This window comes from Engystomops pustulosus, chromosome 4, assembly GCF_040894005.1.
Source record: "Engystomops pustulosus chromosome 4, aEngPut4.maternal, whole genome shotgun sequence".
Lineage (NCBI taxonomy): Eukaryota > Metazoa > Chordata > Amphibia > Anura > Leptodactylidae > Engystomops > Engystomops pustulosus.
Window position 1 is genome coordinate 94,045,157 of NC_092414.1, and position 72,089 is coordinate 94,117,245.

General features: G+C 41.2%; 2 protein-coding genes and 1 long non-coding RNA gene across 4 annotated transcripts; 1 reads left to right on the forward strand and 2 right to left on the reverse strand.

Moving 5' to 3' along the window:
• Positions 1-2,320: 2,320 nt before the first annotated feature.
• On the reverse strand, positions 2,321-25,147 carry CSRP2 (cysteine and glycine rich protein 2). Of its 2 annotated transcripts, none has more exons than XM_072146778.1 (6): positions 24,989-25,147; positions 9,566-9,684; positions 7,750-7,918; positions 6,083-6,212; positions 4,456-4,549; positions 2,321-2,662 (listed from the first exon to the last, which is right to left on the reverse strand). In XM_072146778.1, exons 2-6 carry the CDS (start codon positions 9,675-9,677, stop codon positions 2,589-2,591), a joined length of 579 nt encoding a protein of 192 aa, XP_072002879.1. In that variant the 5' UTR covers positions 9,678-9,684; positions 24,989-25,147; the 3' UTR covers positions 2,321-2,588. The 2 variants fall into 2 exon arrangements, with proteins under 2 accessions (XP_072002879.1, XP_072002880.1); XM_072146779.1 differs by lacking the exon at positions 24,989-25,147 and adding an exon at positions 24,731-24,872.
• On the forward strand, positions 25,008-37,434 carry LOC140126851 (uncharacterized). The gene is made up of 3 exons (XR_011854912.1): positions 25,008-25,236; positions 34,486-34,543; positions 37,306-37,434. It is a non-coding gene; the product is annotated as an uncharacterized lncRNA (long non-coding RNA).
• On the reverse strand, positions 35,147-44,183 carry E2F7 (E2F transcription factor 7). The gene is made up of 13 exons (XM_072146777.1): positions 43,933-44,183; positions 43,397-43,489; positions 42,482-42,760; positions 41,481-41,640; positions 41,123-41,392; positions 40,850-41,008; positions 40,411-40,548; positions 40,137-40,307; positions 39,472-39,553; positions 38,235-38,643; positions 37,789-37,960; positions 37,289-37,674; positions 35,147-36,711 (listed from the first exon to the last, which is right to left on the reverse strand). The coding sequence occupies exons 2-13, from the start codon at positions 43,487-43,489 to the stop codon at positions 36,547-36,549; spliced, it is 2,484 nt and encodes an 827-aa protein (XP_072002878.1). The 5' UTR covers positions 43,933-44,183; the 3' UTR covers positions 35,147-36,546.
• Between the last annotated feature and the right edge of the window lie 27,906 nt (positions 44,184-72,089).

Sequence of the window (72,089 nt, forward strand, 5' to 3'; positions counted from 1 at the left end):
CTGCTCTACAATAAAATAGTATTGTAGAGCAGTGTATTGAACTTAAACCAGTGATCAGAGCATCACTGGTTCAAGTATGTATAAGTAAAAATATGCAAAAACACTTAACACTACACATTATAATAAATAAAAAATAAATACATAAAATATAAGCCCCTAAAATGTCACTTTCCCATAAAAACACTTAATAAAGTATAAAAAACACAAAAAACCCCGCATATTTGGTATTGCCGCGTCCGTAACAATCTGTATAATAAAACAGAATCGTTACTGGACCCGCACGGTACACGCCGTAGAAAAAACGCAAAAACGTTCCGAAAAAAAATGCTCTAAAAAGTAATTTAAAAAATGTTATGCACTCCAAAATAATCCCACTAAAAAGAACAACTCTTCTCGCAAAAAATAAGCCCCTAACCAGATTTGTCAGCCGAAAAATAAAAAAGTTATGCATATGAAAAGATGGTGATGCTAAAATGAACAAGATTTTCTCCAAATTGGTTTTTATTCAGTACAATTGAATAAAATACACAAAACCCCCACATATTTGGTATCCCTGCATCCGTAACAATCTGCATAATAAAACAGAATCGTTATTAGATCCGCAAAGTGAACCCCGTAAAAAACAAAAAAAAAAAGATCATTTTCAATTAATACCCTATAAAAATGCTCTAAAAAGGGATTTAAAAATGTTATGCACTCTAAAATAAGACCACTAAAAAGAACAATCCTTCTCGCAAAAAATAAGCCCTTAAACAGATTTGTGAGGCGAAAAATAAAAAGTTATGCTAAAATTAACAACATTTTTGCCAAATTACTTTTTATGCAGTAAAAATGGGAAAAAAAATATCTATATAAATGAGGTCTTTTTGTAATCGTGGCGACCCATAGAATAAAAATAATATACTATTTTTATGGTACGGTAAACAGCCAAAAAAACCCCCATAAAAATCTTCCTGAAAAGTGATGATTTTCATTTCCTCCACCAACAAAGAGTTAATAAAATCTCACCAATTAGCTATAGATTCCCCCAAATTACGTACCAGAAAAGTGCATCTCATGTGGCAAAAGAAATAAGCCCCTATAGGTCCACATTAAAAAAAGAAAAAAATTATAGCCTGTACAATGTGACATAGCAAATCTGCTCTGGATGGCACCTCCTTCCATTCTATGGCCGGTCGTGCACCCATGCAGCAGGTTACCACCACATGTAGAGTATCCGTGTACTCGGGAGAGATTGGGCAACAAACTTTGTGGAGCCTTTATTCATTTAATCCATTGTAAATGTTTAATTTTCCACCCAAAATGAGTGTATTGTGAAAAAATATTACAATTTGCAGACTGCACCTCCATTTTGTTTTAACCCCTATAAAACACGTAAAGCGTTAACAAACTTCTTAAAAGTGGTTTTTCATACGTTGAGGTGTGTAGTTTCCATAATGGGGTGATTTACAAGTCTAGCTATTATTTAGGCCTCTCAGTGTCAATTAGAAGTTGAGCAGGTCCATCTAAATACGGGTTTTGGTGATTTTACAAAAAATGTGAAAAATGATACCTAAATTCTGAGCCTCATAACATTCTAGTAAAATATGTGGAATCTTAAAAAACCATGCCAACATAAAGCAGACATTTGGGAAATGTAAGTTATGAATTTATTTGGGAGCTATGACTATCTGCATCAAAACTAGAGAATTTAGAACGTTGAAAATAAAGAATTTTTCCAAATTTTTGCCAAATTTAGTTTTTTTTCGTAACTAAACACAAAAGATATCATCCAAATTTTTAAACTAATTTGAAGTACAATGTGTCACGAGAAAACAATCTCAAAATCCCCTGGATATCTCATAGCGTTCCAAAACTATAACCACTTATAGTGACACAGATCAGATTTGAAGAATGGGGCCGCGTCCTTAAGGCCAAAAGAGGCTGAGTCCCGTAGGGGTTAATAACATCAATTGAAGAAATGTTTACATATGGCAAATGAATGTAATTAAATGTGACTGCCAAGATGGGAATACCCCTTTAATTTTCCTATTAGAATCTCTGTGTTACATATTAGCTTATTAGTATGCCAGTCTTGTGATTTAAAATGAATAAATCTGCACAGTTTTGGCAAAGGTAGGACACTGTTAAGAGAAAGCACATATTACTTTTTCTTTAAGCAAACGCAAGTTTGTGAATGTGAACAGTCTACAGATTCTGCCACATAATCACCTAGTAAATTATACTGAAATGTATGTTTGCTTCTAAGGGTGCATTTAAAGTGCGGCTTTTCAGATGTTAATATGTACTTTTTAACCATTAAAGTCATAAAATACAAGTGTTATCAATTGAACACTGAATTTATTTTTACATACAATGTAGAAAGATAGAAATACACGCAACAGATCTATTGTTTCAATAGTGGTGCAACAGATTATGTTCTTGTTAAAAAAAACTCTACAAAAGGTTAAGTTTAGCAAACCCTTGTCAGTGCAGAATTTAAGTACAAAGTAAAATTGATTAGTAAGATCTTGGAATGGCAAGCTTGCTTAGTAATGAAGCAGGAACAGGTGGTTTTTCTATCATCAGAGCCCTTTACATTGTCGTCACTATGCATGGACAAGTGCTCCAGCTCCTTGGCCAAATCCAAATCCTTTTGGTCCAAAGTTTTTGGCATAACAAGCTAGAGAAAGCAGAAGACACACAAAATTAACTGTACTGCTCCCTCCTTTTTACCAGGCAGTCCCATGCATTAAAAAACACAACTTTGACCCAAGTACATACAAAATACTTAAAAGCTATATTCCCTTCCTTTTCCCGAAGGAAGTAATCCCCCCATTCCTTCACATATCAGTAACACCCTATGTGATCTTTTATACAATGGACCAGGACACTACTTTAAAGTGACTGCAGAAAATAGTTTGTGGTTTCCACTTCCAGCTTCCTGGAGTGTTGATGTGGTCCATTGTGTGGTATTAGTTAGTAAACACAGTAGATCAGCAGTCTTATTTAACCCCCATGCAGGACACTGCCATATTCTGTAATTTTTTTCCACTTCCCACAATCCGAAAAGGTGGTTCACATTCATTACATAAAAACAAGTGGAAGGAGGACAGTGTCTATACGGAAGGGAAGATTGAAAACACTAGGTGAAAATATTTCACAGCAGGTTATTGTGTATTTTACACAATTCTAAACTGAGTTTCAGGTTACAATTCAAAGTTTGTAAATGATTAAGGTACGGACTAGCAATTTGGTAAATTTAATATTCCATGAAATCTGATCGGAAGCTGGAAAATTCCAAATGCAATGGATTTGGCATAGAATAAAAATAATCTTACAGAGTGGGTGGTCAATGGTCAGTTAGAGCTGTGTAAACGGTCATTTTTGCGGTTCATGTTGACATTTTCATTTATAGGGAAAACAAAGAAGATCTCTTCCAAAGGCGAAGACTAAGGGCATATTCATACTGCCATTGTCGGTCTGTGAACTGGAGAGTCTTGTGGCACGAGCCTCCTTACATGATGGAGACCTATGATTTAAGGAGTTTCTGCTTTTTTATTTTACTAAACAGCAGCAACGACAGTCTCGCCACTGCCTTTTTGTAAAAAGGCAACAACTCCTTACATCATAGATCCCTATTATATAAGGAGGCCAGTGCCACAGAACTCTGCACGCTCTGCATTGGACCTGCCTTGTTCGGGTTTGTCTAAACATTAATTCTGTGGAGCATATGGAATTTGAATTAACATTTAAAAAAATAGATTTAAAAAATCCACAGTGCCGAAAGAGATCTTGGTTTTCAGTGTAAATGGACATTCCTGCAATCCAAGCAGATTTCATAATTCCACTTAGTGGAGACCACAGAAATCCATGATTAACATGATTCAAATAGCAAGGAAGGGTGTACCAATATGTATTTTCTTCTTTTGCAGCAGTGATTGACTTTTAAAAGTCTAGATCTAAAGGTCATAAATATGTTTATGGCTGGCAAATTGCAAAAAAGCAGTGAGCTTGAGGTTTCAAAGTTTTGGGGTTCACGGTAGGGATCGTTATTTTTATACATCGTTAGATTAGGAGTTTTCAGGACCAGGGATACATAATGTTTTATTTTATTTTTTAAATGTTATTTATAATTGTGTTTCTCTAGGATTCCGATCACTCATAAAATATACTGCAATACTACTCTATATGTAACGCTGCATGTCCTATCTTTCCTCATGTTACGGGCCGTGCACAATGGATCACTGTGGAGCTGACATATGCCTGCCAGGCCGTAGCCATGCAGGCATACGTCAGTGTGCATGTAGCCTTAGTCTTCTCCAAACATCCTTAACTGTAACATAATACCTATACACCTAACTGTAACACATATAATGTCATGTAATTGGGAACTTGTAATCCTAACAATTTGCATAATTGTATTTACAGTAACAGCGGTTTATTTAATTTCCTGTATTGTGTTCTCTCTCTCACCTTTGCAATAGATTTCTCCATCTTTTTCAGTCAAAGTTGTAGACTCTAGACTCTTGCCACATTTAGCACATCGGAAACAATTCTTATGCCATGCCTACAAGGTAGAAATTATTAAGAGATTATGTATGCTCTACATGAAATATAGAACTAAGGTTTAAACTTAAAAAAAAGTTTATTTAAAATTTTTTTATTTGACTAGTGTCACTACATTGGCAAAGAAACCGTCCTTTTAGGATTAAATCTCTAGCAGTCTCCTATATTATACACTCTTTTTATTAGATATTTCCTGTGCCCCCTTATCAAATAATAAAAATCACCTAACTCTATATACTCAAATATATGCAGAAGCTCCTAATTTTTCCACAATAAATCCTGTTTAAACTTAATGAGTATAAGTCTAGTATGGGAAATGCATTGGTCACAGGCTCCCCCAACTAACAAAATGCCCTGCAGTCACCTCTCAGTGATGGGGCGGCCCCCAGTGGATAGATGGGCCCAGCACACAGCAAAGTACAGGAGGCAAGAGGATTCTTGAATATTTTGAACAAACGCAGCTGGACTTTCACATGAAGGCAGCAGCCGACCCAACAAACCCTACACTTTCTGTAATAGGTTTTCAGGATAGCACCTTTCTGGTAATCTCTGCTTGGCTGTAAAAGTGCTAAAAACACACCAATTAGCTGTATCCAGCTTACATTTCATCTTGCCAACTAAGCAGTCTCATTACCACTAACTGTGCCCCACTTACTGAGTCCACAGGAAGTAGGGAGACGTGCTGCCGTACTTGAAATTACATGACATGCAGTCCCACCGGCGCAGGAATGTAAGCTGCAGCTTTCTTTAAACTTTTTCAACGCAAGAAGCAGCCCTCGGAAAACTGCACCTAGATTTGACTACCATTAGCTTCACAAACTCTGACTGAAGTTAAGAAATGAGGCAGGAGAGGAGTAGTCAACTTTTTATGGCCGAGGTTTCCTGTCCCAGGGGCGAACACCTCGCTCTGCTTGGTGCTGTTGTGGTGAAGAGGAAATAGGGCCTATAATAGGGCTCTGTATTAGGCCACCCAGTCACGGAGCGGTGAGAGACAATGGGGCACATTTACTTACCCGTGCCTGTCACGAGGATTCAGGTCTTCCGGCGATTCACCAAGGTCGTGCGCCCAATGTCCACCAGGTGTGGCTGCTGCGCCGAGGTTCACCTGCTTCGTTCCGTAATATGTGATTGATATTCTTGCGACACAATTAAAAATTCTGCGGTTTTTCAGAATCCGTTGGGTTTTCCGGCGGCCACCCCCCCCCCCCCATTTCTGTCGTGTGAAAGCCTGCGCCGATGCGCCACGATCTGATCGCATGCGCCAAAATCCCAGGGCAATTCAGCTAAAATCAGAGAGATTCGGGAATCCCGGTGGAAAAACGTGATTCGGACCCTTAGTAAATGTGCCCCAATGTGCTCACCACACAGTGAATGGGTGTACTAGGCCTCTATGGGAGATGTGAGCTGGTCTTGTGCATGAGGATTTAATCAGTAAGATCATTTATATTCATTATAAATAGTCATTTCCAGGTTTTAAAAAACCTGTACAATGTTGTGCTTTAATAAACAAAAAACCACAAATCCAGTCCTTTACCTTTCCAGCTCCCATAACTTTCTCCGCAGCGTATACAGATTCTCCACATCTGGGACACTTGTCGGTCCCTCCAAACTTTTGGGCAAACTTGGAAGGATTGGCAGAGGCAGCAGATCGCGATTCTTGTGATCTGAAATAGAGCAAAAATGTTTCCTTTTCCAAATAAAACATATTTCACAAGATCTAGTTCACTTTATGTGGCTGCAGCTACTGCAATTTGCATTTCAGCATCAACCTACATGACTTGGCGAAAAATTTTTTAATTATATACTCGAGTGTAAGCCGAGACCTCTAATTTCAACACAAAAAAACTGGGAAAACCTATGGGACTCGAGTATAAGCCGAGGGTGGAAAATGCATTGGTCCCAGCCCCCTGCAGCATACAGCCTGCCCAGCCCCCAGCAGCATACAGCCTGCCCAGCCCCCAGCAGCATACAGCCTGCCCAGCCCCCTGTACTCACCTTTCCAACTTCCCCCCGTAGGTCCTCTTCTGTCTCCGATGCCGCCTCAGGTCCTTCGGTCCTTTTCGGATTTTTCCACTCATCTTCGGCTCTTCTTCGGGTCTCCGTGTTCGGTGGGCACACAGATTGACGTCATCCGCTTGCCGAAGTCATGGTTTGTAAGCCGCTGGCATTGCGAGGGGACCCGAAGAGGAGCCAAAGAACCTGAAGAGGATCCGAAGGACCCGAGGTGGCACCGGAGCATCGAAGACAGAAGAGGACCTACGGGTGACGTCACAAAGGTGAATTTTGACTTTATTTTTTTAGTTGACTCGAGTATAAGCTGATTTAGGGTTTTTGAGGATTATACTCGAGTATATATGGTACTTTGAGAGTGGAGTTTCAGAACAACTTTAGTTTTTTTTTTTACACGTAAAGCAGGATAAGGAATGATATATGCTTTCTGGCATCGCTTTTTTATGTGAAATTGCACTCCATAAAAAAAAAAAAAAAAAAATCTCCAAAGTCATGTGAAAAATTGCAGAAAACTTTTTCATCTTTGACTGGAGGGAGAGGAGGGTATTTCACTTTAGGGCGCTTGTATCTCAGGTTCTATGGCTGCTAGAACCATGTCTATGAGCTACATGATTGGGTATACAACTCTGCTTTTCTGAACACCTGTTCAGGACACAAACTGAATAGTCAAAAAATACAGGAACAGTGGGGAAGGTTTATCAGAAGGGTCCCAGAGCAGAAGTGGCATTCAAAAAGAGCTCAGCTTTCATTTTACCAAAGCAGTTTTTAAAATGAAAGCTGAGTTCTGATTGGCTCTGGAGATTCTGTACAACTTGCAATTACAAGCAGATACTTGTTTGTCGCTGATCCCATCTTATATGCAGCATAAAAAAATCAGCAATGTAAAATAACTGATGCACCAATGCATCAATTTTTTTAGCTGCAATACAAAGGTGAAACTTTAACTGCCACTTTCACCTGCACAACTCATGTCTGAAATTAATGTATGGTTAATTTACTTCCAATGTTTAAACTTTGTAATAAAGTTCATTTAGTAAAAAAGCTTCTCTGTCTCATGTTTTGCTACTTTTTTCTCCTGCAGTGAGCAATGTTTCAACTATTCTTGTTGTGGGCTACAACAACTACAGAATGACATTAATGCATTTACTTGTGGACAATTACTTAAGGTGAGAAAAAAAAAAAAAAACTTACTCTTCAGGTCTAATGCCCAGGCGTTCACCTCTGTCCATATTCAATGTGCCTGCCCCTTGGCCATAACCATAGCCCTTGGGCCCATACTTTTTTCCATAGCATGATCGGCAATAAATTTCATCCTCATGAATAGCAACTGTTGTGCTGTCAAGGTTTTTCCTGCAAACCACTACAAGAAGAACATTTTAAATGGTTATGTTTACTTAGCCTCTATGAACACATTAATTTAAAAAACACATTTATAATATAAACAAAAGCTTTAGAACTTTTATGAGCTCTGCTTGTGACTAGTAAATTGACACGTTCATTGTTCACATCTACAAATTTGCTACAAGTCATTTTAACACTAATCTTAGACCAGACACTGACAGAATCCAACTGAACAATAAGCCAAAGATGTCTTCTGAGAGACAAATCCATCACAGGGTTGTGGCTTCCGTTCAATACGTGAGGTAAAGGTCATTAGTCTGGAAACAACTGTGCTGCTATTTTGGGGATTGTCTAGACAACAATTTAAGAGCTGTATAGGCAGCTAAGTGTCCAGAATAGGTATTTTAGCCTGTGGATCTTCATCAGCCAGAAGGATTGGCACATAGAAAGCAGATCACAATAGGATTAGAATAGTGTAGTAATTATTAATCTGTTTACATCCCATTGTATTCTAGTATAATACCTATACTGTGTGTTTACTTAACCATGCAGACATTTACATTTAATTCATACATCAGACTCCTATTGAGATGTGTAGCACTCACCATATCCACTTGTTATGAGCATTTCATAGATTATACTACAGTTTTTGTTATTAAGCTGAGGACAAAAACCCTCAGCTATTATTGCTGTAGGCGGATATTCAATAAATGGAAAATGTGTGCAGCTTGTGGGTAGTCAGCAAATGGCACTCAGTGTTCAACTTTTAGCTACATTTTTCCAGTGGGAATCTACAAGTTTAAAGTCATTAAACAAAACTATGATTGTGTGCCGAGTGCCAAGTAGATGTCATGGACCTTCGCTGTTCTCACATTCCACCCTTTAAGCGGCCCTAATCCTCACAGGCTGACTTGTGTCAGCAGCAAACAGAGCACATTTCAACTCATAGAAGGAAGAAAATCTTCAAGATTTCTAGCACTTAAAAGATATGACTGAATAAAAACAAAGTGAAAAGAGCTTCTTCATTTAACGTATATACTCGAGTATAAGCCCAATTTTACCACAGAAACTGGGAAAACCTATAAACTCAAGTAAAAACCTAGGTTGGGAAATGCATTTGTGCCAGCCAGTGCCCCCCAGTATATAGCTAGCCAGCCAGTGCCCCCCAGTATATAGCTAGCCAGCCAGTGCCCCCCAGTATATAGCTAGCCAGCCAGTGCCCCCCAGTATATAGCTAGCCAGCCAGTGCCCCCCAGTATATAGATCCCCTGCCCCCAGTAGGACTTAAAAATAAATAAATAAATAAATAAATAAAAAAACAACCACCTTTCCGGCATCCCCCGCAGGGCTTTTCTTCAGTAGGCAGCGGCAGGTCTACTCTCGCCGGCCGGCGCAGTCTATGACTGCTGACGGAAGCTGAGAACACCTGCGGGGGATGCCGGAAAAGGTGAGTTTTTCCTTTTTTTTCTTGGCTCGAGTATAAGCCGAGCTTCAGTTTTCCAGCAAATTTTTTGGTGCTGGAAAACATGGCTTATACTCGAGTATATATGGTAAAAGAGTAAAACCAGGAGCCAAGATGCAAGTTATGCACAATTATTCATTCATGGAAAATGTCTACCTCTTTTCAGGGCTTATTTACAAAAACATATTTAGCCCCTATACTTACTACAAAGGAAGCAGCACTTATGGAAGCTCTTGCCGTCACACTGCACCTCTTCAGCATGGTACACTGTTTTGTTGCAGGCCCCACACTTGTTTCCACCTCCCCAGTTAGGCATCTTGTATCTACAGAAAACAGAATGAACATCCATGTAAACAACAAGCAAACTAATGCACATTATTATATGCCATCATCACAATGTCTGAAGGGTTTGTGAGAAATAACAGAACATAAAATAAGGGCTTTTGTTTCTCTTGAGTAATAATTTTGCCAGGTAGGACTGTAAAAATGATAGAAAGGTCTGCATTGCCTTAATGTGTATATCAGTACAACACCTATCCCACTATATAAAAATTTACAACTTTCTTTGGACTTTAGTGAGCCAGGTATCCAAAATCCAACTATGATTGCAAAACAATGGAAATCTTTAAGCCATACTGACCAGGGCTCAATAATAGGAAATCTGAACGAATGTTATAATTATGAAAGATATATGTGGGAACAAGGGTTAATAAAAAACAACAAGTTTAAGGGGAACTGGGAGATGTGGCTAAATATGGATTACTAAGTGTACCTTCTGTTACAATCATGAGGAGTCCATTTCCCTGTGAAATTAAATTACATAAATACGGAAATCCAGAAGTCGTCCCCTGCTGGCCATAAGACCTGGTCCTTATAGCAGTCCATATAGCAGTCTCTACATAGATTAGACCATGGTCCATATAGCAGTCTCTACATAGACTAGACCATTATAGTTATTGTCCTATCTACCATAACTGTTCGTTCTCTATTTTTCTTCTTTTTTTTTTTCTTTTTCTTCTCTTTCTCTCTCTTTTTTCTTTTCCTTTCTTAGTACCTACATATAGTCCCATAATAGTTCGAGTAACTGGGGGAAGTACCTTAAGGGGAGATTTTTATCTCCCAATACATTTTGTTGACACTTACATGTTTAGGTAATATTGACGATAATATAAAAAAATGTTACATTTATTAATTGTATGACCACTAAATCTATATTTTGTATTCAGATGGCCGATCAATAATAAACATGTTGGATCCCAAAATCCAACCTCTGATGCAATAATCACTTTAAGCACCACAAAAATGCAAAAGGTCACCAAGTTTTTGGCTGTCACACGAGAGAGAGAGAGAGAGAGAGAGACCCAAATGAGGAAAAGAGGAAAAGAAAAGTTATATGCAAATATCTGTACTTGGCCCGAAAATAAATCTTATCCAGGAGGTCAGAAATCTAGGTGAATCTATACTTCTAGCCATGTCCATTAGGAAGTTGCTAATGTTGCATAATTAGAGTAAGTTTCTTCTTTGGATGTGATTTTCATATACAAAATACATAACATTCACTGCAAAACAATGCATTGAAATGTCTTGCCAGTGCATGAAACTCTTACCTGAATGCATATATGCGTTTTGCCCAAAACTCTTGTGTTTGGCAAGTATCAACATACTTTGTTTGGTCAAAACGTAAGACTTCAATTTACCAAGTGTAAGTGCTTAGTTCTACAGGCATGTGTGTTCAGGAAGGAGTTTTGCCCAATGCGCTTGCAATGAGTTAAAAAAAGTACAATGTGGAATGAGGTCCAGGTTTGTTCTGTATGGAAACCACTGAAGCAATATTTTGCAAGGTCAGGTTGTTTGACATGGTCAAAGTGGAATATAATGAAAGAACATAGTTCCAATAAGTTTGAAAGTCAGTAAAATAACGCTCAAGGGAAGCCTTTTCAAGTGGAGAGCTGCAAGGCCGTTGCTATATTCCCAAGAAATTCCTTACAGTCTAGGCTTTCAACCTAAGTAAAAATTCAGTGAGTCATCTTTGCAGTGACTTTTATCTTGACCAAATATGGAAAGCATCAGGAGAACAGAAAGCAGGAAAACCATGAAATGTGGGACCACAAATAGATCAATTGTTATTGTTATCTGTTGCAAAACTGGAAGTATTACTATAAAGGTTACGTCATTTGTTTAACAGAAGCATGTAAATGCATCCAAGCAAAATAAATAAAATACTTCATGCATCCAAGGAGACAAAACAAACAGCCATCTAGTGATGTTCTTTGAAGCACATTTGTTGTATGAGCTCTTTGTTCTTTCTAATGTCAGAGTATGTTCAGATTCTGTGTTGCCTGCACCTTTACGGCAGCAACACAATTGTGTGAACAAAAAACAAAAAAACCCACTCATAACAGTGCGTCGCTTGCATAAATGCCCATAAATTACCAAGCCATACACTTGAGATATAAGTGGTGGGAAGAAGCGTAGAGAGACGCCCTGATAACTGTCAGGCAGAAGCAAATCTCCTGCAGGGGCAGACCTTTTACTAATAAGATTGGTAAAGAGATCACCAGATAAATCCTGGACAGCTCTGAAAACTAGCTTGCCTCTCCCGAGTCATCTATAGCCCAACCCATGCTTTTTAGATCTGCCAGCAATCTTAGATTAATCTAATTCTCCAGGACTTTTCCCGAGCTGCACCAATTCTCTGGAATGCCTTATTTATCAGACTAAACTCTAAACTCCATAACTTTAGAGAAACTCTTAAAACCCATCTCATTGGTCAAACATATCACATACCCTAACTGCATGTAGCTTTCACTCTCTTTTTTGCTAACACATCCCGTGTCTCCCATCTGTTATCCGGCAAATACCAGAAATCAAGCTACAGGTTTCTCTGCAGTCCAATTGGCCTTGGACTTTGTATATAATATGGTGGCTGATGGCTGGTTCAAGGAGCAGCATTTTTTCCTATTCCCTTATAAAGAACGTCTGGACCTTTGTACAAGCTTTTATACCTCTTTTGTCACCCCTTCATCCTCATAGACTAATCTCTTGAGAGGAGGGTCCTCACTTCTATTATTCCATATGACAATGTTTTTACTCTGTAATGTCTTATTTTATTTGTATTTCCTCCTTATAATCTGTAAAACACTATGAAATAAGATGGTGCTATATAAAGATAATGATGATGATTATTATTTCCTTTAAGATCAAAGTTCAAACCTTTATCCCTCAAAGACACCTGTAATCAGAGACCAGTTGTCCATTCGGAAATCAAATCAGTGGCATCTCCTCCTGTGCACTTCACATCGGCTTCTAGGGACAGTATACTGTCAGGACACATCATTGATATGGGGTGAAGGGATTTGTGGCAAATCAGAGAGCATCTTGAATAGAAAGTAAATGCTCTCCATTCATGGGATGTACAAGTTTAACACAAACAAACCTAAACAAATCTTAAAACACAAATTGTTCGAAATTCAACTTCACATTTGATGACTCAATCCATAGCTTGTCTATAATTTTTGGCAGACACACATCTCCCAGATTAACATTCCTTTTCTTTTATATAAGCATCTGGCCGACGTACCAAACAGCAGCTGACAAATATCAGGGAAAATTGATTTGTTTTGAATAAGATCAGCTCCAACTCTCATACTCTTCCCAGCATTAATGCTGGAAGATCATTATAGTTAAAAATATTCTATACACAGAACAAAAAAAGCACATTAACATTTGCAACATCCCCCACTGGGGCCTAGCCTTTTCTTGGGGCCTGGAGACAGCCGGGGCCCGGAATACCGGAGTGGCTGGCGGTTGCGGCCTAGGCACGCTAGTGTCACTGTGCTTGGTATGGGGACCGGAGGGCTGTCCTACAGCCTGGCAGGTCTCCAGCAGGTGGTGTTGGCAAGAAATGATGAGGGAGAGGCTGTTATAGTAGTTCTCCCTGTGGCAACCCTTTGGGGTCTGGAGTATGAGTCCCTGTGTAGTGGATAGGGTGCCCGTGATGGTGACAGCCGTAGTAGCAGGGATCAGATGGAGGCAGGCGTTGTACAAAAGTAACTTACAGTTCTTTATTGGAACCAACAGGAACAATAGATAATGTTCCAAATGAATCTTGACAATGGCAGAATGCTGGGGGTGCACTTGGAGAGGGAACCACAGGGATTGATCACCAGCCTTGATGCAAGGGCAGGCTGGACGATAGCTGTGTCCTAGTAGGATGCTTCAGATATCACCCTTGAAGGTAGGATGATACCACTTTCCTCTCACTAACTCCTCAGAGCTCTACTGTCTTACTGCTTGGTCTGACTACTCTGCCTCACCTCACTAGACTAACTAGAACTTTCCTGACCAGGGGTTTTATTACTCCCACTGGTCAGGTGGTGGTTACTCCTCCAATTGCATCCCAGCTTACAATACAGTATTAGAACAAATGTGATTGTCTGATGGAAAGACATCACATTAAACAATTAACTCCTGCCTTATCAGGCAGGATCTACCGCTGCAGTGTTCCCCGTGTTGTGTAGTGACCTGCTGTGGGGTTGATGAGACTCCACACAGGTTGTGAGCTACATATTGGGACATATTCGCAACAACCACTGTGTTGCACATTATTATATTATTAGTAGAACTTTAATTTAAGGGATTTTTCCTGTGCCATAAAAAACCTCACCACTGAGCAATGATCGGTTGAGCAAGCTTCTTGGAACTACTTAAAGTGGTTGTCTCACAAACCAAGTTAGGCCCCATCCACAGAGAAATTGCAATTGCCACGCTCAGCGATCTCCATAGAAATGAATGCAGCAGAATGGACATGCGGGTCCGTCTGCTCCATTAACCCCTTACTGACATGTGCATAATACTATGTCACATGCCGGGTGCGGGTACATGGAGAGGGCTCACGGGCTGAGCCCTCTCTATAGCCGGTAAGTCTTTGCTGCATATTGCAGCAAAGGCTTACCGGTGACACCCGTGATCGGTGCTAGCACCAATTGCGGGTGTTTTCCCGTTGATCTCACCAGTGAAGCTGCCGGCGGCTTACAAAAAGATGGCGGTGCATGGGCTCCGCCATCTTTCTGAGGATCGTCGCTCCGTCGCCATGGTAGTCTCGGGTCTTCTGAAGTATACGATAGGATCTTACAGACAACCTAGGGTTACAGTACCCTAGGGAGTCTGAAAAATAGTAAAAATTAAAAAAAAATAATTAAAAATAATAAAACCTCAAATCACCCCCCTTACCCTAGAACGGATATAAATAAAAAATCATAAAGACATTGGATATCGCCGCGTCCAAAAAGGCCCGATCTATCAAAATATAATAAAGTTTTTTCACTGCTTAACCCCATAACGGAAAATTGTGCCCAAAGTAAAAAATGGCACTTTTTGCCATTTAAATTTTTTTTTTTTTAAATCTATAAAAAGTGATCAAAAAAGGTCATACAGTCCTAAAAATGATAACATTGTAAATGTCATCAAAAGCCGCAAAAAAAACAACATCTCCCACAGCTATGTACACCAAAGTATAAAAAAAGTTATTAGCGCCAGAAGACGGCAAAATACAAAAACATTTTTTTTTGTACAGGAGGTTTTAATTTTTGTAAAATGTATGAAAACATTATAAAACCTATACAAATTTCGTATCCCCATAATCGTACCAACCCAAAGAATAAAGTAGACATGTCATAAAAGTGAAATTCGTAAAATCCAAGCCCACAAGAATACGGCACAAATGCGTTTTTTTTCACCATTTTGACTGCATTTGGAATTTTTTTCCCCACTTCCCAGTACACAGCATGGAATATTAACCCCTTCACGCTCCGTGACGGATATATCCGCCACGGAGCTGTGAAGGTTGTATGAAGAAGGCTCACGGGCTGAGCCTTCTTCATACAGAGATGGGCTTTGCTGCATATCGCAGCAAAGACCCATCGCTATCACCCGCGGTCGGTGCTTGCACCGATCGCGGGTGTTAACCTTTTCTTTGCCGCCGGCAAAGTCGCCGGCGGCACTTTAAATTTGGCGGCGCGTGGGCGCCGCCATCTTACCTCCGATCGCCGCTCCCCCGAACGTCATCGGGGGGCGGCGATCGGTTGCCATGGTAGCCTCGGGTCTTCGTTTGACCCGAGGATACATGGCTTCTGCATATCCATTACAATGAGCCTGTGGCTCATTGTAATGTATAGTGAGCAGAAATGCCATATACTGCGATACAGCAGTATTTCAGTATATGGCAGGAGCGATCAGACCATCTAGGGTTAATGTACCCTAGAGGGTCTAAGAAATAGTGGGAAAAAAAAGAAAAAAAAAAGTTTAAAAAATGTAAAAAAATAATAAAATATTAAAAGTTCAAATCACCCCCCTTTCCCTAGAACTGATATAAAATATAATAAATAGTAAAAATCACAGACACATTAGGTATCGCCGCGTCCCAAAATGCCCGATCTATCAAAATATAAAAACAGTTATTGACGGCGGTGACCTCCGGAACGGCAAATGGCGCCCAAATGTCCAAAACGCGACTTTTACACCTTTTTAGAGGACATAAAAAATGTAATTAAAAATGATCAAAATGTCGCACAGTCCTCAAAACGGTAGCAATGAGAACGTTGGCTCATTTCGCAAAAAATGACACCTCACACAGCTCCATGCGCCAAAGTATGAAAAAGTTATTCGCGTCAGAAGATGGCAAAATTTTTTTTTTCTTTTTTGTACACATTCGTTTAATTTTTGAAAATGTATTAAAACGCAATAAAACCTGTATAAATTTGGTATCACTGCGATCGCACCGAACCAAAGAATAAAGTAGAGGTGTTATTTGGAGCGCAGAGTGAAAGTCGTAAAAACTGAGCCCACAGGAACATGACGCACATGCAGTTTTTTTCAATTTTTCCACATTTGGAATTTTTTTGCGGCTTCCCACTACATGGCATGGAATAAATAACATCATGGGAAAGTAAAATTTGGTACGCACAAAATAAGCCCTCAGACAGCTCTGTACACGGAAAAATGAAAAAGTTATGGATTTTTGAAGATGGAGAGCGAGAAATTAGCGAAAATACCCTGCGTCCTTAAGGGGTTAAATACCAGTATTTTGAAGTGGAATTTGTTACGCAGAAAATAAGCCATAACATAGCTCTGTACAAGGAAAAATAAATTTTTGAAGGTGGGGAGTGAAAAATGAAAACGAAAAAACAAAAAAGGGCTGCGGCGTTAATCTCTGGGAGCGGAGAGGGGTCCGACTGAGGTACCTGGGACAACCCCTTTAATTTGTATTTTAAAAAAACTTATGTAAAAAATCTGCCCATTAACGCTAGTAGAAGTTACACTGCAAGGACAGATATCACAAATGGCAGAATTCTTGCAGAAATTTCTGCAGTAGCTTTATGCGCCTGAATAGAGCAAGCCATGTGCCCTTTTCACATAAATGGAATAGAATATTAGTTCTAAAAAACGCATGTCACATGTGAATTCACCCCGCTACTAACTGGGACTGCCTTCAATGGGAATGTATGAAAAAACAATGTCTGCCATCCACACAACTAGTTTTAAAGTGTCTTTAATCAGTTTTATAATAAAAGCAGAATTCCTTGTAACCGCTGCTACATGCCGTGCCAGCACTGACAGATGGTATTTTTACCCACGTGATGTGCTCCAGACAACTCCTCAAGTATTGCACACCGCGGAAAACTACAATTAGGATTCCACCACCTTTAGTGATGCACACTGGAGCCAGACACTTAGAATACCAGTTACTTTACCTCGCTGGCTGGTTGTATATATTATACAGAGCACTAATTCACAATGTATACACGCCGCTTTCCTGCTTACACAAAACTATGTGTCACTACTGTTTACAACAGGGTTCTGTATTAGAGAATGAAGTGCAGGCCTGCAGAGGATTTGGAAGCCTTGTATGGGGTCTCACGTCACTTTGTTATGTCAAGCTGCAGGCAGCACATAATGTTTTGGTGTCATTTAGAAACCCTGGTTAATATGTATCCACATAAGAAACTCTGGAGCTGTGGAAATTCTAGTGTTACTGTCAGCCATTTATTCAGTTTTAGATCTTTTCTAGTGTGTGTCATGGCTTGTACAAGGCGGTTTTAATATTGACAAATGTCTGAGAGCCGCGCCCTACACGTTCCTTCTGGAAGGGCAGTAAACAGTCACCTATAACACGTCTGAGGCTGAGACACTGCATCACAAATCCACAGCTGTACATTTGGCTTAGGGTGTCGTCGGACGTTAGCGTTTTCATATTGTTTTAAAGAGGACAATCGCATATGCGATTGTATGCAAACAACCATGATCAGCAACCAGCACCCACTGTCTCCTATTGGTCTAAATGCAGGAGACCAGGTGCCAATTGTATGCGCCTGCATAGAAATGCATATGTGATCAGCGATGGCCCATCCCCATTCGCTTCCATTTCTGCATAATTATGATAATTGGGGAAAATGGACAAAACTGGAAAAAACGGATGCGTTTTTTTTTTAACGGAAAGCTTAAAAATGGCCTACAAAAAGGGTTCAAAATGCCACTGAGGAGAGGCTATTTGCCCAATTACATTATTGTTAATATCATGTTTACAAAACGCATGGGTGAACGTATTGTTAACACATGCATTAACATTGTGTTTACAATGCGTTTTTTAAAACCAAGTGTTAACAATAATGCAATTGGGCAAATCACCTCTCCTCAGCTGTCCTAATGAGTTTTAAAATGCAATCAAAATGCACCTATGCATTCATTTTTACACAGACTAAAAATGCATGCTTAGAAACGGACCAAAAAATGCCATGTGTGGCATCACTCTAAGGTTTCGCATTGGCGTTTTTTTGCACTGAAACCATTTTGATTTATGGACACATACAGATTGTTTTTCTCTTCCTGCCACCAATGATTTTTCACGGATGCCTTATGGACCCATTGTTAAAAGGGAGCCCGTCACCACGTTTTTCACAAATACAGGTAGTGACAGGTTCCTATAGAGCGCTACTAACTATCTGACCCCCTGCTTTTAGCTAAAAGTAGTTTCCATCAGATCCCCATAAAATCTAAGTTAAAATCTTGCCTGGTATCTATGCATCTTTGGAGCAAGTCGAGTGGGCATGGTCTAATGTCATGTGACCAGGGTGACATCAAAGGTCCTTAAGCTACTTTATATTAGCAAACTACACCCCATGTACATATCTGACCACATAAAGCAATCACAGCAGCTTCCATGGACTTCTACTCCTCTCCATGCAGGCTACTGTGATTTCATCTAACATGATATGCTGAGATTTCATGAGATATATGCTTAGTGTACAGTTTCTAATTCTACAAAAGCTATATAGGACCTGCGATGATGTCACCCTGGTCACATGAAAGAGCTGCATACAGGGTTAGGATGGAGAGGAGCTGCTGGATTCAGCACGAGGAGGCCACGCCCACCTCGACTCGCTGTAGCCATGCTTAGATACCAGGTAAAATTATAAAGTTGAAAATATGAGAATCTCAGGAGGAATTATTTTTATCTAAGAGAAAGGTGTCAGTTACAAGGGCTCTATGGGAACCTGTCACTACTTGTATTTGTGAAAAATGTGGTGAAGGGTTCAAATTAAATTGGCTTTTTGACACTTCAGTTTTTTTTAAGTGATCAGTTTATAACCTGCTCTTTTTGTGTTCAATGACAACAGTGTATTAGTGGAAAACAACTGAAGTCTGAAAAAGCCAATTGAAAGGAATGGGTCAGTAAGGCATCAGTTAAAAAAGACAAAATGGGTTCATTGAAAAAAAATTACCAAAGTAAAAAAAAAAAGCCAATGTGAAACCACCCCAAGAGTGTGGTCACACATGGTGCTACTGTTTAAGTTTACAAACGCTAGCGCCAAAGGACAGGCTCAGGCCCGATTGTTACAGTGTTTTGCCTTTTTATGTGTGAATGTAGCCTAAAGTTCTCGTTTTCTCAAACTTTGCAAAAACTGTGTGCCGTTTCAAACTAACTGACACTCCAGCAGCAGACTGTTCCGATAAAGACCTTGAAGTTGGCCATTCCAAGTCTGTGATTTCTAGAATATTGCATCAAACTCATTCAAGTCCCTCCATTATGGCTGGTCGCCCTCGAAAGACGAATGCAAAAGAGGACATTGTAACGTGGAGAATCTTCTTGGGTTATCTTTTCAGCACAGCAGCTGAAATTTTTTTGCCAGTTCAGTACTGAACAAGATAAATATCTGTCTCATACAGTGTCACAACGTTTAAGAGCATTTGGACTGAAAGCCAGCTCTGCAGTGACCAAACCTCTGATTAGCATAAGGAATCCAAAAGCCAGACTCACCTTTGCCAAGAAGTGGTCCACAATTCATTTTTAGTAATGAAAGCAAGTTTAATTTATTTGGATCAGATAGGAAGCATTATTTTTGTCAACAAACTTGGGAAAGACTGAACCCAGTGTGTAAAGAAGTCAGTGAAAGGTGGTGTAGAAAGTGTCATGGTTTGGGTAATGATTTCTGCAGAAGCAGATGGACCTTTTACACAGCTTCATGCCAGAGTGCATGCAAGTGTGTATCAGAACCTTCTTCAACAACACGTGGTTCCTTCCTTCCGTTCTTCAATCAATCAACAAGCAATTTTCATGCAGGACAATGCATTCTGCATTGGCTCTTTTTTTTTTAAAGGAAACCTACCACTTGTAGTGGCAGGTTTCTGATGGAAATACCGGGCACCAGCTCAGGGTGAGCTGGTGCCGGAGCTTATTTTTGTTAGTGTTTTAAACCGCGGTATCGCGGCGCAGGCTTACCATGCGCACGGCTACATAGGAAGTAAAGGATTCCTTTAATATCTGCAGCATTCATCCAAAAGATCTGCAACCCAGAAAGTTAGGGACACTTTGTTGTGAAATGCTCTAAAGTCAAAGAATTTGTACCATATAAACACTTGTAACACTCTGAACTTGCTTCAAATGTGCATGAATGGTGTCCATAAAACAATTTTAAGTCCTAAAACAATTGTAAGGGTATTCATCTGTTCAGTGTTTTTCATTCCACTGAATATTTTCAAGTGTGAAACAATTTTCCAGCTAGGAGTCAATTATCAACCTATAAATGGGCAGATGGTTTGATGTAGGAGCAGAAAGGATTGCACAAGAAACGTTATATAGTAAGAGAAATCACTCAGTTACCTTAAAGGGAAGTTTTCTGCAAGAGGAATGTGTTGTGGAATTGTATTATATTACAGTCTATGCTGGTCCAATTCCAAATATGGAAAATATCATTACAACACACAGAACAATGAAGGTGATCAGTACCTACTAAAGATACTGTAATGAGGTTCAAGCATCAAAACTGACCAGATAACATAATACACAGAACAAAGAAAACAGCAGACAAATCAGATAACATGTCCATAAACACAATGCTAAGCAGCCAGATGGAGGACAAGCATAAAGAGCTGCTCTGTTCTATGACCTTTTTGTACAGCTGGTTTCCAAGCTCAATGGCATCTAGCAGTTTGTGCCCTTGCAATATTTCTGCTATGAATGATAACACATTGTATGTGAAATACGCCTTCCCACATATTGTTAGCAATGTTTTTAGCTCATATACACTGTATTAATACTACAATTTACATTTGTGAAGAATATCCTCACCTCTCCTGCTCCAGTTTATCTTGATATTATCAACTTAGCTAGCCATTCCAGCAGAAATGTTTTAACCCCTGGCAGCCTGACTAAAATACTGTGCACTTACATGTATACAATAGTTCAGACCAACCCCGTCTGCTATAAGCAGCTGCCATCTTGATTTTATCTGATTTCTACATCTTTGTGCGATTTGCTATATATCCCCGTGATGCTTTAGCACAATCAGATTAGCAGCTGGAGACAGAATGATCTCTGGCTGCTGGGAATCAGTGCGGTTATCCTTCTCCATTCATTTTCCTAAACAATCTATGAGAGCATAAGTATACAGTCAAGTAGGCTGCAGTGTCATTTCCTGGACTGAATATAAGCAGTTCTGGTATAAAAAATTGGAGAGAAGTATCCCGGGAATTTTCAGACACATCAAAATAAAAGGTAATACTGTCTCAATTACAAAGATTAAAGCAATAAAAATACAATAAAGAATGGGTGCTACCATCTTGTCTGAGCTCTGATAACAGCATTTAGTGATATATTTCACAGCAGCCTCATGGCCATAGGCAACAATGGTCTAAAGCCAGTTCATTTTGTTTTACCATTTTTAATATCCACTTTCAAAAATACATAAGCTGTAAATACAGCTATACAGAGCTGTATGAAAGTCTGTTTCCCTAAATTCTTATATTTTGCCATATTCTAAGGCCAATAATTTTTTGCTGTGTAAGGCGGAATAAGATTATGTTTTCATTGCTACCAATTTGGTGACTGTACAACCTTTTGATCACTTTTACAACAATTTTTAGGTGTTGCAAAATAGCAAAAAAGTGGCTTTTCGGACATTGGGGCGCTATTTTCTGCTATTGGGTTCAAAATAAACATTTTTATATTTTGAGTGATCGAACATGTTTATGATTTTATTCTATTTTTATCAGTTCTAAGGGAAGGGGGCTAGTTGAGCATTTAGGTTATTAAGGGGGTGGGGGTCTGAGATGAATGACATGACTGGAAGTCTTAGGGTACATACACACATGGTATGCCAGCCGTGCAGGCATACCGCCGTGTGCTGGAGAGGAGGAGGAGGTGACCACTCCTCCGTCCATAGAGAACAGCAGCGCCCGGCCACACATTCGCCGAAAGATAGAGCATGCTCTATCTTTTTGCGGTGTGCGGCCCGGATCGGTGCCACACGTGTGGCACCATATTCCCGCCGTGCCGCTATTGCCGTGTATGAGGACGTACATGTGGCCGCATGTACGGCCCTGCAGACGGCAGTGTGAATAAGCCCTTACATAGACTCCCAGATTTCACAGCAATAGAACATGACCCGCCTATGGGTTATTTAAATGGTCAACATCCACAATTGGTATCAGCACCAAGAGTCTTAACAGTGGTCTTTTTCTTCATTATGCAGGGGCAACAACCCAGGGTTTTTGAAGAGGGCTTTGTGAACCATGACATTGGCAAATGTCATAATGAGGCAAAGGGGTTAACATAAAAACTTTGTTAATATGTAATTTTCTTTAAAGGTTTTTAAGTTTGGAGCCACTTCTGGTACGGATTTCCTATACCCAGAGGGCGCCTTCCCATGTGGCTTTTTCGTTAAAACAAAAGTGGGAGGGGATTTGGCCAAAACACATATACGTTTGCAATGAAACACATGCGTTTAAAAACACAACGAAAACACCACGTGGGAAGGCGCCCAGAATAAGTCCCTGGTATTGTACTAGTGGAGGTCAGACACTTCCAGTAAGATCTAGCACACCTCAGAAAATACTCAGACTACAAAAATTGATACTCGAATAAAACCGAAATCTCTTGGGACCCGTCTGTTTTTCACTAATAAATACATATGTCTTTTCAATCTGTGGTGTGCAACTGGCCTTGCACTCGCACATCAGTCACGTGATCTGGGTGTTCAACACCAAAAATATGATAATATCCTTCTGAATAGCATCAATATAAAAGTTACAGAATAGCATCGATATCAGGGAGAACTTTCAAAGATCTGATGTTTGTGGTGACATGTCTACAGTATGTTCTTTAGTAATGTGAATATTTGGCAATCGAAAAATAAAAAACATTCCCTGAAAATAAGACCTAGTGCAAAAATTAATATAGGACACCGTCTTGTTTTGGGGGAAACAGGGTAGTAGTGTATGTGGCAAAACTATGAGCGTGGATCCTAAAAGAATTAAAAAAAAAAAATCAAAGTTAAAACTATCGTGTCTAACCTTTAGGTGACATTTGCCATCGTCTGCAATCATCCTTAGCTCCTTCATAGGACACTAAAGGCAACATCTAATTTATTGTTTGGCACACAATAGATTTGCAGTGGCATTTTCAGGTCATTGTCACCCATGTATAACCCTCACTGCCATTTCCGTGTATTATAGCAAGATCAGGAGTTCAAGAAAAGAAAGCAATTGTCTAGAATAGTCACAGAAAGAATGAGGACAATACACATGGGATTCTTCCAGGGACCCACCCAAGTATACAGGAACAAGATGTTCTACCCTCCTGCACAAAGTGGGAGAGGTTTCAGTACAAATAGAATAAATAGTTACTTCCCATTATTTGTATTATGAGGAAGATAATTGCTATATATGGAGTATAGAGCAACATTCATCCATACTGTGCCAGGACGGCACTGGTGACCAGATTGGTGCGTTTCATAGTAAACTGAGAAACAAGTGCAGGTGTGAACACAGCCAAACGCTTTTCAAATAAAAAATTAGCTCTCATACATGTCAGCTCTAAAGTAGGATCAAGAAAAAAACATACCTAAATATATACTGGCACAAGACTGAGCAGAAAGCTAAGGTCACACCCTTATCCCCAAATCCTTTCCGAGCGTGGGACAGATGGATACAATACATAGTATACAAACAGCCCAAAACACATGTGACATGTACCGGTATGGATACAATACAGAGTATACAAACAGCCCAAAACACATGTGACATGTACCGGTATGGATACAATACAGAGTATACAAACAGCCCAAAACACATGTGACATGCACCAGTATGGATACAATACAGAGTATACAAACAGCCCAAAACACATGTGACATGTACCGGTGTGGATACAATACAGAGTATACAAACAGCCCAAAACACATGTGACATGTACCGGTGTGGATACAATACAGAGTATACAAACAACCCAAAACACATGTGACATGTACCGGTGTGGATACAATACAGAGTATACAAACAGCCCAAAACACATGTGACATGTACCGGTATGGATACAATACAGAGTATACAAACAGCACAAAACACATGTGACATGTACCGGTGTGGATACAATACAGAGTATACAAACAGCCCAAAACACATGTGACATGTACCGGTATGGATACAATACAGAGTATACAAACAGCCCAAAACACATGTGACATGTACCGGTATGGATACAATACAGAGTATACAAACAGCCCAAAACACATGTGACATGTACCGGTATGGATACAATACAGAGTATACAAACAGCCCAAAACACATGTGACATGTACCGGTATGGATACAATACAGAGTATACAAACAGCCCAAAACACATGTGACATGTACCGGTATGGATACAATACAGAGTATACAAACAGCCCAAAACACATGTGACATGGAGCTTTCTCTCCTCCGGACCCCTCTCCCAGGTAGAGGTACAGTGTGGCCCTATGACACATGGGGCCCATGTCAGCACATAGTATACTTAATACATCTGGTCCCCAGGGGTCCACCATCCACACTCACTAATGGGAGAAGGTTGTGCAGATGTGCCAAGCCCTGGAAAACATTCCACCGCACACAACTTCCTAATATGGAGCCGCCTACAAGCCGCAGGTCCTCTCCTCCTCAGTGCAGCGCAGGCAGCAGTCATCCTAAGCTTTTAGGAACTAGTGAGAAGTGGCATCACCTGAGCTCCATGAGCTGACAGGATAAAAGTATAAGACTCCAGTGCAAGTGTTAGATTAGCTGCAGCCATAACTAGAGCCAGCATGTAGCACTCACCAGTCCGCTGCGTCCTCCTCAGCACACGGGTGCACTCACTGAGGCTCTAGGTGCCGTGCGCGGGTGTAACTACAGGCGGAGGAGGAGCCGGGCGGGGAGGCAGAGAGGAGCTGCCACATAGTTTTACTTCCCTACGTCACAGGTCATCCCCCTGCCCCACCCACCGCCATCACCTTCGGCCTGTGTCATTACATGTCTAGTGTAGTAGTCACCGCCATGACGTGTTATCACAACGAGACAAACAGATGGTAAGAGACAGCGCCCCTGCCCAGCGGCCTCCCAGGTGCCCTGGCGTGTTCTGGGTTACATCATGGCCCCTCACCATAGCACACACTGCACTCACACAGTTTTCTGTGGTCTTATTTTCATGTGTTTATAGGTAATAAAACGCTTTACATTACTAAAACTTGCTACGTTGTGAAACATACAGTAAAAACCCAACAAAAAGTTGTATTCTTACTGCATATATTAAAGGGGTTGCCCCAGGAGTGAAAAAAGTATATCAGTCTTAAATTGGGGGAGGAGGCCTATAAAAAGAATAAAAAATGTACCTTATACTTAAAGGAAATCTACCATTTGTTTTTGCATTTTGGACCAAACGTACCTTAACTATCCATCACTAAATGCTGTCTCAAGTTTTTTTTTTTTTCAAGGGAACCTGTCACCAGGAGACCCAATTTTATCACCCTCCAGTCCCCACAGAGCATAGTATGTGTGCAACACCCCTGCCAACGTAAGGGCAGAGGACGGTTTGCGAATAAGGCCCTCTATCTATGTCTCCCCAGCAGGTGAGCCTGCACAGCTTGCCTTAGGCCGGCGCCACACGTGGCGCTTTTGTCTGCGCTTGCAAACGCAGACAAAGTCGCGCCCACCGGGGCGGGCCTCGGCCCGATCGCATTGGCGTTTCTATGGAAACGCCTGCGATCGGGAACAAGCCGCCGGTGTTTCGCGTTAATTTAACACGAAACACCGGCGTCTCGTTCCCGATCGCAGGCGTTTCCATAGAAACGCCGATGCGATCGGGCCGAGGCCCGCCCCGGTGGGCGCGACTTTGTCTGCGTTTGCAAGCGCAGACAAAGCGCCCTGTGTGGCGCCGGCCTTAGGGTGAAGACACACATGGCGTTTTTGGGCTTTTTTTTGGCCGTTTTTACTAAGTGCGTTTTCAGATCGTTAAAAACGCATGCGTTAAAAAACGCATCCGTTTTTTAAAAACGCATCCGTTTTTTGAAAACGCATGTGTTTTTGTCCGTTTTTCATTGCGCAATTTCGGGAAAACGGCAAAAACGCATGCGTTTTCAAAAAACGGATGCTTTTTTTAACGCATGCGTTTTTAACGATCTGAAAACGCACTTAGTAAAAACGGCCCAAAAACGCCATGTGTGTCTTCACCCTTAGGGGTTACACAGTTATTCTGAGGTAATTAGCAGCAGTCGATCCTGCCTGTACAGGCAATGGTTAATAAGGTGTAGGTTTTCATCCAATTGTATTCCACCATGTACACTGGAGTGTGATTGGGGAGGTAGCCACCACCTGACCAGGTTAACAAAACCCTGGATAGGAAAGGGAATAGGGCTCTTGCGTTCCAGAACACATAGAGTAAAGAGAGAGACAGTGTCTTTGCACAATCGGCACTGACACTTAGCTTATGCCAGGACCAGAGTCTGAAGACTCATAGCTGCAGCATCCACTGATTGGACACAGATCCATCCCAGCCTGCATCTACTACCAGGGTGGTGAACCATTCCTGAGGACACTCTCAATGACCACTCCAGTAATCCGGAATATGTTACCTACCACCACAGGCTTCCCATCCATTACTCAGGGACATATCTTACAGACAGTAAGGGGTTGCCCCAGGGGCAACCAATACATCAGCCTCTCCCTCCATATTTCTTACACACAGCACCTACTGGAGACAACCATGGCTGTAGGACAACCCTCCGGTCCCCATACCAAGAACCGTGACATCAGCGTGCCCAGGCCGTAACCGCCAGCCACTCCGGTACTGGGCCCCGGCTGCTTCCAGGCCCCAAGAAAAGGCTAGGCCCTGGTGGAGGATGTTGTACATGCACTGCCAAAAAGTTTTTGTGTACAAAATAGGTTTTACAGAAAAAAAGATATATTGTATCTTTCAATGCCATGGGCTCTGTAACTAGGCCATTTGTCCCCTGGGAGCGGATATAGAGGAGTAGGAAGCGTCGTTAAGCTAAGTGATGGGCGTTTTCATGTATTTGAAAATGACACACGGAGGAGCGGTTTAAAACTGCTCCTTTATAGCCACTCCCAGGGGCTGTGCCTAGTCACAGAGAACATGACATTGAACAGAGAACATGACATTGAAAGGAACTATATAACTTATAGGTTTTTCTGTAAAACCTATTTTGTATAGAAAAACTCTTTGGCAGGATGCTGAAAATGGATCTCCAGGTGACAGGTTCCCTTTAAATCAGGCTCACTGAACCTTTGTCTCAAGTAATTTTATTATATGTGTATATGTGTATATGCTATATGTATTGTGGCAGGGTGGCTGCCACTAGAGAAGCTTTTGGGCATAAAATGTGCATTTTGCCTTCTGAAAAGCTGAGTAGAAGACAGACCTGGAAAAGTTGGGTCTGTCTAATTAAGTTGATTAGTTTTCAGCTGGAGGGGCTGCACTAATACATGGGGCAGACTTCACACTGGGCTCCACCCTGGGGAAGAGACAGGCTACGGCAAAGGCCTGTGGAGCGGTGGCAGTGAACTGTTACTGTGTTTTTGGGGTGGCTGGCAGTAGGCCAGCACCTGGTGAGGTAGGGAACCTCGATGTGTAGTTAGTGCCGGAGAGGCTTAGGTATTATTTTTATGTTTTGAGTTTGTGCACTGCCAAATAAAGCTGGCTGAGGCCAGTTTTAACCTTACTCACATTGTGTGAATTCCCTGTGTGTGCTGTTCGTCTGCTTAGGAGACGACGATCCCCGGAGCTGATCCCTTACATATGGTGGAGGATGCGGGCATGGAAATCAGCACACACAGCGAGATTTAAAGGGCCAGTAACCCTCATGTGAGAGACTGTTGTTCCTGCTGCTGGAGGCGCTGTGGTCACGGGAAGATTTGTCTTGGTGTGAGAGATATACAGAGACTGCTTGTTTGCTGTGGGAGTAATCACCATGGGTCCGATGGATGAGTTCCAGAGACGCTGCCGGCAGATGATGTGGGAGGACCTTGGAATGCCAGAAGCCATTCGGGTTATGGAGACCCCAACTGCCAAGGCGAGCGGATCCCAGCCGATGGTTCAAGGTGTCTGTGATCGGTCTGCAATTCCTGAGGAGAGGTTGCTATGTGCCGTTGCCGGGGGCAACCGACGGGAGCAGCTTTGCAGATGTCTACGGATGAACCGGTGTGTGGCGGAATGTCCTGCGGCCAAGTGGCCACATGTTGCAGCGTGTATGCAGCAGCGCAAAGATGTGGTTGCTAGGGGCAACCAACGGCGACAGCATGCGGCTGTGCCATGTGAGGTCAGTGCACCTCATTGTCCTCTGGTCAGGAGACCAGAGAAGTTGCCAGTCAAGACCTGTGAGATGATAGTGGGTGGAATCCCGCTGATGGTGGAACTGGACTGTTCTCAGGATGTCTCCAGAGTTAAACCGGACATCTTATTGTTCCTGAAGTACCAGCCAGGGAAGGGTAAGACTGTCTGGATTGACTTTGAAAGTGATATTGCGATTGTGACACATAAGCTGGAGATTTGTGCAGATCTGGAGGTGGAGTTCATCCTGGGGAAAAACCTCCCTTTTTTCTGGGACTTGTGGGAAAGTATTCCAAGTAGTGGGAATAGCTGCTTTTCCTGGGAGACCCCTCTGACATCGGGTACAGTCCCAATCTCCCCAAAGGACGATCTGGAGAAGTCTCAGCGACCTGAGGTGATGGTGGGTGGAGTCTCAACAGGTTGCAGTCTGAACTGTGACCAAGGGGTCTTGATCCCACAGAAGGAGACTCTGCCACTGAGACTGATAAAGTCTGATGGACTATGTGATGATGATAATATTTGTGATGCCTTAATTTCTGAAGTTAAACCAGAAAAGTGTAATGTTGTGCATAATCTGCCTCTAACCTGTCATTATAGTGTTAACTGTGATTATATGACACTACCTGTAACATGTGACAATTCTGCAATGCCGATAACATCTGATAGCGTTACAATGTCTGTTCAGAATTATGCAGAGTGTGAACTAGGTGCAGCCCTAGATACTGAGAGAGTTAGCTCAGAGGTGCCCCTAGAGGTGGTGAGTTGTAATGACACAGTTAGCGAGCCTGAGATGTGTAATGTAGCTAATGGCAGTTCAGATAGGGATACCGCCATAGCAAGGGCAGGTGAAGATAATGAGATCCTGATTGTTAGTGGTTTCCCTTCAGCCCAGAGTTACACAAACAGTGAGTGTGAACAGAGCCCTAGAGAAGCAGCTACTCGCTCAGAACCTGCAGGAGGTGAGGATAGCCTGTGTCAGTCACCTGTGGAGGAGTCTCACATCAGTGTTCAGGAAATGTCAGGGGGAAACCAGACATCTGATACACCTGAGGCTTCTGAGGAGACTGAGTTCGTGTGTGAACAAGGCCAGAAGAAGCATCAATAAACTGAAGCGTCATGTGAATACTGGTTTGCGGAATAACTGGTATAAATGCTACAATTGTCACGTGTCTTATAGAAGAAAAGATGACCTAAAGAGACATATATTACAGAAACATGACTTGAAGATTGATATCTCGTACTGTCCTTTCTGTGATACAGTGTTTGCAAAGAAAAGTGAATGGGAGGTTCACATGTGTACGTGTTCGGGGAACAAAAGAAAGTGCCAAAATGGTGATGCCGACCTCCAGGTGTGTTCTGTCGTGATGTGGCACCAGAAGTGTCCTAGGAAGGAGACCAGGCGTAAACCAGACCCCTGTACACCTGCTGATGAACCGCAGAATACGCATGATGGCGTGCTGACTGAAATTGTGTGTGAACAGGGTGGAAGCGCCACTCTTAATCATACACCTACGGATGAGGGGACCCCAGATCCCCAGAAGGTGGTGGAACATGTGATGCACCAGCCCTTTGGTAGTTCTGCCTGCAGTGTGGTGAGTGCAGTCTACAACTCTGTGAGGGAAGGTCGCCCATGCATCCGCAGTGATCGTGATGTTGCTGAGAAGGAGGAGAAGCCCTTGACTGACGTTACAGTGACTGGATCAAGGCCTCTCATAGGCATTCTGGAACCACCGGTTGCCACAAGTAATGACTTTGCTCGCAAAGGTTTGGGGAAACAGGAGTCCAACCTGGCTTTTCTTCAGCAGCCAACTGGAAAAGCCGTATTGAAGACAAATACAGTGACTGGTGCCCGAGACACTGTTACAGGTGCGACGTCCGATATATTGGGCTGGGAAGCTGGTGCAGTACAAGGCGGTGTGGGTGTGACTAAGTCTGTAGTCTCAACCGTGATGGCCACCCAAGTGGGATCGCTTATAACCAGTAGTCTGAATACAGTCTTGGGAAAATCCAAAGAATGGGTTAATGGTTACCCCCCGAAGACAGGTGAAGAGCTGTCTCAGCCTGCTGAACCTGTGGAGAAGGTTGAAATTGCTGAGGATCGTTGCTCCCCATGACGTCATCGGGGAGCGGCGATCAGTCGCCATGACAGCCATGTGCTTATACAGTGGGATACGTCACCAGGGGCCCCCACCTCCCCGCTGAGTGCAAGAGGAAGAGTGCACAACATTAGCAACCGGTGATTGGCTACTGCCAATTATGGAGTGTGTCCCCAGTTATGTCACAGTCCTAATACAGACAGCGACATCACCGGGTCCCCCTCCTGCTGAGGGAAGATGCTGCATCCGCTCCATATCGGCTTCTATTGCCTCCACTGAGTGTATTCATCACTTGCTACGTTTTTTCATCCAGTTTTTTTTTTAACAGATGCGACATATATTGGTCACAACTAATATATATATATATATGTCTGTATATATAATGTCACAACTATGCCTTTGTCTGCCAGTATATGTCAATATCTACGCTCAGTGTATACATTGGTAGCTTTCCCGACGTATATTCTGAGTGTATACAGAAAACCTAAACTACAGATATTATTTTACTATGATATTAATTTTTCCATATCAAAGACATTCCTTAGAAATAAGCCTTCTCACATTTTTCAAAGCATTTGTCTTATTTTTGGAAAGAGGGTGCCTTTCAGTTTTGTAAACCCAAACCAGCAGTGCAACATAAACAGGGAAGATCTGCAAACCTTTCTTTTATTGTATTTTTTGCGGGAACTTCTCTGTTTTTGGCTCAGAAATCTTGCAGAGAATACAGTCTACTGTGCGTTGCAGTGAAAAGCTAGGTCATAGTCACCATGAATTTTCCCACGTATCGTGCTTACTTCTTCTCGCATCCTTTATTGCAGTGCCACCTAGTGTTGTTGTTTGGTAACATGGTTATAACATTAATAAGCTTTTGTGAATCGAATGATTTAGTTATATCTGAATGTTTCCTGATCATTACTTTACAACACAAAAAAATTAGTTTTGCCTGACTTTTGAACCTTTTTCACTATACATTTGTGTACATAAAAAATAGCATGAAAGATGTGTGTGCTCTACTACAAGTAGTACTACAGCAGGATTTATGTGCCAGTAGTGATGTTGCATAATGTACTTTCTCCCAGAGTATAATTTAAAATGTACAAAACTAGGTACATTTCTGTTGGAAAATGTTACTCTGAAAGTAAGCTTTCAGACCACGGTATCTCAAGAGTTTAAAGGTTGTGGCCAAAGTTTTTACTTTCTAGGACAGTGAACTACCACTTTCTAGGAAAGGAAACCTACCACCACGGATCTACCTATAAAGCCGAAGCTGCGCAGCTGCAGGCCTGCTGTTCTGCGCTTGCGCAGAACCAGTCTTTCTGGTAGGAGGATCAAAGAGGCTACTGGGGCATGGAGTAGCCGCGTCGTGTAGCCTCAGCTCCGGCTACTCCACGCCCCAGTAGCCTCTTTAGAAAACCTGCATATCAAGGAATTAAAAGTTATTAAAAGACTGAAGGGACGTGAGGATTAGCTCCCACCGATTGCAGCCGGCGGCTTCAAAAAGATGGCGGCGCATCGGGGAGCGGCGATCCTTTGCCATGACAGCCTCGGGTCTTCCGGAGACCCATTCATTACATTGTGCTATCAGCCCATTGTAATGAATGAGGAGGAAAATCCCCATATACTGCCATACTGTAGTATGGCAGCGTATGATAGGATCGATCAGACAACCTAGGGTTAAAGTACCCTAGGGAGTCTGAAAAATAGTAAACAAGTAAAAATAAAAAAAAGTTTAAAAAAATTATAATAAAAAAACCTAAAAATTCAAATCACCCCCCTTTGCCTAGAACTGATATAAATAAACAGTAAAAATCATAAACACATTAGGTATCGACATGTACAAAAATGCCCAATCTATCAAAATGTTATAATGGGTTTTCACTGCGTTTAACCTTGTAATGGAAAATAGCGCCCAAAGTAAAAAAAATTCTATAAAAAGCTCTGTATAATAAAGTATTAAAAAGTTATTAGCTCCAGAAGATGTCGAAATGAATTTTTGTAAATGTATGAAATTATAAAACCTATACAAATTTGCTATCCCCCGTAATCATACCGACCCAAAGAATGAAGTAGACATGTCATTTGGGGCGTACAGTGAAATCCGAAAAATCCAAGCCCATAAGAATACAGCACAAATGCGTTTTTTCACTAATTTCACTGCATTTGGAATTTTTTTCCCGCTTCCTAGTACATGGCATGGAATATTAAATACCACCATTTTGAAATGTAATTTGTTACGCAGAAAATAAGCCATAACACAGCTTTGTAGATAGAAAAAAAAGTTATAGATTTTTGAAGTTGGGGGGAGTGAAAAATGAAAACGCAAAAACGAAAATGTGCATCGTCGGGAAGGGGTTAAGTCAAGCATTAGGTTGCAATAGTGACATGCTATTGATGTAATGTAACCATTGACTGCAACCATGAACCAGAAGAATGTGTAGGAGACAGGTATTCTTTATTTTATTTCAATGCCTTCTTCTCTCACTGCCTAAAATAACCGTATACCCTTGCAATGTAGCTAATCTTTCTTGGCATCAGTATCAATTTTCTGTTGGGACCTAGGCAAGCCAGTCTTACACTGGATACAAATGTACTTTCTAGCTTATGAACAATGCACACTGTATATAAAATCTACTGTGCTGATGAAGCTTTGGTAATAAAGATATTTATCTCAGCATTATGCTTTTTCTATTCCATTGTCACATCTTTGTCTTGGAAATGAAGAGATTTCATAGGACTGAAAAGATAGTATGATGTGGATTAGCTGATCTGTCTCCATCTAATATGTGGGGATTTATAGTTGCAGTGGCCATGTGTAGGAAAAGACAGCGCTGAATTTCCTGCAGGGACATTTTTAATTTAATTCCCTTAACGTATTCACAGTATAGGACAATTCTTTTTATATTATACTTTTAGTATCATTTGCGTCAACACCTTTTTTTTTTTATTTTAAGTTTTTTTTTTTTTTTTAATTGAAAGGGTGGTGACTTAAAAATGATAAAACAAAATGAATAATTTAAAACTTTTCTTCAGTTTGTATTAAACCTTGGGGACCTGAACATGCGATTCTTCGAATGACAAAAATACTGTGTGACTCTGGTATGTGGCTGATTTGCTGAACAATTTGATTTGAGAAGTGCGCTTTTAATTAAAAAGTAATTATCAGTTGTGCAGCTCTTGAACACGACACACTCTTTCTCCGTAAAGTGAATTTGGGTGCTATTTGACCTATTCTAGCTCCTTAAAAAAAATGGTTTTCAGACTTTTGTCTTTGAAGAAAAAAGGGTCAGCAAGCCTTTTCATGTGCGACAGAGATATTTAAAGACACTAATGGGATCAGCATCTCCTGTGATAGAAGAGCACTTTGGAATGCACACAAAGAAATTCACAGTCCATACCGAGTCCTTGATAAAAAGAGCATTTCCTGCAATGTGTCTGGGATTATCATAAACATAATTGCTGCAAAGCTACTAGAATACGCTGTGGATTTGCAGCACAGGCAATTCACATTTAATGGGTTTTTTCCCATGAAACAAGTTAAGCCCCATCCTAACTTTCTGATTGGTGAGAATCTCAGTGATGAGACCCCTATAGATGACAAGAACGGGGGTATGATGTACCCCTATCGGACCCCTTGTTGCTCCCTGGGCTTCCCTGTTCATCTATGAAGATGCAGAGTATGTTTCGCTCATCACCGAGACCCCCACCAATTAACAAGTTAGGCCCTATCCTGTGGGAAAGTCTTTAAAGGGGTTTTTCCACCAAACAAGTTAGGTCCTACCCCCATTCATTTCTCTAATGAGCCGATGGAAATTGCTGAGCGCCGTGCTCAGCAATCTGTCAGTTCCATAGACGAACATGCTTTTATTACATAACGGACATGCTTTTTTTTTTTCCAGGCGATTCTAATGTGTCAAGATTAAAGACCCCAGTGACGAGATCAAGATGAGGACTGCAGTTAAGTATATTAAGCTTGCTATATTTTGTGCTTCAGTGGTAGATTTACTTTAATACATAAACTTGTGCAGATGAATTCAAGTCAAAGGACAAGAAGGATGTCCTTATTCTGACCACAATTCCTGGAGACTCTAGCACCCTCATCCCCAAGCCAGACAGCATCCTGGCCTACAAGATCATGGGTGGGGTTGATCTGCCAGATCAGGTGCTGAAGCTGTGTACTGACATACAAAAAAAAAAAATATATAAAAAAATAATAAATGTGTAAAAAGTTGTCTGTGCAAATTATACATATGGCAATGTACAACTCTTAAGTGCTATATGTTCCAGTCACACCACATCTTTCCTTCGTTTTCAGGTGGTGGCAATCAAGGCCCTGTTCAAAAAGCACCAGACCACAGTACCTCCAATGTTCCCTTCGTTGTACCAGGGAAACATTTTTCATGTTGCTGTATAACATATTGTCGCACAGCAATAAGGAAGTGGTTAATTTACAAAAGAAAAAAAAAAAAAAAAGTTGTAAATTTTGCATGCAGCCATTTTGAGTAAGTGTAAGCTTGCTATGGAGTGCAACATCAATAGACTGAACACCCAAAGTCTTACATTCATTATTTATTGGGAATTTTATTATTACATTTAATAAGGGATGCATAAAAACCCTGTACACAAGTTTAGAGCTATGAGGAACATAGCTAAAAGAGCACAGAAGTGAAACAATTGGAACCAGCAGTGCAATAAAAGTATCACACCAAGCAGCGCTGAATGTGAAATGGAGGAGAAACCAAGGAACATGTGAAAATAGCACCATGTGATATATGTAAACTTGGAAACACATTCAAGTATTGACAGTCCTGATAACACTAAACACATAGAAAGATGGTTTGATGACCATCCAGCCTGCAAATAAGTCAGTGCAAATAAGCATCACCTTGTAATTGCTAGTGTGACCACTTAAAGTGATCAAGCATATCCAGCCATTTAAAATAACAAATACATTAAGCTAAATTTAGCAGTTGCTGCAAGTTAAAATATTAAAAGAAATAAAAAAAAAAAAAGAAGAGTAACCACTAGAGATGAACAGACCTAATGGTCGGGTCACCTCATCTCTAGTAACCACCATTTAGAAGAAAATATTAAGAGTATAAATTGCTTGAAATACTATTCAAAGGAAGTTGGTAATGACATCTACCGTTGTAGTGTTAGCACCTATAAAACATAAAAAGTTATAATGTTCATACTATCCTGCGCAAGTTTTTCTGGTCCCTCAAATTGCTCTGTCCAACAGTAAAGATATAACATAGCCCTATGCACACAAATACAAATGATAAAAACAGTATTAAATAAAAACAAATACGCTAATCTCATGACATATTTAACAAAATGTGACCAACATTAGAAGCTTACTTTTCCCCCCAAAAAAATAAAAAAAATAAAAATCCCTCTATGTAAACATTTTCAGTTCATAGAGGTGTTGGTAAGAAAACAAATTCACAGTTAGGTTCTCATATGCTGGATACATTCTTCAGATACTGGAGAATTTTCCTATATAGTATACAAATATTCAAGTAATAAATTCAAAGTTTTAAAACATCAGGCTTGTATGAACAGTACTTGGGATGGGTTAAACCATCATTCAGTTAGTGTGTTTTGCTAATTTAAAGGGGTGAGATTTGCAATTCGTATTCACGTCTGACAACAGAACAAGACTGGAAAGCTGCAGTCTGCAGGCCAGCTGAACAAGGCAACGTTTAAGTGCTAGATGTGTTCGTTCACATTTCATTCTACTAAAATAGTAGTTGTGATCAATAATCTTAGGCTGCTAAGATTAGGAATTAGATTATAGTCAGCACAGTCTACCAATAGCTAGGTACACAAAAACACATATGAAACCCTTTCCTTCCTTCCTTTTGGAAGTAGGAGGGGGGTGCTCAGTTCTATGGAATGTAACTGAAAAAAAATATATATAAAAAAATAGAAATCAGACAGGTGGACAAGTAGTCTGCTCAGTCATCAGCAGTACTGCAGATGTCTAGTCTTCTCTGTGCAGAGCTGGAATTTCTAGAATGAGATCTTTCATTTTTCCGCAAAGCTGGAGAAACTCCCAAGCTGCCAGGGGTCTTGAAGAATGTGTCCGGACGAACGCTCTTTGGCGTTAATGGAGTAGGAGACTAGAAAAATAAAGGAAAAGAAAAAAAAGTTAGTTTTACAAATAAAGAATGAAATAAAGGATAGTTGTTTTGCTGTATAAGAACTAACACATTTTATACATTAGTTAGGGCTGATAATACCATCTCACTGTAATACTGATGACAGGTGGATCATTACATTAGGAATATATATACAGAGACACACATACATACACACACTGCAGATTTTTATCAGATTTTCTTTGTTAACTAGGCTGCTAATGTACACTGAAGGAAGTGACCAAATAGCTAACCATCAGAGATTGCATCTGGGGAAAATCCCAACTGTTCCATAAGACAGGGTATATTGAGCCACACTGGCTTTTCTTCAATAAGACAGTAGGATAGCAATCTCAGTAGTCACGAATGCTGTAACCCCCCCCCCCCCATAGGTTGGAGGTACTGCTGTAGTTTAGGAAAGTTTACTTTCATATCCGATGCAAGACTGTCATGACTTTGGAAGAGAGGCAAGTTTAATAATTAGTCAATCAGGGTGCAGGACAATTCCATAAAAAATATAACCAAAATATCTATCACGCATGACATTTTGGTCCTTTACCTTTTGATATTTTACAGGAAGAGTCTGAATCGGACAAATAGCAGAATCTGCTGTTGCAGGACTGGCAGACTGTGGGCTTGCACCAGCTGGAGAGGACTCCGCTAGTGGTGAAGGTAGCACCGAAGTGGTTCCAAACATGATGTGAGGTGGTGGTGTGGTCACACCAGGCAAGCTGTAATTCATGCTTCCAGGACTCAAGACATGATCACTGGAGGCAGCAGACACAGAGCTGGACACTGCCGAGGAGCAAACAAATGAGAAAGCCGGCAAGGCTGTCGATGGTACCATCACATAAGGTACATTTAGGTGTGGTAACGGATTTTGAGAAATGCTCAAAGCTCTTGCAGCTTGACTTGCAGGCAGAAAGAAATTGATGCCATTCAACCCTTAAAATGCAAGAAAACAAAATATTGCAAATTAATAAGATTTCATCAACTTCAGAACAGGACATGTTTATCACGCAAAGTGTCATGACTGTGGTGATGGATTTTTCTACTCACCAGCTGGGGAAGGAACGTATAGATACTGCGGTAGTGCAGCAGAGGTAACTCGCTCTTGTGGTTCTTGTACTTTGGTCACCATCATCTCAGTGGTTTCTTCTCGACAGGCAGGTGAGGGAGGCGAGATATGTGGTAAACTTACATGGCAGACATTTTTCTCAGACGAACAAACCTAGCAAAGAAATAAAAAGATCTACTTTGTTAAAGATGGTTTTATACTGCAAATTTTCAATTGCAGCTACATTCACAAGTCTGCAAGCTTTAGTAGATACACCTTACACCATTCTTTTGTTGCTTAATATTCAGGCAGAATTTACACTGACAATTACAATGTAAGGAAATTCACAGGAAATTTTATAGCAATGGCAACACAAACCCAACGAAAATACAAAGGAGCACAGTGTATTATATTATAGGAGCAAACTCAAGATAAAAACACAACTTACTTTGGGTACTACCAAAGAAAGTGGAGCATCATCAGTACTTCCAAGCCTCTGTCGCTTAGCTGGTTGGTCACTTTCTTCAATGGTCTTTTGATCTGAAGGAGATAAGTTGCCAGCCACATGTTGCACATCTGGAGACTTTTCAGTTCCTGGGTTTCCACATACCATGAAAACAGAAGTTGAAGGAACATACATGTATGGCTGACTAGGAACAAAACCATGGCCATTGTATTCTACATTAGAGGACGCCGTGTTTTGTAGACCAGATTTTATTTTAGTAGGCGATACTGATGGATTTCGGTGGTCAGAATCTCTAGTGCAATAATCTGGATCCACAGGTACAGGTACAACAACAGAAAATGGTAGATGACCCACATTTCCATGGGCTAGACTTGATGCAAATCCAGAGCACCTACAATGGAAAAATAACCTAGTTAGGAATAATTTAGAATTTTTCTGCCAATTTCAGTTTTTGCTTTTAAAGAGTACATTTGTTGTGTAGTAGTCTCACTGGTTTACCCATAATTCAAGCAGTATTTTTGAAATACATGGAAATATGTTAAACAAATGCGTAAAACACTTGTCATTTGCTGCGTCACAATTATCAACATTGGTGTTGTAAACCAATGACTACTGTGCAGCCAATTCACATTTAAACCCGTCATCACATATATAGTGACATGTTCCTATAGAGCTCTAGAAACTATCTGACCCTCCTTTTAGCTAAAAATGGTTTCCTTCACATCCCCATAAATCCATTTTATCTTATATTACCTGGAATCAGAGGGTTCGTGTCTGGCTCAGCTGGCCCCTCCCATTTACTCCTACACATGCCATACACCTTACTATTCAGCAGTTCAGGTCAAGTGAACAAGGCAATGTCAGAGGGCTTGTACCCTTAAGATTTGCCAAATGTGCCCCATGTAAGCTTCTGATGACATGATATCACAGCAGCCTCCATGGACTTCTACTCCTCTCTATCCTTCATGAAAGCAGTTGTTATTTCATGTGATCACATACATACAGTTCAGGTTGCGAATGTTGGAAGGCTAAAGGTCACTCTGGTCATATGACATGAATGTAACACTAGGCAGAGCGGTCAGTCAAAATGAGGGGACATGGCTTACTGGCAGCCCAGAAGACATGAGTCAGGAAACGATTTGCATATCAAAAATTTATATGGCAGCAAGTTAGGGTGGCAAAATTCTGGTGACAGGTCTTCATCAAGCATTTAACTTACCTGGAACCTTCTTCAATCTCCTGCCTACAAATAGTAGCTAAATGTGCCATCTTTGAGGAGTAATCAGAATGTTGCAGAAGAACTGGAAAAAAAAAAAAAAAAAGGAAAATTCTAAAATGCCTTAAAACAAAAACAAAAAAAACAAACAAAAATATATCTATATCAAACTCCAGTGTTCGTATATCATTAGTGTTCTGGTATGGCAACCCCCCCTTATAGTTCATAGAGGTAGGGTATGCCAAGGCTCTATGTTTTGTATATACAGTTAGCGCTTCAGTATAAATTCCTCTATCGTAACAAGCACCATATGTTGTTTATGTGGCAAGCATTTAGTATAAATTCTTTGCACATATGCATGCATGTTTAGCATGTAAAGGTTGAAATAAAGATGAATTAATATTCAATATTACAATAATCTTGTAATATTGAATGCATTTAGTAGAAATGATCTGCGGTCTGGATAGCCCCCTTGCAGTACTTGAGTTTCAAAATGCAACACAAACACTGCATGTGAATGTGGTCTGTTTTTGCCCTACAACTGAAATGTTATGCCTGTGAAGTATTCTTGTCACTTTTAGGATGATTGGAGGCCCAAGGGCAAGGACATATTTTTTTTTTTTAATATGGTTTACTTGTAAGAGACAGTTAAAATACACATATCCTACCTTCCTGTACTTTGTGTGGACTGCTTGGTTCAGAATAGACCTTCCTCTTTACAGTATTGATGGACTGAACATGGTTAAATGATGAGTGCCGGAGCAGTCTCTGCTGTTTGCCAATCTCCACTGTAGCTTCTCTCTTTGAAACTGGTGAAGTGGTGGTTGTCACTTCCTGGTCTAGAAATTCAAAGTACAATCAGTAACAATTTGAATGAGACATAACATTACCAAAACACACCACAAAATATTTATACTTATTACTTATAATATTTGAACTTGCCATTTTCATTCTTAAAATCAACAGGTCCGATCCACTTAAAAGCAGGTTTTCTGCCACGTTCTTCAGTAACATGGACCTTTTTGATGAGGCCAAGGCTTGTCAGAACATTGGCTATGTCATACAAACGTCGTACCTTAGCTATGTGACAGAAGGATAAAGATATATTAAATGAATGAGCACAAACCCAGAGGAGCATTTTTATAGCCATTACATGGTAATCCACAAAGAATGTAAGGGACCAATTGTCTGTTTGAGACCTGTGTGTCACATTGGTATGTGACGTCTGCTCATGTGCAAATGACAAGAGAAAACCAAAAAAACAACAACACTGTGGTGCAAAATAGGCAGGACTAAGACCTGCTCTATAATGTGCGATTTAGCTTGCACCCCCCCCCTCACCCCCGACGGTCGTGTGAATACAGCCTAATATCGCACTTACTTTTAAATTTGCTGTGATCAGAGATGTCCTGACTCTCTTCAATAAGGATTTTGGCAGCAATCTCAAGAGTGATTATTTTGGTTGTAGACACTAGGAACAACATGACAAATTTCTGGCTCATTATCCTCAGCGATTTGTCCTTGCGGCTGCTTGCTGAAGCTAGGAGAAAGCAAGGTGTTAGATTTACTATGGATTCGTAGTACTTAAAAACAAAAACACACAACAGCATATGTACACACACAGGTTATCAACCTCCATCCTTTCTGCTCTCACCTGAAGGGCAGTCTTCAGATAATTCTATTGATACAGTAGACTGGTTGGTAGTAGAACTGTCTTTTTTCTGCTCTGTATTGAAGTCTTTATGGTGAAAGTAAGCAATCTGTGCACTGTATTTTTGTCTCTCTCCTTCCCACTGCAAGTTTCTTAAAGTTTCAACTAAGTTGTGCTGGCCATGCCAGCAGTACTGATTTTTCGCCACACGACTTACTAAGTTGAGTGACTCTAGCACATTCACAATGTCATAGATACGTCTTCGCTCTACTCCTGCAAGACAAGAGAACAGATATTGAGAATGCTACATAAGGGCAGATGGGTAATCATTTTTAAATAGGGACTTGAAGATTATTCTTACCGAGGCTTGAGGCAGCTTCATCTAAGGAGATTGTTGTTTTTTCAGTCGATAAAGGATAGCTCGGATATCGAGCTAAAAACTTCTGACACAGCAGACCTAAACTTTTTTGCTTCCTGCTTGGTCTCTTTTCCAAGTCATCCATATCATCTACTGTCTCAAACTGTTAAAAGAAAAAAATGCAAACCAATACCTTTTAATTTTGCAATACAAGTTTTTGTCCTGGATTACACCACATACATGGTGTATGGCGCCATTAGGACTGCTGCTATAATGTTAGGATATATATGGCAAATTTTAATCACTGTAGAAATTGGCCAGGCAAATAGTTTACATAGATTTTCTATACAAATACTAATAGTTGTCTATGTAAAACACTACCATCAAAATAAACAGGGCACTTACACATAGATTCAGGTACCGTGACTGTTGATCTTCTTAGACGTGGAAAGCAAATCTCCTTCCTTTTAAAGTTACGCTAATGAGCCAGAAGGGCTTATTAAATGCCTGACATACTACAGCATAGAGTGGCTCAGCTAATGCCCCCCTCGTTGATATTTAGAAGGAAGGAGGCCATGGATAATAAATATAAGTAGATAACCACAGTCACGGTGCTATGTGTAAGTGTCCCTGGTTTATAATACTTGATGGTAAATTTTATTTAAGCCATTAACCAGCAGTGGGCCCAAAACACTGATGAAATAATGACTACTGACAGTAGCCTTAGGCATAAGTTACATGGCTGTGATTGCCTCCTGCTTTAATGACTGGCCTCACTGCCAGAGACCCTTGTCCCCAGTAGTGTGGGCAGTCCATAAAATGCGATTCACAGCTCACTGCCATGTATTTTAGCCATAAAGCAAAAACTGCTAGCACATAGATGAACCTATAGTCCACCTATCAAGATTAACTTTCAGGCTACCCAGTGCATTCATCTCAGAGTTACAAACACCAACATCTGACCATTGACAAGCTTTATTGCCAAGTCAGTGACCACCTCTTACCTGATGAGCATCAAGTCCAGTTTCCTCTTGTTCATTATTTTCAATAGGTCGGAAAAGTTCTTTCTTCTTTTCTCTGTCCCGAATCTCTGGGCTAGCAACACTACTTAGCATCTTCAGGTTAGCAGTGGGAGTCCATGGATCAGCAAGAGGTTTATCAACCACTTTTACCGGGGTGATGGGATATCTTTCTGGAGTATGACCTTTTTGTTTTGATAAGTCAATAGGTTCTCCTTTCAACGGTACCCTTGGGCTCATCCTGTACCGGTCACACATATTTTCCTAAAAGGTGACATATTGTGTCATAACTTCCCATCATAAACTTGAGTGATATTTGCTAAACAAACCCTGTCCACCATTCAAAGGCAAAACAATGCAAAAACCCTACAAGAAGTTAATCAAATGGTAAAAAGTTTAGGGAAAATTTCTAAAGATGGTAAGTTATATATGTAACAGTGATATGATGGACCGTGTATCATAAGCCATAAATATCACCTGGACAGACATCCAGGATTTTCATTAGACAATGAAACATTGCAGCGCTGCCATTAGTAGGGGTCATTTGGTCAGTCTGGACCTATTGTGAGCCCAGGATTAGAAGTGGTATCACTAGCTTCACTTCATTGGATCCTGCACTGATCTGTAATAATGCCCATCTCCCATTATGTTATAATAGATCTCCCTGCCAAATAACAAAACCTGGAGGAAATAGCAAGTATGAACAAATACTGTACAAATAGAATACTTCTATTGCAGGGTGGGATAAAAGTCCTCATATAAGAGATATTAAAACCATAAACATGATTAAAAGACAGGACAATTGTGGGCACAGTACAATATAAATATGAACCGTAAGTTTCACCAATACACAAATAAATAAAATCTTGCCCAATGCCATGACCCTAGATGAATAAATACCTTCTGCTCGCTCCTTGCATCTTTTTCTTGATCAGATTTATTTTTCTTGGTGCCTATCAAGTCCTTTAGGGTCAGGCAGCCTGCCATGTCCATCTCGAAGAAGAAAGCAGAAGTTACATGTAAGGACTTGTAGATGAGCTTCCAGGGGGCAACAAGTGGTCGGTATAAAGTACAAATGTAGGGACTATACCAGGGCAGATTGGGCGCCTGATCTGCACGGACTTCAGGGTCTGTTAATTTTGGCGCAAAGGAAATGGCCAAATCCCGGGAAGGCGAGTTAAGTGAGTGTAACTTGAAACCCTGGGGAGTCAGCAGTGTGCGAGTCTGCTGCATAACATTAACCCCCAGCGTGCCGCGCACAGGGAGGAGCCGCTTGTCCCGCGAATGGAGGGAAAATCCAAACCAGCACGTAGGCAGTTAACAAAGTCAGCAACAAGTGATATGTAATGGAGAACTGTGCCCGGGCCATCAGGCACAACTGGAAACCAACCCGGTGATTACATAGATGGCACAGAGCACAGCTGGTGGACACTTACCTCGTATCCTATATCATGCACGATCGATCAATGAATGAATGAATGAATGAATGAATGAATGGGGGGTAGATCAAAGTAGCTGCGGCACACAAGCTGGAAGTCATAAGACCTGTCAGATTAGAATCCACTAGATTCGCGTCTGTGCGGCATCGCCCGATGTCCCGCTCAACTTGTAGTAATAAGTCCGTGTAATGGAACGTTCTCACTACTCTACACATCCCGCTGCAACTTCTATTCTGGCGCCCCGAGACGTGACATTTCCAAGCAGCCAATCAGAGGAGCCCTGAGTCATGTGTGACCAACTAGCGCCCAGCTGTGACCCCACCCACAGCCCCTCCCCCGGCAGCTCTGGAAGGTAGAGTTAGCGCGCTGTCCTCTCCCGCTCCCGCCTTCACCTTCAGCAGCACCTGGGACCGGGCTGAGTGGCTGGACGCGCCGCTCGCATTGTTATTCATTAATAGGCCAGGGAATAGGTTTGCTCCAAGACCCCGCCAAAGTTTTGTAGTCCCCTCCAGTTAATTATATGCTTGGCTAATCCTGTCCAGCCACAGTGCTTAGGCTCAGGTACAGAGGCTCTGAACTGTATCACTGTAATAACATTTTTACAGAGCTGAGGTGTCCTGCTTGGCTACATTAGCAAGGGGCATTTGTAATAGGAGTTACTGCAGAAAAATGATATCAAAAGTTCTGTCACCGAGTTTTTATTGTGGTAACTCATTGTTTTTGCCAGGTTTGTAGTAATGTACCAGCTTTCAGTATGAGCACACTTATTTTTCCCTTTTGGGTGGCTAAAATTAGAATTGTTAGGAATACCACAGAATTATGTTAATTGTAGTACATGTATTTATGATTTGCACCCCCCTTTTACGTCACGATCACACAATTTATTTGAAGTGCAATGCGTTAAGACCAAAATTTGAGCCTGGTAAGTAGCAATATGTGTTTTGCCGTTTAAAGAAAACTTAGCAAAAAATAGGACCATCTGAACATACTAATGAAATCTCTTCCAAGCCTGTTTCTAACGTTCTTAGGCCGCGGTCACACGATCCGCTAGGCGTCCGTTCATAACGCGACGCTAGCGCACAGGGGGCGGTCCTTGGCCCGACCGCACATGCGTTAACAGGGAAACGCATGCGATTGATAAGCCGATCGCATGCGTTTCCCTGTTAACGCATGTCCGTTCGGGCTGAGGACCGCCCCCTGTGCGCTAGCGTCGCGTTATGAACGGACGCCTAGCGGATCGTGTGACCGCGGCCTTAATTTCAAAACCCTAGCTTTAATGTAATATACCTAAATGCAGTCTCATCCAATTGACAGAACTGTCTCCTCAGCGGTCCAGAGTATTCATTAGTGATGTGTTATTCACAAACGAGCCGGATCCCCTCAGTGAGCCGATGGCTCACTTAACCCCGCCCTTAACCGGCTCACCATACCCCCTTTAACCAGATACATTCGGGTTAAAAGTGGGGTGACTGACTGGCTTGTAGCTCCCTATTACACATTTTAATAGGGAGCTCTTCAGGAGCCAGAAGAGCCGGCTCTCCTTAGACAGCAGAGCCTAATGGGCCAGCTCACTAAGGAGAGCTTTAATTCCCATCACTAGTGTTCATGAAGGGGCCATCAATGCTCTCCCTTCTCTTTTTCTTACTCTGGCACATCGCCACTCCCACTGATTAATTCTCAATGCCAGCGGTGACTGCACCAATGCGCAAGCGCAGCTTCCTATTGGCAGTTGCATAGTGCTTGGTATCCTCCAAGCGCATGAGCACTGCGTTTGTTGGGAGGAGGTCACACCGCAGTATGTTAAGAAGCAATATGAGGTGGCTCCCATCCACAGAACATTGGGAATTGATGACAGTGGGAGTGGCAGAGCAAGAAAGAGGAGTGAGTTCCTGGATGGCCACAGAGACGGTTCCGTCGAAAGGACCGCTAAGTGCCACAGTTTGGCACAGAATTTAGGTATGTTACACTATAGCTAAGGTTCTGAAATTCAAATAATGAGAAAAGGGCTATGGAGAGTATTTCATTAGTATGTTCAGATAGTGTTTTTTTTTTTTTTTTTTTTACATGACAGTTGTACTTTAACAAAGTTTAACAAAGCAAAACATAAGTTTCTACTTGCCAAACGCTAGCCTTTAGGTCTGCATGCATATGCATTCAGGGAGTAGTTACTACTGGTGAGCTTGAAATGTGTTTCAAAGCGCAATACAAGTGCATTTACAATACAGGCAGTTCTTAAGTTGAATTTGTATGCAAGTCGGAACTGTATATTTTATCACTGTAATCCCAGCCTGAATTTTTTTGGTCTCTGTGACAATTGGATTTTAAAAATGTTAGGTTGTCATAAGAATCAGGTTTAATAATAAAGCTTCATTACAGACTCCTTAAATAACTGTTATAGCTGATCATTGTAGCCTAGGACTAAAGTACAATAAATTACCAATATCTAGGGGTCGTATGTAAGTCGAGTGTTCTTAAGTAGGGGACCGCCTGTACTGATGTAAGCTAAGCCTAAATGGCATGTTTTAACATGTCTTGATATTTCTTGCTATAGCACCCCAATTGTTTAACCGGTTCGCGACCACCCGCTGTGTATTCACGGCGGCGGTCGCGTTCCGATGCATGGAGAGGGCTCGCGGGCCGAGCCCTCTCCATAGCCGGTAAGTCTCTGCTGCATATTGCAGCAAAGGCTTACCGGTAACACCCGCGATCGGTGCCAGCACCAATCGCGGGTGTTTTATTGCTGATCGCCTGCCGGCAGCTTCAAACAGATGGCGGCGCATGGGCGCTGCCATCTTTCCGAGGATCGCCACTCCCCGATGACGTCCCCGATCCGTCGCCATGGTAACTTCGGGTCTCACGAAGACCCGAAGCTACTTCGGGTTAACCCATTCATTACAATGTGCTATCAGCACATTGTAATGGATGAGGAGTAAAATCCACATATGCTGCCATACTGTAGCATGGCAGTATATGGTAGGATCGATCAGACAACCTAGGGTTAAAGTGCCCTAGGGAGTCTGAAAAATGGTAAAAATAAAAATAAAAAAGTTATTCAAATCACCCCCCTTTCCCTGGAACTGATATAAATATAAATAAACAGTAAAAATCATAAACACATTAGGTATCGCCGCGTCCGAAAAATGCACGATCTATCAAAATATAATAACGTTTTTTCACTGCGTTTAACCCCGTAACGGAAAATCGTGTCCAAAGTCAAAACTGGCACTTTTTTGCCATTTAAAAAAAATTTAAAATTCTATAAAAAGTGATCAAAAGGTCGTACAGTCCTAAAAATAATATCATTGAAAACATCATCAAAAGCCGCAAAAGATGACACCACCCTCAACTCCATACAACGAAGTATGGAAAAGTTATAAGCACAAGAAGATGGCAAAATAAAAAAAAAAATTTTTGTTCATGAGGTTTTAATTTTTGTAAATGTATGAAAACATTATAAAACCTATACAAATTTGGTATTCTCGTAATCGTACTTACCCAAAGAATAAATTAGATGCGTCATTTGTGGCGTGAAGTGAAAGCCGTAATATCCAAGCCCACAAGAATACAACACAAATGCGTTTTTTCACCATTTTCACTGCATTTGGAATTTTTTTCCCGCTTCCCAGTACATGGCATGGAATATACAATGCGATCACTATGAAGTGCAATTTGTTACGCAAAAAACGAGCCGTCACATAGCTTTTTACGTGTAAAAATAAAAAAGTTAGAGATTTTTGAAGGTGGGGAGTGAAAAATGGAAATGGGCCCGGTCCTTAACCGGTTAAAGTAAAAATAAACTGTTGGGTTGCTCCTGATTTAGTGATATGTAATTGTGTGACAACACCATTCAACAGTATGCAAATGTAATATTCTTTATCACTAATACATTTCTAAGGGATAAGAGTATAAGGATTCTGGTCTTTAATCAAGATCAGTACAAAATTACCATATAATAGAAAGGCAAAGTTCATGCCATTGCTGGGATTTGCATTGCTAGAAGCAGAACAGTTAAAAAAAAATAATAATAATGAACACACACAGAGCCTAAATACCCTGATAACTGTAATGGGTCACATAGGCTTGTGTTAAGTTGCCTGTAAATTTTCAAAATAAACTAAGCATAAATTTTCATATTTTAGGAGCTTATGTCACAGATATGACAGAACATACCCTTACATAAAATATCATTGTTTCAGTATTGTGGGGTTTTTTTTTTTTTTACACATGTTCCCTGGGATCCAATTTCATGTACTGTACTTCCTTCTAGAAATTCCCATATGGGGTTAAAAGCTTTTGCTCAAGTGGCTTCTTAATGAAATGTCATTATTTCAAGAAGGGTTGCATTTTGGCTGCCCTGCTCCAAATACAATGAGGTACAACATAATCCTGACTTTTTGGTCATCTAGTTTAACGGTTTTGGGGAACTCTACTGTACCATAATGCTGGCTTAATTTGTACTGAAAACGTTTCTACCTTTTGTGTACCACATGCAGTGTGTTTCAAGCTTGTTTTAGACCAGTGGATTTATAACCATGTTTTGGGTTATACAGAATCAATTAGTGAATATTCCTTTTGTTTTTCATTAGTATTTACTTTTAGGCAGCGTTTCTATATTAAGTTTTGAATGCATTATAAAATGCTTTGCAAGAACATCAGGAGAAAAAATTGTTGTTTGTCATCCGTCATATGCACACTCATGTTTGCATCCTGAAAACTAAAATTATAGCCCACTTACTTGAATATTCCTAAAATTTTTAATAGCACCACTAGGAAGTAGCATTTGTCATGAGAAACCAAGCCCTCTTGCAGCTCTAAGTGTAAAAATAAGGGAGTAAATAACGGAACTGAAAAAAATGGTAAAGGGAATTTCTAAAAGGTCTGTCATGATTTAGGCTTTTTTTTTTGTTTAAATAGTTAAGTGCACTGCATACTACAAAGTTTTTGATGTAGCCTCAGCTGGGTGGTCCCAGGAGTCGGTGGACGAAAAAGATGACTCTATACTGTCCAAGCGTTGCGCAAGCCAACATGTTATTCTATTGCTAGCCTCGCAGGGATTAAATAGTGCCAAAGGGAAAGAGAACAAGGCAGGCAGTAAAGTGTACAAAGAGGTTTATCCGCCATCATGTGACCCCTACGCCACTAACAGCAAAATGGGGAGTCTTCGCAATTTACCTGGAGGGTACATTTCCTTACTATAGAAGAATTTTAGTCTCAACACTCCAGATAACCATCTGCAATAAAGTGCCCAATGGCTCCCACGATGTAAATCAAGAGGACCGTTAACATAACTCTGGCTGCCCCAGCAAGGGAGCAGTCCTGCATTGTTCTGGAGGTGCCAGGGTGTACACCACTGTCAACCCAGGTTACAGGTAGGTTCTCTCCCTCCGCCTGGTCCCATCCTCCTCGCAGACTACCACAGAGCTTCAGCAGAATTCTGATCCAGAGGCAAGGCCAGTGCCCATTGAAGAAGCTGCCATCCCGCCACTAGCAGCTGCCCAGCTCATGGAGGATCTGGAACCTCTTTCTCATAAAGCAATGCTGTCCTGTTATAGTGCCTTGCCATCTGCTATTGTGGCCATTGAGACATCTGCAGCTGTTGCAGTTATGAAGAAGTAAGCCACCCATATGGGCTTACCTCCCCTATTTGAGCCATGTTTGGCTGATGCCCATTATGTGCTTGAGTTATATGTGTACCCAGGGAAGATTCACACTGGAACACAAGCAGATCCTTTGAAATAAATGTATCTAATCTACTAGTCATCAAGCTCAACAGCAAATCCTGTTCTTGAGGAAATTACAGAGTGAAGCCACCTCCCAATAAAATTGACCTTTGCCTTATGAATGTTCTTATTGTGCATGCAGACCTTCTAGGCAGAACTTTTCAGATCTATGCCTCCTATTCTAGTAAAGCTGATGGTGACATTGGTTTTTCCAGGGAGAGTATGTAGTGACCCAGAGTAGGCAATAAAAAAAGTTTTGTGAGTAACCTCTGTCGTTTTATGTGGTGCCCCCTGTCTCTGCCTGGTGGATCCTGGCCTGTTTCCAGGAGGATTTGGACAATAGGAGAGCTTGTAGGAGAATTCATAGTAAATCCCCTAGACCCAAACTGAAGATATTATGGTGTACTGGTTATTTGTGGTAGAACATTGGGTGAAGCTGTATTTAATTTATTTTGTTTTATTTATGAATGGCTGTCACATGGTATCAGGAGAGTCTTTTTTTTATAAATGTTCCACCCTGAGTCTGTTAAGTGAGCTGGTAGAGTTCAGAGGATAAAGAAAGTCCAACATCCAAACAAAAAAAGGATCTTGTTTGACCCCTTAAGGACGGAGCCATTTTACAGCTTAAGGCTCATCCCCATTTTTTGGATTCTGACTTGTGTCACTTTATATGTTTAACTTTTGAACACTTTTACTTATCAAAGCGATTCTGAGATTGTTTTTTCCCCACATGTTGTACTTCATTTTAGTGGTAAATGTTGGCTGATAAGTTTTGCTTTTATTTTCCAAAAAAATTTCATTTTTTTGAAATTCAAAATCATTACATTTTCAGGTAGATAGATTTACCACCTAAATAAGTTGCTGAATAACATTTCCCATATTTCTACATATGGCTTACAAATTGAATAGCGATTTTCCGTATTTTCAGAATTTACTCTTTTGCGGATAAATACTATTTTGAATGAAATTTTCCATATTTAGCATCAAAACCCCCCTATATAATCAACCCATTTTCAAATCTGCACCCCTCAAGCTATCCGAAACCGCTTTTAGGAAGATTGTTAACCCCTTAAGATCTTCATAGTAATTGAATCAAAATGGAGGTGAAATTTAGAATGGTCAAATTGTGCCGGTTATACGTTCATTTAGCCCTGAAATGTATACATTTCCAAAAGATAAAAATAGAAAACTAACCATACAATTTGTTCTGCAATTTCTCCCAAGTACAGAGACCCCCACATGTGGACGTTACTTGTTTTATGGGTGCACTGCGGGGAAGGAAGGCGCGAGACCTGGCAGAAAGTCATTGTTAGTATAGGGGTTATCGGTCATCTCTAGTGTAGAGGTGCAGTTTCCCGGCAAGGGTACCCAGAGTGGGCAAAACTCCAGCTTCTCTGACGAGGGCGCACAGCTACAAGTAGCTGCGCGTCGAAGATTTCTGGGTAGAAGGAACAAAAAGGCTACTGGGGCATGGAGTAGCCGCAACGTGTAGCCTCATGTCTGGCTACTCCATGCCCCAGTAGCCTCTTTAGAAAATTTACATATTAGGGCAATAAAGATTTTAAAAAGATAGCAGGAACACTACATGCACCTACCACCCGTTCTACCTTTGTAGGTTCCCTTTAAGAAGAAACTAATGAACTGCACAGGAGGACAACAACCAGGCCCGTATGATGCTCGCAATAGGTGAGAGTGCATGTAAGCAGAAGCACATGTAAATGAGCATTAACAGGTTCAGAGAGGGGCGCTAGAGAGCATGAAAATATAGTCACAGAAAGAACCACCTGATAACAGTAGCTACAAAGTAGGTAAAACAGACTTGAACAAACATTCAATATTACCTCAAAGTACAAAAACGTATATATATCAAAATATAATAAGGAGTCGTACCCGACCACAGGAGCAGAAAGAAGAATCTGCAAGGCTAGATGCTCCTTATTAGATATGGCCATTAGGCGGGCGGAGAACCAGCAGGAACAGTTTCTATGAGGGCAATGGTTCGGATCCACATCCCATGATGAGCCTGCTGCCAGAGGAACAGTGGAGGTTTATAGGACCAATGCCCATTGGGGGAGCTGCACATGAGAGATCGTTTCAAGATTCTGGTTGGAGGGGGATTCATACGTTTATCTGAAGAAGAGAAGGGAGATATGCATATGCTTTGACTTCCGTGTGCGTGGTATGTAGGAGTGTGGTCCCTTTTAAGCCTCAAAGGGGATATTTTGGAAGGGGAACTCAATCCCCAGTCAGACATGGGGGACTGGCTGCTGTCTCATGGCTATCTCTGTGAGGCTGACGCAGCAGACTGCTGGCTTCCACACTGAGCAGTAATTGTTCCCACGCCATGCCTTGAGAAGTGGGTTGGGGCTGGCTAGGTGAAAGCACTTTGTCAGAAACTGTCATGCCTCCCTCACTTCTTCCAGAAGTCAGCAATGACTGCAACGACTCGCCCTTGGGTGATAGGTATTGAAGAAGGCATTATTGGAAGCAGGGGCTGTAAAGAGGGAAGCTGAGGTTGTCTTTTCTGCTTTGGGTAACTAAGATGGATATTCTTGCGGGAGGCTATGCTCACTGTCAGATGACTGTGGGATATCCTGAAGAGGCTGAAAGTAGTTCCGGATAGACACCGCCTGCATTGTGAGCCAAAGGGGTTCCTGTGAAGAGCAGAGGCCTAGATTAGTTACTAGTTACATATGGATAGCTGGTCAGAGTCTCCCAACAAATTCCAGGCAGATCACCTCTAGGATACAAGGAGGTGGAGCGCTCTAGGGGAACACTGACTTGGTCTTGGCACATCAGTGGCCCACTGGGAAGGCACTAGATCGGAAGAAGGATGACTGAGTCCCAAGATGGATAGATAGATAGCCAAGGCAGAGATGCTGAGGGTTAAGTGCTGTCCCTTAAGAGAGAAAAAGAACGCTCAGTTCGGGTAATATAATGGCCAGGATATGAAGGGGGGTACCCGGTCACAGTACCATGCTAGGTGGTCGACTCTGGTGGTCTCAGAACATCGTCACTTGGCTGCTAAAGCTTGTGGAAGCAGGTCCCAGATGCCCCCAGGATGGTTTTAATCATTGTGTGATCATTCCCTAGTTTCCTGGAGCAGAAGTGGGGACAGGTTCCAGTGGAGGGAAGCAAGACCTGGGCAGCTTATGCTACTCCAGGCTGGGGCTTCTCCCGGATGGTAGGCCACAGATGGATGGAGGCTATTACGACTTCTCTGTGGCCCCTAACCAGCAGAGGGTGGTGGCTACAGTAATCAGAGGCCCTTAGGAGGTATTCAAGGGAGTATCTTTGCAGGGTAAGCTCCTGCTTCTGGACTCACTGTAAGCAGCTTAGTAGCTTGATTGTGATAAATTAAAGAGACCTAAGAGGTTTATCACTGTCCTCCACAATGCGATCATCGGTTACTAGGGGCTTGCCATGGCAGCTGGAGGTCTAAACATGTATGGAAGCCTATTAAGCCAAGCCGTAGAAAATACATAAACTGTAGTGTCCTCCCGAGTTATGTTATGTTAATATACCTTTTCTGTTGGTGTCTCCTTAATAGTAATAACCTACAGAATGATTAACTCTTTTTTTTATACTGTGTGATGAACTGTGTGAAGGTTTTAACCGGACCGGGCCCTTTCCTGTTTTTTCATGTCCATTTTTCACTCCCCACCTTCAAAAATCTATGACTTTTCTATTTTTACACGTAAAGAGCTGTGTGACAGCTTGTTTTCTGCGTAACAAATTGCACTTCATAGTGATGGTATTAAATATTCCATGCCATGTACTCGGAAGTGGGAAAAAAATTCCAAATGCAGTGAAAATGGTGAAAAAACGCATTTGCGCCATTTTCTTGTGGGCTTGGATATTACGTCTTTCACTGAGCGCCCCAAATGACACGTCTACTTTATTCTTTGGGTCAATACGATCACGGGGATACCAAATTTGTATAGGTTTTATGTTTTCATACATTTACAAAAATTAAAACCTCCGGTACAAAAATAATTTTTTTGATTTTTGCCAACTTCTGGCGCTAATAACTTTTTTATACTTTGGTGTACGGAACTGTGGGTGGTGTCATTTTTTGCGAAATTTGATAACATTTTCAATTATATAATTTTTTGGACTATACGACCTTTTGATCACTTTTGATCAGATTTTTTTTATATTTTTCAAAATGACAAAAAAGTGCCATTTTCGACTTTGGGCGCTATTTTCCGTTACGGGGTTAAACGCATTGAAAAACTGTTATCATATTTTGATAGGTTGGGCATTTTTGGACGCGTCGATACCTAATGTGTTTATGATTTTTACTGTTTATTTATATTTATGTCAGTTCTAGGGGAAGGGGGGTGATTTGAAATTTTAGGTTTTTTTATTCCAATTTTTTTTTTGAACTTTTTTTTATTTTTACTATTTTTCAGACTCCCTAGGGTACTTTAACCCTAGGTTGTCTGATCGATCCTATCATATACTGCCATACTACAGTATGGCAGTATATGGGGATTTTCCTCCTCATTCATTACAATGTGCTATCGTTAAAACGAAATGGTCTTCGGAAGACCCGAGGCTACCATGGAGACGGATCGCCGCTCCCCGATGATGTCACGGGGAACGGCGATCCCAGGTAAGATGGCGGCACCCATGTGCCGCTATCTTTTTGAGGCTGCCGGCAGCTTTGCTAGCACCGATCACGGGTGTTACCGGTAAGCCTTTGCTGCAATATGCAGCAAAGACTTACCGGCTATGGAGAGGGCTCAGCCCGTGAGCCCTCTCCATGCAGCGTGACCCGACCGCCGCCGTAAATACACGGCGGGCGGGCGCGAACTGGTTAATTAACAGAATAACTATAAAAAAGCGTGTTGTCCTGAAGGCCATTTTGGGCCATGTCCTTAAGGTGTTAAGATGCCAAATTTTTAGGAAAACATAGATGCAGGTGGATACAAAGAAATCTACTTGTCCTCTCATATCATAAATTATTTCTTGATTTAATCATTCTTATATTTATGTAATACTGTTCTTTCCTTAAAACTAGGTCTGTTGTGTCTCTGCATCAGTTAAAATGAAATGTTAGCCTAGTATATATCTGACCATAATGTGCAATGCTGCAATGAATATAGCTGCAGGTAACTTTGGAATCAATTTCTTTGTTGGTTTTTGTGAACAGTTTGACTAACGGACTTTACAAAAGAAAACCTTCTGTGCATTATGGTCTTTTCTCTAACCCCCTATTATCTTAAACCACCTTGAAATCTGCTTTCACCTCTGTTATATAATGAGCAGCAATATGTTGTCTCCTTTGTAGTCATATCTATTCAGATTTTTATGCTGTAGAAAAATAAAATGCTTTTGAGATTTTTGTTTGTGTAGTAGTTGAACAGCTGCGTGACTGCATATAAAGTGGGGGAAACTGTGCAAACTGTAATTTTAAAAGTCCTATTAAAAATCCTGTATGTTATAATAAAAACAACCCACTCTCATTTACCTGGATTTCTGTACAAGGGGAGGCAATGACCTAGGGCTCCACCGTTGCCTTCTACCTGGGGGTGCCAACCTGGCAATCAGTGGTAAGTGTGCCTAAAAGATGCTGATTACTGGGTGCAGGCAGCAATGATACCTTTGCTTGCCCCCTCTGTGTGACACAGGCAGCACCGAAGACTTTGTTGATGCCGCCTGGGTCATAGAGAGTAGACCTGCATGAGCCGCACCCTGGAAAAAGAGAATGTGGGAGCTTAGGAGGGGGTTTCAGGGAGCGTAGGTAGGTGAGTACAATTTTTTTTCTGTAGTAAATATGTAATGGATGCATATACCTGTATACAGGAGGCATGCACTGGGCTACTTATATACTGGGGGCATGTGCTGGGCTAACAACATACAGTGGACATATGCTGGGCTACATATATACAGGGGGCATGTTCTGAGCCACTGATATACAGGGAGCATGTGGTGGGCTACCTATAGACAAGGGGCATGTGCTGGGCTACCTAAATACAGGGGGCATCTGCTGGGCTAACTATATAAACGGGACATATGCTGGGCTACATATATACAGGGGGCATGTTCTGGGCTACCGGTAGACAGGGAGCATGTGCTGGGCTACCTATAGACAGGGGGCATGTGCTGGGCTACTGATATACTGGGAGCATCCGGATATACTGGGAGCACCGCGTCCGGCTGGGAGTGGCTGGTGCAGGGTCATTACTGCCACTGCACCGGTGCACCTGCTGCTGCCGGTGACTTTTCACATGTGAAAAGTCGCCGGCTGCGTCCATTTATATGCCAAGCAAAAGCCTCTTGATGTATCACACTGTGAAAATGCAGCGGCGGACATATCATACATCGGCGCACGATAAATATCCCCCGATATGTACAGAATTTTCAGCTTTTCCCTTATTAAACGACAGGCGTACTAGTTGTTTCCTTCCCATTTACAATAATGGAATATAAAAGATATCTTGCATTGTTAGATGATTATTTGTCTTTTATTATAAGAGAGATGTATATTAATTTTTAACGTGTTTTAATCATGTTTAATTTTCAGGGGCGGACTGGCCGGTTGGTCCTGGGCTGGTCTGGGGCCGGTCCGAAGCTGGTCCAGGTCCGGTCCGCACTCCCTACAACTTTTGATTTAATCTATAGTACCTGCATCGTACGATGCAGGTACTATTAATTAGTACACAGACACAGTGCAGCTCCGCTGCTTCTGCGTCTGTGTATACACACAGCTACACAGGTCATTAATGGGGGGCATTAATTATTTGTTTGGGGTGGGGGGGGCATTATTTGTATATCTGGGGCTGGCAGGGGGCATTAATTATATGGCGGGGGTATTATTCTATATCTGGGGCTGGCAGGGGGCATTAATTATAAGTCTGGGGTGGGGGGCATTATTCTATATCTAGGGTTGGCAGGGGGCATTAATTATATGTCTGGGGTGGGCGGGGGGCATTATTCTATATCTAGGGCTGGCAGGGGGCATTAATTATATGGCGGGGGGCATTAATGTATATCTGGGGCTGGCAGGGGGCATTAATTATATGTCTGGGGCGGGGGGGCATTATTCTATATCTAGGGCTGGCAGGGGGCATTAATTATATGTCTGGGGCGGGCAGGGGGCATTATTCTATATCTGGGGCTAGCAGGGGGCATTAATTATGTCTGGGTCGGGGAGATTATTCTAAATCTGGGGCTGTCAGGGGGCATTGATTATATGTCTGGGGCTGGGAGGCATTATTGTATATCTGGGGCTGGCAGGGGGCATTAATTATATGTCTGGGGCGGGGGGGGAATTATTCAATATCTGGGGCTGGAAGGGGGCATTAATTATATGTCTGGGGCGGGGGGGGGCATTAATTATATGTCTGAGGCTGGGGGGGGCATTAATTATATGTCTGAGGCTAGGGGGGGGGCATTATTCTATATCTGGGGCGGGGGGGGGCATTAATTATATGGGTGGGGGGGAAATTATTCAATATCTGGGGCTGGAAGGGAGCATTAATTATATGTCTGGGGCGTGGGGGGGAATTAATTATATGTCTGAGGCTAGGGGGGCATTAATTATATGTCTGAGGCTAGGGGGGCATTAATTATATGGGTGGGGGGCATTATTCAATATCTGGGGCTGGAAGGGGACATTAATTAGATGTCTGGGGCGGGGGGGGGGGGGCAGGTGGCATTAATTATATGTCTGGGGCATTAATGTCTGGGGTTGGGGGGGCAGGGGGCATTATTCTACATCCCGGGTAGGCTGGGGGCATAAATTGTATGTCCGGGGTAGGCTGGAGCCATTAATTCTATGTCTGGGGCAGGCTGGGGCAATTAATTCTTTTTCTGGGGTAGGCTGTGGCAATTAATTTTATTTCTGGGGCAGAATGGGGGCATAAATTCTATGTCTGGGGCAGGCTGGGGCCATTATTATTACGCCTGGGTCATAGTAGGAGCTCTATCAATACTGGGGTGGGTGGCGGTTAAGGGGGTTAAAGGAGAGAATGAAGAAATAAATTATCCTTCCCATTACAGTGCGTTACATTATGGGGCACTATTTGTGTGGTACTAATATTTCAGGGGGCTCTATTTCAGTATTTGGGGCACAGTATTGGTGGTAGCAGAAAAAGGGACAGTTAAGGGACAATGGGAAAGTGCAGAACATAAGACGTCTGTGTGGTAAACTTTGCCGGAATGCTGTGTACCTGGAGGAAGAGACAAGGTGATGGTGGAACTAATGGAGAAGATGAGGAACGAGCATAATCTGAGGATATGTCACCTGATGTCACTGGATGCAATAGGTATGGATCTCTTGTGTGTTTTCTGTAGCTGTATATGACAAATACAGATTTTTTTTCATGTTCGCTTCTGTGTATATGTATAGTATTATAGTACTGTAGTTATATTCCTGTACATAGGGGCAGTATTATAGTAGTTATATTCTTGTACATAGGGGGCAGTATTATAGTAGTTATATTCTTGTACATAGGGGGCAGTATTATAGTAGTTATATTCCTATACATAGGGGGCAGTATTATAGTAGTTATATTCTTGTACATAGGGGGCAGTATTATAGTAGTTATATTCTTGTACATAGGGGGCAGTATTATAGTAGTTATATTCTTGTACATAGGGGGCAGTATTATAGTAGTTATATCCTTGTACATAGGGGGCAGTATTATAGTAGTTATATCCTTGTACATAGGGGGCAGTATTATAGTAGTTATATCCTTGTACATAGGGGGCAGTATTATAGTAGTTATATTCCTGTACATAGGGGGCAGTATTGTAGTAGTTATATTCCTGTACATAGGGGGCAGTATTATAGTAGTTATATTCCTGTACATAGGGGGCAGGATTATAGTAGTTATATTCTTGTACATAGGGCGCAGTATTATAGTAGTTATATTCTCGTACATAGGGCGCAGTATTATAGTAGTTATATTCTCGTACTTAGGGCGCAGTATTAGAGTAGTTATATTCTTGTACATAGGGGGCAGTATTATAGTAGCTGGATTTGTATATGGGAGAAGGTATTGTAGTAGTTTTATTTTGTATATAGAAGGCAGGATTGAATGTGTTATTTTAAATGTGTTATTGTAGCATTATTCCTGTACATAGGAGGCAGTATCAATATATTCTTTCTCTGAATTGTATATGTATGGCACAGGGGAAAGGTATTTAAGGCTTATCGCAGGGGTCAGGAACCTTTTTAGCTGAGAGAGCCATGAACGCCACATATTTTAAAATGTTATTCCATAAGAGCCTTACAATATGCATATGCCCCCCAGTATATAGGTAGTCTCTGTGTCACGGGTGCCCCTGCAATCTACGTCTCGGATTACAGGCACACCCGTGCCCCTCTCCGTGGCGGTGCCCATTTCTGAGCTCACCTCTCCACGTTCCTGCTCCCTTCCCGGCTGGCCAGTGCGTGCACTGGCACTTGCAGATTTAAAGGGTCAGTGTGCTGCTGATTGATGCTACCCACTTCCCGGGTTCCTATCGCAGCTGCAGCATTTTCTGCCACATACTTCATGCCTATAAGGAAGCTTTCCCAAGTGTTGACCTCCCGTTGTGACCCCAGACCTGTTCCCGATTCTGCTCCTTTGCTGCCAGCCCTGACCTCTTGCTCCATCCCCGAGCTTGCATCATTTCCGCCTGCCTTGACCGTCTGCCTGTTCCTGACCACGAGACTGCCTAGTGATCCTGTACCTCAACCTTGTCTGCCACCGTGGACAAGTCACACCTGTGGAACGACCTGGTGGTACCACGCCGCAGCAAGACCTTCCTGCTTTGCGGCAGGCTCTGGTGAAGACCGAGTGCCACTTAGACTCCGGTCCCAGGTGTCGGCAACATTATCGTCCATGGTGGTCCAGGGGGTTCACTACTCCAAATCCAGACACCCAGCACATACCCCAGTAGATAGGTAGCTACAGCACATACTCCCAGTAAATAGCTAGCCACAGCACATGCCCCCCAGTATATAGGTAGCCACAGCACATGCCCCCCAGTATATACGTAGTCACAGCACATGCCTCCTAGTAAATTGGTAGCCCCAGCACATAACCCCAGTAGATAGGTAGCCACAGCACCTACTCCCAGTAAATAGGTAGCCACAGCACATGCCCCCCAGTATATAGGTAGCCACAGCACATGCCCCCCAGTATATACGTAGTCACAGCACATACTCCCAGTAGATAGGTAGCCACAGCACATACTCCCAGTAGATAGGTAGCCACAGCACATGCTCCCCAGTAGATAGGTAGCCACAGCAAAAAAAAAAGAATATTCACTTCCCATTGCTCCCATGCTCTTCTCATGGACCCGGGCTTAGATGATGGCGGCGATGGCACCTGGGTTTTAAATTATCAGTCCGCCCCTGATTGTCAAATAACTTGACCTGACTGCATGTTCCTCCTCTTCCTGACTTGCCTTCCTTCCAATACTGTTTAGCTCCTTACCCCTCAGATATGTATTAGCCGTGACATGCTAAAAACGCGAAGGCTAGAATTTGCTGTCTACTGCATGGGCATCAAGCTTTGATTTATGTGATTGTACGTTGTTTCATCCAGAGTCAATAAAAGAATGAAGGATTTCTGATGTGCTGGATTCCTGTTTCTTGTGGTTTGTACTGCATGTGCTGAGCTACCTATATACCAGGAGCATGTGCTGGCCGGGGCTACATATATACCAGGGACATGTGCTGGCTTACATATATATTAGGGGCATGTGCTGGTCCACATGTATATATTGCAATATTTTGTAATACAGATGTATTTGATGTAAACCATCAGACATGGTATATATGTCTATTATACATTTTTACATTTTCAAGATAAAGGGTGACCTTTATCAGGGCTAATAAATTTGTGCCACATGGAAGCCAGCACAGCTGCACCACAATCCCAGCGCACACACTTCTTAAATACCTATGCAAGCAGTGTAAGGCCTGAAAAAGGTGAACAGTCCGACAAAGTGCAGCGCACGACTAGTAGTAAATGAGCCCCTATAGTACTAATCCATTACACTTTCAAAAAGCTACTTGTGACAATTACAATCATTGTTCATTGCCACAATTCTTCCATCTACACCATTACCGCAATATCCCCATCGTTTAGTGTTGAACACTCTGTATTACCTATTATCTCTTCTGCCTACTCACTTCATATCCCCTGGTGTCTTAAAGTCCAGCATCTTAAATGGGATGAAATCACCACAATCTCTCTCACCTGCTATTGCTATAACTGCATCTCCTTTCCACTAGTGATATCTCTCCAAAATGTATCAAACTGTCCCTCATCTTCCATGCCTTCAAACGTAACCTGAAAAGCCATCTGTTTAGGATCTCAAAGACTTAATAACTGTAATGCTATGCCCCCTTACCTTGTGTTTCCATCTACCTTTCTGTTTAGATTGTGAGCCCTCCAGGGTAGGGTTCTCTCTTAACTTGTTTCAGATCTTTGTACTTATTGTACTTTGTACGTGCATTTGTTCTTGTCTTAACGTAATGTACTGTATATTCCTGCATATAAGACGACTTTTGAAGACAGAAAAATCTTCTGTCTTCTCTGGGGTCGTCTTATACGCCGGTAATCCCGGCCGCCCGCCGTGTATTCTTCCGAAGACCCGAGGCTATTTCGTTTTAACCCCTTCATTACAATGTGCTGATAGCACATTGTAATGAATGAGGAAAATCCCCATATACTGCCATATTGTAGTATGGCAGTATATGGTAGGATCAATCAGACAACCTAGGGTTAAAGTACCCTAGGGAGTCTGAAAAATAGTAAAAATAAAAAAAAGTTAATAAAAATAAAAAGTACAAACGAAGAAATCCCGGCACTCGTGCAATTCTGATGCTGTGATTATTTAATGTTGAAAGAAGATATACATCAGTGCAGTAACAATAATTGGGAACGCGTTTTCGGCTCCTGCTATGAGCCTTTGTCAACCATAATAACACAACTGACATGGAGACATTTAAATACAAAGTGATACCTCACTAGCCCTGCCCACTGACGTCACATCCTTCCGGAATCCCGAGATCCGAGGTGTGACGTAGTGACATCAGGTGTTCATATCGTTAAGATTACGTTTCTAAAAGGGAAATGAGATCAAAGACATAGAGTTAGTATAGATATATATCTAAGCAATAAACAAACAATATGAATTATAATAAGCCGGAAAGATCATAATCTCGATTTAACCCTTTAGGTTCGAGTGTCCCAAGTACATGTATCCAATATGCCTCCCGGCGCCGGAGCAACATTTTAACATTACCACCTCTCCTTGGAACTTCAATCTGTTCCAAAACTTGAAATTTCAATTGGGCGATGGTATGTTTCCTTTGGAGGAAGTGGTGTGGAATTGGTAATAGCTCATTTTTGCATCTAATAGTAGACTTGTGCTTATTAATGCGTGTTTTGACTGGTTGCATCGTTTCACCAATGTACAAATAACCACAGGGACATTTAATAGAGTAGACCACATTCTGTGAGTTGCAGGTGTAATACCCATGGATTTTAAACGCTTGTCCCGTGTGTGGATGGTGCACAACATCACCTTTAAGTACATTAGAACATTCAGAACACGTCAAACATGGGAATGTCCCTCTTTTCTGTGTGGCTAGAAAAGTTTGTCGAGGTAATTTTCTATTACCCCCTATGTCCGCACGTATCAGTCTATTATGCAGAGACGGTGCTTTTTTATTACTGATCAGAGGTGGATTATTAAACTCCTCTATATCAGGATAAGACATCCTGAGAATGTGCCAATGCTTTCTCACAATATTATCAATCTTGGCATTAAAGGGATGGTATTGATGGCTAAAGACAATCCTCTTATTGCTATTGGTTCTAGATGTAGTGGTGCCCCTTGTGGCTTCGTTACGGGTTTCTTTCAATAAATGGAGTGGGTAACCCCTATCACGGAATCTGTGTTCCATTTCGTCCAGTCTAATCCCTTTGGTGGTTTCATCCGAGACAATTCTACAGACTCTTTGAAACTGTGATTTAGGTACAGATTTTTTGGTCGAATATGGGTGATTACTTCTATAGAGCAATACACTATTTCTATCAGTACTCTTCCTAAATAGATCTGTACCCAGTGTGCCATCTGCGTTTTTAAAAACCATTGTATCAAGAAAATTAATTTGATTGTTATTACTTGACATGGTGAATTGCAGTTCAGTACGAATCGAATTGAGGTGCACCAGAAACTGGTCTAGTGTCTCATGTGGCCCCGCCCATACGCAAAAGATATCGTCTATAAAGCGACGCCAGAGTTTGGCGTATTGGGTAAAGAGGACATTGTTAAACACATGGTCTTCTTCAAAGGCTATCATATAGCAATTGGCGTAGGGCGGGGCCACATTCGACAGTGGCCCCGCCCTACGCCAATTGCTATATGATAGCCTTTGAAGAAGACCATGTGTTTAACAATGTCCTCTTTACCCAATACGCCAAACTCTGGCGTCGCTTTATAGACGATATCTTTTGCGTATGGGCGGGGCCACATGAGACACTAGACCAGTTTCTGGTGCACCTCAATTCGATTCGTACTGAACTGCAATTCACCATGTCAAGTAATAACAATCAAATTAATTTTCTTGATACAATGGTTTTTAAAAACGCAGATGGCACACTGGGTACAGATCTATTTAGGAAGAGTACTGATAGAAATAGTGTATTGCACTATAGAAGTAATCACCCATATTCGACCAAAAAATCTGTACCTAAATCACAGTTTCAAAGAGTCTGTAGAATTGTCTCGGATGAAACCACCAAAGGGATTAGACTGGACGAAATGGAACACAGATTCCGTGATAGGGGTTACCCACTCCATTTATTGAAAGAAACCCGTAACGAAGCCACAAGGGGCACCACTACATCTAGAACCAATAGCAATAAGAGGATTGTCTTTAGCCATCAATACCATCCCTTTAATGCCAAGATTGATAATATTGTGAGAAAGCATTGGCACATTCTCAGGATGTCTTATCCTGATATAGAGGAGTTTAATAATCCACCTCTGATCAGTAATAAAAAAGCACCGTCTCTGCATAATAGACTGATACGTGCGGACATAGGGGGTAATAGAAAATTACCTCGACAAACTTTTCTAGCCACACAGAAAAGAGGGACATTCCCATGTTTGACGTGTTCTGAATGTTCTAATGTACTTAAAGGTGATGTTGTGCACCATCCACACACGGGACAAGCGTTTAAAATCCATGGGTATTACACCTGCAACTCACAGAATGTGGTCTACTCTATTAAATGTCCCTGTGGTTATTTGTACATTGGTGAAACGATGCAACCAGTCAAAACACGCATTAATAAGCACAAGTCTACTATTAGATGCAAAAATGAGCTATTACCAATTCCACACCACTTCCTCCAAAGGAAACATACCATCGCCCAATTGAAATTTCAAGTTTTGGAACAGATTGAAGTTCCAAGGAGAGGTGGTAATGTTAAAATGTTGCTCCGGCGCCGGGAGGCATATTGGATACATGTACTTGGGACACTCGAACCTAAAGGGTTAAATCGAGATTATGATCTTTCCGGCTTATTATAATTCATATTGTTTGTTTATTGCTTAGATATATATCTATACTAACTCTATGTCTTTGATCTCATTTCCCTTTTAGAAACGTAATCTTAACGATATGAACACCTGATGTCACTACGTCACACCTCGGATCTCGGGATTCCGGAAGGATGTGACGTCAGTGGGCAGGGCTAGTGAGGTATCACTTTGTATTTAAATGTCTCCATGTCAGTTGTGTTATTATAGTTGACAAAGGCTCATAGCAGGAGCCGAAAACGCGTTCCCAATTATTGTTACTGCACTGATGTATATCTTCTTTCAACATTAAATAATCACAGCATCAGAATTGTGCGAGTGCCGGGATTTCTTCGTTTGTACTTCTTTGGCTCTGTCCGTACCCGGAGCACCGCATGGTCCCAGACGTGCCGTCCATCTACTTTATTTTTAATAAAAATAAAAAAACCTAAAATTTCAAATCACCCCCCTTTCCCTAGAACTGACATAAATATAAATAAACAGTAAAAATCATAAACACATTAGGTATCGACGCGTCCGAAAATGCCCGATCTATCAAAATATGATAACGGTTTTTCAATGCGTTTAACCCCGTAACGGAAAATAGCGCCCAAAGTCGAAAATGTCACTTTTTTGCCATTTTGAAAAATATTAAAAAATCTATAAAAAGTGATCAAAAGGTTGTACAGTCCTAAAAATGATATAATTGAAAATATTATCAAATTTCGCAAAAAATGACACCATCCACAGCTCCGTACACCAAAGTATAAAAAAGTTATTAGTGCCAGAAGTTGGCAAAATCAAAAAAATAATTTTTGTACAGGAGGTTTTCATTTTTGTAAATGTATGAAAACATTATAAAACCTATACAAATTTGGTATCCCCTTAATCGTCCTGACCCAAAGAATAAAGTAGACATGTCATTTGGGGCGCTCAGTGAAAGACGTAATATCCAAGCCCACAAGAAAATGGCGCAAATGCGTTTTTTCACCATTTTCATTGCATTTGGAATTTTTTTCCCGCTTCTGAGTACATGGCATGGAATATTTAATAAAATAAAAATTTAAGGTACAGTATGGTAACATTTACAGTAAAATGGACGATGGTAATGTTGTTGTTGTATGCCTTATGTTTATGAGCGACAGTTTTCCTGCTGTATACCTGCATGTCTTAAGAATTTAAATTAAAAAAAGGACCATGTTAAATTCAAATCTGTTTTTTTTTAATTTTTACCGGTGTTTTGTATGCGTTGGAAAAGGGGTAGTCTTATACGGCGAATATATCTTAAACTCTATATTTTAAACAGGAAAGTAGGGGGGTCGTCTTATACACCAGGTCGTCTTATACGCCGGAATATACGGTATGTGAACCCCTCATTGAATATTTCACCATGGAGTTAATGGGACTCTATAAATAATTAATAATATTTTAGACTACCTTTCAAAGATACAGGCAGGGATGTTTTGAATGCATTGAAACTCTATTTTATAAAACTTTACAAATTAAAATGTCTTTCCTTTGAAATATCTAAAATGTATGTGAACATTAAATGGCCTGGAACATTCTGTAAATGTTGATTAATGTTGTGTAATATATACATAATTGAAACATGAAAAATATGACTTGAGAGAAAACAGCAAAATAGAAGTATTCAAAGGATATCTCTTATATTACACAAAATTAATTAAAACAGCCTGTGTCAGCGCTTTGAGTATAAAAAGAACAAGTTAATACTGCTCCTGAATTTAATTAATTTGCAACATAAAAATTGAAAAATGAAAAAAAAAAAAATCACAAAATTAGTATTAGTAATGCTAATTTAACAACTTAAGCTAGTAAAGGCCATTCATTGTAAGCTGGAAAACTCATTTCCATAAGCTTTATGAGAGGGTATGGACATCATAGATCCCCTATGCTTAGGGCCTCTCACTATAAGACTGAGAAGAGAGTTACAGATTGTCTTCTGTTCTTCAAGCTTGAGGAAATACACCATGTAAGCTTGGTTCTTGTACTAAATTGGTTCAAAATTCTACAGTGCGCTGTATGTGAGCTTGAACATGCGAACATACTTATCCATCTTGTTTTAATCTTCCCTCATAACAGTTTAGACCAGATTAAAGCAGGTCTAAAAGTACGACTCAACAGTCTGGATTCATTATCACAATAATGAATCTGGTGCAGCACAAGACTAGTGGCGCTCAGCTCTGCACTGTTGAAGCCTGAGGCACATTAATTAATCTTTCCCAATATTTCCATGGATCTAGACCTTGAAGACCTTATATCCTGATAATAAGGAGTTTTCCTTTTATTTGGAGATACACCAGTCTTGGTCCAAGCTTGATTATGTTTTTGTTAATCCATGTGCTATGTGTACAAATTTTGCTATTATTTGCTATTATGTTTGAAAACTTTTTCATTCTGTGCTGGATTATCTTTGTCCTTTATCGGATTTATGTATGTTTTTGTTAAACCACATCTGCTGCATTATATGGTACCTGTTCATATCTGGTTTAATAACCACAGTATCACTGTATTTGATTGACTAGAAAACTTGCCTGACTTAACCCCATAGAGAATCTATGAAGTATTGTCAATAGGAAGATGAGAGACACAAGACCCATCAATGCAGACAAGCTGAAGGTTGCTATCAAAGCAACTAGGGGCTTCCTTAACACTTCTGCAGAGCCACCAGTAAATCGCCTAGAAACCCTGCCATATTGATGTATTCATTCATGCAAAAGGAGCCCCGACCAGGTTTTGAGTGTATTTACTATATATGATTTTCATTTGGCCAATATTTCAAAAAATATTGTTCCAAAAATTTTATACAGTTGGTCCTATATAATATTCTAGTTTTCTGAGATCATAACTTTTGGGTTTTCTTTGACTGTAAGCCATAATCAACAACATTAACATAAACACTAAAAAGTTCAAGTAATGATTATATATAATATATGAGTTTCACTTTTTGAGTTAAATGACTGTTAAATCAGCTTTTTGCTGATATTCTTATTTATTAAGAAGAACTTGTAAAAGGGGTTTCTGCACACCAGTAAACCCTATTGTGCTTAGGTCTTGCATCAACAGCTGCCCATTACCACTTCTAAAAGCTAATGTTATTTCATTGCTTACTACTTTGTTGCTTTTGGATTTGGTCTGTGGATATAAATTGCTTGTTTATACAGTATGTGATCAATCATCCTCTGACACTCATCGTTCAAGCTAAGACTATATTTGGCATTTTCTTAGTCAACTTGCCTGTGATGATCCATGGAGGCTGGTGGTTTGAATTTGAGGCTCAGAACTCCGCCATTCAAGATAATTTTCCAACCTGCTGGGAAGGGACTGAAGTGATCCTCATGGGTTATGTAGCTATACAGTAGATACTAGCCCAGAGCAGCAGCAAAGTTGCAGGGCCTGCATAACAGACCAAATCCAAAAGCAACATAGTAGTAAACCACAAACAATGAGTGGTCTCTTTACACCCACAAAACGCAATAGTGCCACAGCAGGGCTGAGATCACAAAAGTTTGAGCCACAGCTGGAGAGATTTGCCCACCTAACTCCTGCTGTCAAACCCTGTAGAAATATCAGATAACCCAGTGTCTGAACCTGTGCCGGAGCTGGCTCCGGAGAAGCCTGCAAGTTGGGCTGCCCCAGACGCAGTTACCCAGGTCTGAGTCTACTTTGCAAGCAGCTACTGCTTCTACTGAGGAGCCCACGATGAAGGATATCTATACTGCTGTCTCTCCATGTCGCTCTGCCTTACTCTCCTTGAGCACACGATTTGGGGGACCAGAAAGCATATTTGTCTTTGATGTACCATGACTTGCACAAGGTATACAAGCATAAACATACAGTATAGGATTGTATCATTGATATGGAGGAAAAGTTACCTCCAGCTAAGAAAGATAAAAAGAGACTGGCCCAAGATGTGTCCTGTCTTTTTAATAAATCTGAAAATTGCCTCTGCAGGAATAACTTCTGGTTAGTAGGGGTCCCAGAGAAAACAGAGGGTTCTCATCCTATTGACTTCTTTGAGGCTTGGAACAAGAAGAAATTTGGAAAGAATGTGCTGTCACCTTTATTCGCCTTAAGAGAGCAGACAAGGTGCCTAGTAGACATCTCCTGTGGCTCAACCACAACCTATTTTGCTCAAGATTTTGCATTTTACAGATAGAGGTGACAGCTTACGGAAGGCCAGAAATGACAGATCTTATCATCTCAGCAAAGAATGTTGCTATATTTCCAGACTTTTCGAGAGTACACTGCCGCCATGCTCAACTTATGGATGCAAACAGGCGTTTACGCAACCATCAAGTCCTATATACTGTACAATTCTTTTCCCAGCAAGGATGCAGGTAGCGGCTCTGGGTGCTGTTCATATTTTTGATTCTCTATCTGACATGACACAATGGCTTGATATGATTGAAGGTTTTATCTGGGAAGAACATGATGGAGACCATGATGTAACATGTTTTTATCACATCGATTTGGGGATCCTCTGCCATTTTTCCTAGCATATCCTCTCCAGTTTCCTCAGGTTAGACAGTGAAGGTTGGTGAACAGACATTTTTATGTCTCTCCGGGGATATTCAATTAGGTTTAGGTCAGGAATTAACACCAAAATGTTTAATGTTAATCTCATGAAACCAGAGAATCTTATTTTTCATACCCTGAGAGTCATTTCTGTGTTGTTTTGCTAACTGTATGCAGGATTTTATATGTCTTAAAAGATTTGACCGGAGCCCACAGTTAATTTCTCAGTCTTCCATTCCAATATATATACATAAAGATCTTCCTTTTGTTCAGATGTTTCCAACTAAAGCCTTCATTGGGGATAAGCCACCATTCAGACACCAAACTGCTGCAATATTTTCTCTCAACAAATATCATCCATAATTTAGCTTACTATAAAGAACATATGTACGGACATAGCGGTGATGGCTTTAACTAGTATAAAAACTTTTTTTTATTCCTGGTTCTACCCACTTAAAACAAGATAAAAATGTGCATACAACTTAATCAATCCATGAGGACTAGTGTCCTCGTGGGTTGATTGAGTTATATGCACTTTTTTATTTACTTGGGGTGACAATATCTCTCCACATGTCTCCACATGACTTCTGTTCAAGATAATATAGTACCCTTTGTTGGCCTAGTTTGAATCTAAAATGGTATGGTATAAGCTCCCTATGACTATGGTGGGTCAGGGTAACCTTCTCAAGATGATCCTTATGCCTCCGCTGCTTTATATGCTCCATAATTTACCCAAAAATTCTTTAGTAACATATTTAGGGCCCTTGTATGGAGGAAAAAGTCAGCATATTAAATATAATTACTTGCAAAGGGGAGAGAGTCAGATGGCCTTGCTCCTCCAAATCCCTGGATTTTTTTTTTATCTGCTCATCTTGAATACTATAAAGGTTGGGGAAACCAAGAGTTGCTTGTCCCATCAGTCTCTCAATTAGGTCCTTGGACAACATTCTCCACTATTTGGTGTTATCCAGCATTACCAGAAATTTTCAGGTTGGAAGGTTTTTATACTTGGCAAAGGAAGGGGTTGTTGCGCTTGCACTATGGCTGTTGGGTGGATTCTAGCTACCGCAGGTGTGTGGAATTAAATGTGGACCTTATGCATATGTTTTTGATCTCTAGGAAATTGATGCAATTTTGGAAAATGTCCTAATTTTCCAAAAAAGTTTATTGGGTCTTTTGCCTAACTATTTTCTTAATGACATGATCATGACTGGCATGGCACGGGCCCTGTACTAAGCCATACTTTATACGAAAATTTAAAGCCAGAATGAGTCTAGCCTAAATTTAAAAAGGAAATGTCTGGATAAATTCGAAAAAACATGGGGAACATGGGTTGATGTTCTTGGCTTGACCACTGCAGCTTTATTGGAAAAGTATTGAGGGTGTCATGCCACATTACTGGGGACTGTGTTAATTAGCCTTCTGAGTCACTCTACCCACTCTACCATGATGACCAGTGAATTCCAGGAGTGTGTGTATTGGGGCTTCTTTAGTGAATATTCCTGCAATAAAGGTCTTTATTGTATGTTCTATTGTCTCTGTGCTGTATGTATGGCTAAAAAGAAAGCTGTGAGATACTTGTCCAGCAAACAGCACAACCACAACCAGGTTGGGGAAGCTGTGGCAAACTCACCCTGTGATGTCCCAGCAGGCTATAGACTTGCCTAAAGCAGATATACTGGCCTGATTAGGGCGAACCCACCATCATCAACCTGCTAATAGACCCTGAGAGCCCTTGCAATTGGATAGGGAGAACTTCATTGCCCCTAGCTCCAGTACAATACACATTAATTATTCCCGACTACATTCGGGACATCTACATGCACACACTTATGTGTATATCGATTTATACTCACTTTTTCTGTGTGTATATATATATATTTATTTATTTGTTTTATATTCATTTTCTTACTTTTAATTAGTTATTGCACTAGCACTTTACATGTTGGAATTGGCTTTTGCTCTCGCTTATCTAGCACATAATCGTTCAGTGTGTGTGGTTGTATGAATGGGCTTACTTATAACTGACAGCGCTCTGTCAGTCGCGCATGCGCCACAAACAGCGCTCTGTCAGTCGCGCATGCGCCACAAAACCGCCACAGATCGCGCAAGCGCCAATTACCACTTCCGGTACATGACACGCACCGCGGAACGCATACTTCCGGTTGGCGCCCAACTGCAGCTGTTTCTCACTCCGCTATGAGGGCTGGGCGGACTATTTATTCTGTGCCCCCACACTACCACCTTACCCCTGAGGAAGCCTGGTGACCCAGGCGAAACGCGTGGGGATTAGTGCCCCCAGTGCCATATCTGGACACCCTCCACTTAGGTAATATACAGGTTATTCCTTTACTTTTTAGATGCTGTATTGATTACACTATGCTCCAAACTACTTACTAAGCTTATCATGCCTTATTAATTTATGCTATTTCCTGTATTTACTAACTACCATGCACTGGGGACTAGGGTAAGCACTCTAAGTGCTTTTTAAATTGTTTTTATACCTTATCTTTGTGTGTCTATGTAAATTAATAAAAATTGTGTTATTTACCTATTTATGGGCATCCGCCTTTTTTCTTTAATTTTTGATATACATTTCCTTGGATGCTTTTGTTGATACCTTTGACCCATAACTATTGGGAGAACTTCATTGGTCTGGCAGCTGCTGGATGGTGGAGCGGACGGGTAAGATGAAGCCAAGGACAGACCAGCATACACAAAAAAAACACGGACAAACAAAAGATACAGACAAACAAGTGGAGTCGGACGTACCCAGTGCAAAACCAAGATGGCGGTGAAGCACAAAACTGAGTTACTAGAGAGAGTAAACATTGCAGAGGTCGGATACACAGAATTGCAAAGTAATAACTAACAGAAAACAGGAAAAAGATATGAGGAGACTAGTAGAGTCAGCAAAATGTGATAGAACTGGGCAGGTATACAAGGGAGTTCCTGGATGCCGCTCCCAGCAGCTGACTGAGCAGGGTGTAGTTTAATCAGTCCCAAAACAGCAGCAGCCTAGCCAAAGTTTACACACACAAAACACTTAGGGGAATCAACACCTTCTAAGCCGTCTTCCACAGACTGAAGAAGATGCTGGCACAGTTGTTACACTACCCCCCTTTTACAAGAGATCATTGTGCACCCACTACATCCACCTGGCTTTGAAGGGTTTTGGCAGTGATATTATTTGAGGAGACATGGAGACAGCAACCCATGTCTTATCCTCAGGACCATAATCCTTCCAGTAAAGCAAGTCATGAATGGAAATTTGGACTCTTCTATACTTCAAATTCCAGTTCACCTTACAATACAGGTTGGCAGGTTATTTAATGGTAACATAGGAGGGATGTA

Coding starts and splice junctions, on each gene's coding strand:
- CSRP2 (XM_072146778.1), bottom strand. CDS start 9,677: ATGCCTAACTGGGGAGGTGGAAACAAGTGTGGGGCCTGCAACAAAACA. Junction 4,550..6,082: donor AAGTTATGGGAGCTGGAAAG/GTAAAGGACTGG, acceptor TCTACCTTGTAG/GCATGGCATAAGAATTGTTT. Junction 2,663..4,455: donor TGGAGAAATCTATTGCAAAG/GTGAGAGAGAGA, acceptor TGCTTTCTCTAG/CTTGTTATGCCAAAAACTTT.
- E2F7 (XM_072146777.1), bottom strand. CDS start 43,489: ATGGACATGGCAGGCTGCCTGACCCTAAAGGACTTGATAGGCACCAAG. Junction 42,761..43,396: donor ATGCAAGGAGCGAGCAGAAG/GTATTTATTCAT, acceptor GTCACCTTTTAG/GAAAATATGTGTGACCGGTA. Junction 36,712..37,288: donor TTCCTGTAAAATATCAAAAG/GTAAAGGACCAA, acceptor TTATTTTTCTAG/TCTCCTACTCCATTAACGCC.